Consider the following 72,089-nt stretch of genomic DNA (forward strand, 5'->3'; position numbering starts at 1 on the left):
CCCTCCAAGTACGAGGAAGCTGAGTAAAAGGAAGTAAAAGAATCAGCTGTTGATCTATATGCAAAGGAAGCAGAGCGCAGTAGGTTTTGTTTTGTTTTGAACAAACAGTAAAACCTCACTGTTCATGGGAGAAACAGTCGCAAGGCACCTCGACTTCGGTTGTGGTCCCATGTCCCCCAGACGGACGGACGGACGGACGGGACAAGCACAGTTCATTGATAGCTAGGTGGGGCATTCACAGTTACTTTGGTCTTGACATTTGTCGTGTACATATACATTTATCCACATTATTAATAAGTTGTAGAATAAGTGCAGGGCAATTTATACCAAAAAAAAAAAAGTCTTAAACATTCAAGTCGCGATACCCTGAAAAAATACGTGTTAGACCGATGTCGTAAACGTTGTGCAGTAAGCCCCCCCCCCACTTCAGGAACAAAATAAATAATACTGTAGGATTTGTAACTGAAGGTGGCTTCCTTCCTGGAGCCCCAGGAAGCAGTAGTGTCTTTAGGCTGCAGAGAAAGTTCTCACCACAGACTCACTCAGGGCATGCACGTCACCACCGCTTGCCCTGGTTAAGTGCTAGACAGCCCCCACCCCCTACTTCAGAAGAACCACAAGGCTCCAGCAGCCTGTTGGGACTGACTTCCAGGACTCAGACGATTCTCGAACCAGACCACACCAGTCAGTCAGGACTGCCGCTGGGACACGCAGGACCCCCCGACTCTAGCTGGTATTACATGCATAATTAGCAATAATTACTTTCAGGAAAATAGGGTGACTCATGATATTGGGAAGTTAGCGGAACCAGTGGATGCCAGAGAGCAAAGACACAAGCTAAGGACGGGGATGGCCTGTGTTCCCCTCGGGACATTGTCTGGGACACAGGGAACTTTGGGTGCGGGCGGCTACCCCACCCACCGAGGGAGCATCAAGTTAGTCAGGCCCACTGTTCGAGATTTCTAGCCGTCTCTGGGCTGAGCTAGTGTTTCGTGATTGGCTCCTCTCTCTTTTCTTAAAGACAGGGTCTCCAAGGCTGCCAGGGGTCTTGAAAAATGTCTCCCGGTGTCTCCGGTGGATGCTCTTGGGGGTCGCTGGTGCAGGTGACTGAAGAGAGACAGCAAAAGCAGAGATGAAATGATGCTTCACACTCCAAGATGGGAATCTCTTCCTGCTGGGGGTCACCAGGTTGCCTGTCCCCTTTTTTGCTCTGCTTTCCCATTCTATGCTTCCCACCCATCCAACCCGTGGCGCAATGCGTGAGTATCTCAGATACAGAGAAGCACAGTCTACCAAAAAATGTTTCGGACATGGCCAAGGACTAGAGCCAGGGCCAGGGCTCTGCTATCATTTAGCTGTGTGATACTGGACAAATGATTTCACCTCTGTGTCCCTCAGTTTCTGCATCCCCATCAGGGATGAATGTCAACTTCACAGGACTAGAAGAATTAAGTGAGAAAAATCTTGGTTGAGTACTTTAGAAGATGCAAAGCAAACACACTGTGTGTCTGTGGTCCCTTCTGCTAACAGTCATCATCTCTATGTGCCCTAAAAGGGAAGGGGGAGTACAAGTCCGCTAATTCTCTATCTACACTGCCCAGATCAGTGCCTGGTTCATAACCAGTGATCAAAAAGCATTATGCTGACAGGGCAGATGTACATACCATGACAGCATGCATGAGACATGTGCAAACTCAAGCCGGACTAGGTTTGGCCACACAGAATAACATGTCTTGAGGGTAATTAGTGGCTCTGAACACTGTCCTCTAAGAATGGAACAGGTTTCTACTGACTCACCACAAAAGGAATCTGAGAGATGAACACTGTGCTGACTATCGGGCACCGATTGTACGTGTGTGTTTTTATGAGTGTGTGGGTGACCTAGGCGCCCAGGCGGCATGTTTTAAGAAATGATTGGCACTGAGAAGTATCCGAGTGAGAACTGAGCTGTCTTACAGCTGGATGTTTAACTTTAGGACGTTCTCCTCAAACAGCCTGAAGAGACGAATGCCAGATCAGGGGAAGAGTCCAAGTGTGGAGATCTCCTATAACTACGCCTAAGAAGGTCCCGTCTACCCTTGGGAAGTCGGGTGACGATTGAAAAGATTTGTCTTAAAGCATGAATGTCCCTTGCCCTGGAGCCCAGTGCTTTGTGGGATAAGCAGATGAGACACGGTTCACACCGAAAACCAGGTAGGCCCTTAGATAACACCTCTGTATCAGTCAAGTGACGGAGAAGAAAGCTAAGTGTATGCAAGCACACCCCACCATGGAGTGACCGAGCCTCGGGTCTCACCTGTTCTACATTTACCATCGATACTGGCTGTCTCATGTAACCGGGGGACTCGGGGTGGATGACACCGTGGGAGCCTGGCATCCCTGGACTCAGGTTTAGGGAGGGCGGGCACTGGAGCTGAGGGTCGGAGGAAGGGATGCTGCTAGACGACTTCGGGTTGACCACGGCCGCAGGGCTGAGGAGAAGGTGAGCGGTCGATCCCAGGGTGGACAAGCCAAAATTCATGGGTCCGGGGTTGGGGAGAGTGCCAGGAGCCGAAGACAGGGGCCCGGGTATGGCGGGAGAGTAGAGAACCGGAAAGGGGGCCAAGCTTGGAGATGGCAGGAACATGCAGGGCACGCCGAAGGATGGCAGCGGACCCGAGGACGGCCCCACAGCGTGGGGGGTTTGACTGCCTGACAGGAGCATGTTGAAACCATTTAACCCTGAAACGGCAGGAGGAGAGCAAAGTGGAAATCACAACACAAGATCCCCTTCGTGTTCACGGCCCTCGTGGCTCCTCCAGGAGTCCATAACACATCCACGAATGACGGAACCGTCTCTCTGGCCAGGGGGAACATCCTTGCTGTGCTCATCCGGCTGACATGGCTACCTCACAGAGGCCGCAAAACCACACGTCAGCCTTTATCTACAGGGTCTTGTGGTCAATGCCTACGGAGAATTCTTTTTATTTCTTTCTCCGTGGATGCATGGATTCGCGTGTGGATGTAGGCAGGCGTGGTCACAAGAGGAAAACTTTGGGTGTTGGGTCCTCACCTTCTACTCTGAAGCAGGGTCTCTTGTTTACTATCACGCAGACCAGGCTAGCTGTCCTGAGGGCTTCTGGGGATTCTCCTGCCTCAGTTTCCCATTTCTCCACAGGAGTGCAGGGAACATGGAGATACGCACCACCGTGCCTAGCTTTCTGTGGTTCTGGGGATTTGAACTCAGTCTTCATGCTGGCTCAGCAAGTGCTTTATTCACTGAACCATCTCCTCATCCTCCCATTGAGGGGTCTGTGTAGGAACTGCACCCAATCCAAAATGAAGGGGAAAATGGAATCTTGGTGGGAAAAACCCTATTTTTATTGTTATGAACTCCTAGCCAAAAATTTACATTTTCCTCAGTGATCGCAAGCAACAAATCCTAAGTGTATGAATAATACTTCGGCAATACTGAAAAGTACAGATATGGGGCCCGGAGAGATGGTTCACTTGAGAAAGTGCTGTGCAATCAAGCAAGAAGTCCTGAATCTGAACTCTGTAAACAAATAAACAAGACCCCTCTTCCCAAGCCAGGCATGACTACCTGCAATCTCAGAGCCAGGGAGGTGGTAGTGGTGGGGGGTCGGACGGGGACCATTTAACCCGCCATCTTGCATTTCTTTGGCCATGCCTTCCCAAACCAGAAGCCAAAATAAACTCCCCTTCTTAAACTTGTTCTCAAGTGTTGCCTTCTAACACAGAGAAGTAACTGATACAATATCTTTGTATCAAGAACAATTCTATGTACATAGGACACACCTTAGTAGCTTTTCACTCTAATTCAGTTTATTCAAAAGAGCAACAGGATCTACTGCGTCTTAGTAAGTGCTGGCACTCATTCTAGGTACCTTAGACTTCTTAAATCCAGTTCAGATTTCTCAGCACTCCAGAGTAGGTGCTCTTACTAGTCTTCTACTAATAAGAATATCTGAGTACTTGTTTAAAGTTGACACAGGTAATAACTGCTGTTAGATGTCAAGTCCTCGCACTGGCGATCACGATGATGTACTCGGTACTTCTCGGCACTGGAAATCAGAACACTAGCTGTGCACAATCACCGACACACTCATACTATGATTCTGAACCAGCACCAGATTTGCTTGAATCAAAAAATAAACTTGGGCGCTGGAGAGATGATGGCTCAGTGGTTAAGAGCACTTGACTGCTCTTCCAGAGGTCCTGAGTTCAATTCCCAGCAACCACATGGTGGCTCACAACCATGTAATGGAGTCAGATTCCTTCTTCTTGTAGTATAACCACAAATACATCTTAAAAACAAACTTGTCTTTTAAATGGGCGTTTCTTCATCAAATAAGGTGCGACACACTTCAAATGTATCTGATTACCCCTATAGTTGTTGAACAGAGGACAGGAGTCTCCCCTTTATCTATGGAGGCTGGGAGCGAGACAGGTGGAGCACCACGTCAATTTACTGCTCCCTCTGGCCAAGTGTCAGAGGCAAAGATGTCCGTGCCTGGTGGGAACGCCACGAGGAAGCCCTTACCTGCTGGAGACTGCACATACAGATACTGCGGCAGCGAGGAGTCTTTGGTGATCCCCTTTTCGTTTGAAGACTTTTCAGCGTCTGGATTTCTCAGCGGGTTTCCACATTCAGAAGCCAGGAAGCAGCCGTTGGCCACAGCCCTGCCTGAAACGTCTTCCGCAGCAGCCGCAGGGAGCTGACCTTTTACACAGGCGTCTTCCAGGGGGCTGGCTCGCCCATCGCCCGTAGTCACAGGAGAGGCGAGGGCTGTGGAAGTTGAGGGTCTCTAAGCACAACCAAACCAGAAAGCCAAGAGGAGCCAAGTCAGAATTCCAGTAGTCAGTTTTGGAAGAGCTCTCCTAAAATATCTAGCACACAGATGAGCGAAGAGCCGGGTATCACTTGGGTTAATGGTTCAGTTGTTTTTATTCTATTTAGAGGTAGAGTATAGAAATGGACGCATATGTGTAGGGTTATGACTCCTGTGTACACATAAGGTAGAGACTACAGTAATGCCATGGCATTCAGCCTATGAAGGAAATGCTTCTGTGCTGGTAACCTATAAAGAGTGTTAGTGTGGCACGTGCAGGCCAGTGGTTCTCAACCTGTGGGTCACGACCCCCCACAGGTCAATCTGTAACAGTGACAATGCAACCTGCACATCCGATATTTACAACCTGTAACCGTAGCAAAATTACAGCTATGAAGTAGCAGTGAAAATAATTTTATGGTTGGGTTATTATAGAGTCACGGCATCAGGAAGATCGAGAACCACTGTTTGAGGGGCTAAGACACGGGGGGCTGCTCTGGATACGGAAGACGCTTGTTTGGCTCGAACTGTTCGGGGGGCACCCAGGCAGGGGGATCAGGATCTGTCCCTGGTGCATGGGCAGGCTTCTGGGAATCCGGTGCCTGTGGTGTGACACCTTGCACAGCCTTGGTGCAGTGGGAAGGGGCTTGGACCTGCCTAAGCTCAGTGTGCTGGGCTCTGCTGACACCTCATGGGAGACCTCGATTTGGGGGATGTGGGGATGCGGGGTGGCTTGGGAAAGAGGGCTGGGGGGTGGGAGGAAGGAGGAAGGAGGATCTGTGGATAGTATGTGGAGTGAGTAGAAAATTTCTTAATAAAGAAAAATAGGAAAAAAAAAAAAAAGACATGTGGGCTGGCCCAGAGCTGCCTTGGTTGTCCAAGACATGTCAGTCTTACACGGTTTTGTTTTTGTTTTTTTTTTCTCCTTTAGTTTTTAAATAAAAATTTGATTTACTTTTTACTAAGTTAGTTCTTGGACAATTTCACACAGTTACCCTCTCCTCTACCTGTTAATATCTCCCTTCCACCTTTATCAACTCCACCCCCTCCTCACACTTCTAATCTGCAGTGCTGGGCTATACATAAAACTAGAAGAGCCCGTTTTGGCAAGAGAAGGGGAGAAGGGAAAGGCTCTTCTTAACGGAGGAATTTCCATGCAGCGTGCCCAGCCGACCCACCGCAAACGCGCTCTGGTCCTCTCTGTCTTACTGGTTATACCTCGTTAACTTTGCCTTGGCTATTACGTGGGGGAATGCAGACAGCTCATCTCTGTCTTTTTCATTCCATAGCTAAGGGACCAGGATCACTGGGCAGTGCACAGCGCTGACCCAGCCCAGTCCCGGCCTTCCAGAGGCATTCACATCCCTGACTCGGGTACTCCACTGTTTCCAGAGCCCAAATGAAGACTGTCCTGATCCCAAACTTGTTTTTTTTTTTTTTTTTTTTTTTTTAAGTTCATTAAAAAAAAAAAACCAAACCACTGGGAAGAAATACACAAACATGTTAACAATGATTATGATTATTGCTCTCTACTAACGGGCAAGCTTTTTTTCCTTCTGTATACTTTTTTTTTTTGGCATTTTATAAGAAGTGTGACTTTTTTATTTTGTTAAAATAAAAGTCACCCTTCTTAAAGTATTATTTTATGCTGAGGCTTTCTGGCAAAGCCAGTCTAGCGCTTCGTTAAATATGAGGACCGCATGACATATACTTCTAGTCCAGAGTCTACTGCCTGAGAGCATCTGTCTTCATTAAGCTCGGAGCCCATGAGATGGCACCGGACACATTTACCCACACTTCCCTTCCTTACCTTGGGCATGACTAAGGATAAGGGGCCGTCTTCAAATTCCTGACTCTGTCTTTTCATGGCGGGCTCATCCTCTTCTCGGGGGCTCCTCTCCTCACACAGGCGCTTCTGAGCCGAGGGAGCCAGCGACAGGTCAGCTGGGACTTCTGCGCCACCATCCTCCTTGGATCTTGACCCTGGGGACAGTCCCTCCTGCAGGCTCCCACACAGCATGAACAGGGAGGAGGGCAGATACACCAGGGGCTGGCCGGCCAGCAGAGCAGGCTTCAGGCTCTCCGCATCAGAGGCTGCGGAAGGAAGGGGGCCGCCCACTTGTCCGTGTAGACCGCTCTGCGTGGAGAAAGCCTGCAGATCTGTCTGAGCAACGGAAAAGACCGGGTGGGCTAACGGCTTGACGCGGTATTCTGCGTCGGCGGGGCGGGCAGGGTCCGAGGTGCTCGCTGGAGGCACCACTCTCTTACTGGCCAAGGCTTCCCCCCTGAAACAAAAAGAAACGATGAGTACCATCAAGTCACCGAGCTCTACCACAGCCCCGATCCTCTGCTTTTCAAGTCAGAAGCGAGGCAAGACGGCTCAGATGACATTCAAATGTCCTCCCTGATCACACACAGACAGACCAAGAAACTCTTGCTGGGTGGCTGGGGATGACATGAAGTGCCAGTGTGGGAAGAGCTGTTGGGGGTCTTTGGTGACCGCTGGCTGACACTAGTTCTCCCACAGCTAATGGTTACTGAGTATCGAGCACGTGGCCCTTGACAGACACTTTGGTAAAATATTATAGTCATAGCCATTTTTATTCCCATTTACTGATGAGGAGAACCCAAGCCAAGCTCAGACTTAATCCACCCGCTAGAGTTCTAAAGATGTGAAGCTGGGCCTCATCACAGGTCCGTTCGCTGACAAAGGCCAGGCTCCAGGTTACTGGGAGAGAGTATGGCTAGAAGGGAGTCTGAGCCAGGCTAATGTAAAGAAAAGCTTTAGTCCAGTTTACCTAGAATTCAATGTGGTGAGGAGGTACCCTTACCTACTGGGTTGGTACTTTGTTAATTCTCCTCTCAATTTGCTCAGTACTAATATAATAAAGAATGCTTAGGCAGTCTCCATGTAAAATTAAGCCCCATGATGAGATTTTAAGTTTGGGCCATCTATATATATAAAAAAAAAAATCCAAATATTCAATAGTGAATGTGTTCAGTTTATGTTTGGGACTAGGTTAACCTCTGGGAAGCAGAGGGTGTGGATTTCTGCTGCCAGCAGATGAGTACTTCTTCCCAACCACGGCCTCCCTAAGCAAGAAACTGGGCTCTCAGAGTCAACAGGCCACAGTGAATCTATCAACCATTAATACATCCGCTAGCCATTGCCGTCAACCTCTCCATCTCCGCCAGGAACAGCATCACGACCTGACCCTGGGTTCTTAAAGACCACTTACTGTGAATTATCTTCCACTTTCTGTCTGTAGATGGCTGCCAGGCTTCCAATTTCTAGGGAATAGGCTGATCCTAAAAGGGAACGTGAAGGTTAACAAATGCAGTCGGGGCCTTCCATGTACAGACACACACACACACACACACACACACACACACACACGAGAGAGAGAGACTGCTCCTCAAGGCTTAGGGGCTGTGAAGACTACACTTCAAATCTGTTCTGGTTTTTGTTTCAGAAAGAGCCATTTCCAGAAGCTGGCTACTAATGATGATTTCAGGTCTCATTAAGAATAAGCGAGAGAGCGAAACAAGTGTTGTTTCCCAAGTCATAAATTTCTGCGATATATCAACGCGGCCAAGCGTAGCAAGCCAAATTGATCAGGGCCGACTGGATCAGTTTCAGGCGTGGGGCTATGCTCACAACTCTGTGAAGTCAGCATCTCTCTTGCAGCCAATAATTGCTTGACTTCAGGCAAGTGAAAAGTTGTCTGTTAAAAAAAAAAAAATGGCCCGGTCTAGAGAGATCATTTGAAAAGGCCTGCCTATCACCAAGGCTACGACTAATGCCACGGCAACTGACGGACTCGGAAGGCTGAGCACGGGCGGGTACCTTGTTTTCCTCCCCGTGGGCTGCTGGGTTCTGAGCTCGTTTTCCTCTCGATCTTCTCGGATGTCTGAACCGCGTTGAAGGAACCGTGCCGGGCCAGCCGCGGCTTGGCGCATACTCGGATCTGGCCGTATGTTTCTTTCTTCCATTCCGGTAAGACAGATGCCGAGACATCCAACAGTTCTTCGTCTAGAGAGGACAGGACGGCAAGTGCTGTGACCCAGCCACAGTCTGGGGTGATTTTCATCATTTTAAGAGCTGGTTTTGAGGGGCTGGAGAGGTGGCTCAGTGGTTAAGAGCACTGGCTGCTCTTCCGGAGAACTCAGGTTCAATTCCCCCCGCCCCCGCTCGCCCCCCCATGGCAGCTCACAACTGTCTGTAACTCCAGTTCCAGGGGAATCCGACACCCCCACACAGACATACATGCAGGCAAAACACCAATGCACATGAAATAAAAATAAATAATAAATAAAACAGACGGCTTTGAGCTTATAATTGAAATGGAGTTATCCTATTACTATATATAAAAAAAACCTAACACAATCAAAAGAATTTTATGAGCTATCTCAAACCCCAATTTCTTTCCACGTCCTGGAAAAAGAAAAATGGCTAACTATAAAGTGAGAATGAACCCATATGTAGCCTAAAATTATCCCAACTGCAACCAAAGTGGAGCAAGATGTTCTTCAACCCAAATTAGAACAGGCCCGACAGCAAAGGAAACCTGCCCAAGTTCAGCTCCGCATGCGTATTTTGAGGTTCACTTTCAAGATGAATCGAGATGAGCCTCTCACTCCAAAGCTCCAGGGCAATGCAGAGGAGAATCTCAATTTCCTACTCTGCTCTATTATTTCTTTCTTGCACAGGCAGAGGCATGGTTACCACGTGACCAAAGGAACAAGGACAGCATTCGTCAGGGCTGACGTGCTGATGAACGGTGAGAATTAGGAATGGAAAGGTGGGCCCTGAAGACCATTTATGCTCCCAGGTGTCAGTATAAAGTCAAGATGGAAATCTCTGTAGCTCAGGCAGCCATCCCCAGGGTCTAGACCATTGTTCCTGCCTTGTTTATTTGTGCTTATGTCTTAAAAGCTCAAAGCATACAGATTTTAATTATAAATCTGGTTTGACATGCTGAAAAGCCCACCTAGACTTTTAGAAAATGCACTCTGACCTAAAGGCAACTTTGAAACTGAACGAAAAATAATGGCTTTCACTTTCCTGTAACAAAAGCCCAATATATGGTCCTTTAAAAAATAAAATCAGAAGTATAAAACAAAAAGAAGGAAAAATAGGTCAAGCCAGTCCCAGGGACCATATTTGCCCGCTCTCCTGAATCAAATAAAACGCTGAGCAGAAAGGTATACACTTGTGGCTCTTAGGATGCCAGGCATCAGATCTGGGAAGACAGTAACCCCACCCCTTAGAGTAGAAATGAACTTAAGCAAGCTTCGGCCATCCTAAATCACTGCCAGGAGATGTTTCTAGGAACCAGATAGTCTCCCCAAGCTGAGGGTACAGCTGGGAGAACTCACAGTGGCAGCTAGAGTGCCCAAGGCAGAATACTGGAGGGGACAACTGACAGACAGAAAGCTGGGGGCCTGCAAAGGGCTCCCCAGAGCACGCTGCAGTATGAGGAGTCGGAACGCTATTGGAGGTCAGGGAAAGCACTGCGGGGTGGGGGTGGGGGGTGTGAGGGGGTGGGGCTTCTGCAGCTCACACAAGCCAGCACAAGAGGAGGTAAACATCACTGCAGGGGCATCGTAGAGAGCACTAAAAAACGATGCTATCTCGGCCTCGGCAGTGGGAAAATGGTCTAGCCTTCTGTTCACAGAGGCTACATTTTCTCTATTCATCTGCTCATGGATAGATACTTAGGTTGATCCCACATCTTGGTATTGTGAGTGGTGCTGCAAAAAACATTGAGAGTGCAGACACCCCCTCAACACACACCGACCCCAGCTCCCTTGGCTACCAGTGTGATGGCCAGATCAGGCCAGATCAGACCGTAGTTTCAGCTCTCATTTCTGAGGAACCTCCACACTGTTCGCCACTGTTGATAACACTACGGAGTCGCTCTACTGCTTTGCAATCCCAGCAACGATATGGCTTCCCCTTCCTCCGTATCCAAAGTGTGCGTGTTTGGTCTGTTTGATAAACAGTCATTTAGCTGGAGTGAGACATTTCCCCGTAGATTCGTTTTGATTTCCATTTCCCTTGTGACCAGGGACATGGAGCATTTTCTCCTGCTTGGTGGGCATTTGGAGTTTATTCACTTGAGAAATGGCCATTCAGTTTGTGTAACCATTTTTACCTGCCCTCACCTTCCTGTGGAGTTGAATTTGTTTTCTACTTTGGAAATCACTTCCTTGTCAGATAGTTTATAACCATCTCCTCCCATTCTGTGGAGTGGTTTCTTCACGGTTGCTTCCTTTAGAGGCTTTTTAGTTTGATAGAATCTTATTTTCCAATGGGATCTGTCGACTATGCTTTTGAGATTGGATAAGAAAAAAAAACTTGTCCAGATTCATGTCCTCCAGTGACCGTATACTTGTTTTTTATTTTATCTTTTTAGTAAGATGGGGCTCCAGTTTCTTATGAAAATGTTATTTTCTTAGTATCATTTATGGAAGAGACTTTCTTCAATGGATGCTCTTGTCACTTTTGTCAAAAATCAGTTGGCTGTAAAGAGGACTTATTTCTTGGTTTGAATCTTTGCCACTATCATTTTGTTTGGATGCTCTACTCTGTAGAATGTTCTGGAATCAAGTATTGTAATGCTTCTGGTTTACTGTTTCTGGCTCAGAATTGTTCTAGCTCTTTGCAGGTTGTTTGTTTGTTTGTTTGTTTTCCCCATTTTGTTTTTGGTCTCTATGTAGTCCTGACTGCTGTCCTGGATCTTACTCTGTAGACCAGGCTGGCCTCGAACTCACAGAGATCCACCTGGCTCTGCCTACCAAGTGCTGGGATTAAAGGCACACCCAGTTCCACAAAAGTCTGAGATGTATTCGTCGCCTCTCACCAGGTTTGCAGTTTCTGTTGTGGATACTTTCACCCTTTTGTTAAATTTGCTTGTAGGCATTTTATTTTGTTGCAAAGAAAACTAATTTCTTGATTTCTTTCTTGTTATTGTAAGCAAACATAACTAATTTTTGTATGTTGGCCTGTATCCTGCAATCTCTCTGAACCCACTTGTTGCTTCTATCAGGTTTTGCATGGTGTCTGCGTTTTTCACTACATAAAGTCATGCTGTTTGGAAACTGATAATTTGACTATTCATTCCTTTCCTACTTATGTCTTTGTCCTGATGGTCTTAAGACTTCCAACACTGTGCCAAGCAAGAATGGTGAAAGATTTAAGACGGTAGTTAAAATTTCTACTACTGTTCAGCTCTTTTCTAGAGTTCACTTGAATCATTAAGTTCTTTGTTTGAAACCTGTTTTTGTTAAATGCTTTCTAGGTGCTTAATTGCTACAAACTTCCTTAGTACTCCCGCTCTATCCCACAGGTTTCCACGTTGTATTTAATTTCTGTTTATTTGTTTATTTTTATTTTAAATGTCCCCTTTGACCTTTTCATTGACTCAATGGTTGCTCAAGAGAGTAGTGTTTAAGTTTCCATCTGCATGGTATATTTTTGCTATTCCTTTGTTACGCAGACAGGTTACCACTGTGTCCGAGTATCCATTCAGCAGGCTTTATCTTTTAACTGAGGCGGGGGAGGGAAGGGATGGGGATGATGGGGATGATCTGTGTTCATTCCCTATCATCATAAATAATTCATACTAATCATTTTGGTCATTGTTTTCTGAGCATCTTCCTCTCTTTGAGGTTTGGTTTTCTACATCAATAAAGTTGGATTCTTTCTCTTTTGTAAAACTGCTCTGCTGGAATGTTTTATAGTCACATGATACTTATCCTTCTGCTTCTAGTGTTAAGACTACTTTAGGCATTTAAAAGTTACTGCATTTATGTTACAGTTTTGTGTGTGTGTGTGTGTGTGTGTGCGCGCGCGTGCGCGCGCGCGTGCGTGCGTGTGTGCACGCTCATGCACAGAATGCGTGTGGAGGTCAGAGAACAGCTTGGGGATGTTGGTTACTCTTTCTGCTTTGGGTTCTCTGGGTTCTGGGGCTCGGACACAAATCGTCAGGCTTGGCAGCAAATGCCTTTACCTGCTGAGCCTTCTCACTCATCTGAGGAATTTCTTACGAGTCTATAAAGTTGGTCTTGTGGGGACGAATTGAATCAGTTTTTGCTTGTCTTAGAAAACATTTCTGACTTATTTCTCAAGGATTACTTTCCTGGAAATAGACTTCTCATTTTTTTTTTTTTAAATGTAGAATTAACATTTTTTTTTCCTTTTAGAATTAACAAATTATATATGTGGTTAGTCGTCCACATTTGTGTAGGCGAGTGCACCTGTGAGCAGATGCCAGAAGCATCCGAATCCCTTGGAGCTGGAGTTAAAGGCATTTGAGGGGCTAGTTATGGAGGTGTTGGTACCCTAAATGGTTCTCACAGTGGTGCAGCCAGTACTCTTCCCCACTCACTGTGCCATCCGTCCACTTTCTCTTTTGGTATTCTGAATATCCCATCTCATCCTCTCCTGGTGTTAGGCTCTGGTTGAGAGGTCTGCTGGAGGAATGGGAACGCCACTGGCCATTTGGGTCTTGTGCTTTTGAGTTTGATAAGGACACATCTCAGCGAGGTGTTCTTGTTGTCTGGTCTCTTAGACTGTGTGTGTTCGCCCGAGTACTTCTTGAGACTAGATTTCTGTATGGTTCCCAAGACTTGTGGACCAATGTTTGTTTCTCGGGCTGTTTCTTGTCCCTCCCTTTCCAGAATACCATCATAACAACGCTTGCTTACTTATGGCTGAGTAAGTCTCAAAGGCGTTAAGTTTTTCTTCTTCTTCTTCTTCTTCTTCTTCTTCTTCTTCTTCTTCTTCTTCTTCTTCTTCTTCTTCTTCTTCCTTTGTTTTTAACCTGTTCTGTTCAAAGAGTGTCAACTTCAGAATTCTTTCTGTGTAATCTATTCTGCTGCTGAGCCTCTTGTTTTTTAATAATAATAGTTTTTTTTTTTTTAAAATAGTTACTCGGTTGGTTTTCACTTGATCTCCAAAGTCTTGCTAAGTTTCTTATTCACACATCATCTAGCTTCCTAATTCTACTGAATTATCTATACACTTTCATAGATCATTAAATTTCTTGGAGTCATACTTTGGAGTCCATTGTTGGAATTAGCATTTTTGGTTCCATTACATTTTTTTTTTTTTTTTTTGAGACAGGGTTTCTCTGTGTAGCTTTGCGCCTTTCCTGGAACTCACTTGGTAGTCCAGGCTGGCCTCGAACTCACAGAGATCCGCCTGGCTCTGGCTCTTGAGTGCTGGGATTAAAGGCATGCGCCACCACCGGCTCCATTACATTTTTAAACATGCTTCTTGTGTGTTGACTTGGATGTCCTGGCAATATGTCCAATGGCGGTGTATGGACAGGCTACTCAGCTTAGGTTCAACATCCATGTTTTAGGGTGGTGGTCATGGAACTTCTTCAGTTGTAATCAACATCTGCGACATAGGTGGGTGTCTCAGAGGCTCATGACGCAGAGCACGTGAGAACACACTGCCAGCTGGGAAGCTTGTGTGTTGGCCGCTCTGCAGTGTATGTCTGGATGTAGGGTGCTCGTCTGTTCCGTGGTAACGCTGTCCCCACGAGTCCCGATGGGTGTAGGAGAGCGTCATGCTCAGGGAAAACATTCCTGCTGGTATCTGAGCACGGCACACCGGTGGAGTGCACACAGTGCTCGTGTGAAAGTCTGAGGGCTGTATGGGTGAATTCACGGGCCTTCTGGAAACCAATCCGCTCAGGGCCAGCTTTCTCGTTGTTTCCTGGCCTGAACATGAGTAGGCGGGGGCCTGTCTGCTTCTTAGAGCTTCTTTGGGGGGAAATTTAGAACAGTTTGTTCAGTTGCTAGTTGGGGCCAGAGGAGGGCCACAGAACTGTTTTTCCGGAAGTCTCAATGGATTGGGCCAACTTAGGGAAGGTTGGGTGGCTGCTTTTAAAAGTCATGAAGGAATGGGCTACTCTTTCCGGGGTTTGGGGGCTCTGTAGGGAGGTCAAGCTTCCCAGAGGCTTAATGGGTCTGTGACACTGAGGGCCACTAGCTGGTTCCTGGGTTGCTTCCTGTAGCTAGCGGTGGGCTGACCCAGCTGTGCGGTGATTCTGGATTCCACAAGAAGGTAGAAAGAGACACCTGTTTCGCAGAGCCCTCTAAACTGAGCTACTCAGGGTGGGTTGCCCAAGAACTTCCTGTGATGAAGGCTACCAGGCTGGTTCACAAGGCTAAGCTGCCTGAACCACCTGGGAAGTTTCCTGGCTGGGTGAACCGAATTCCAAGATGGACGGGCTCTTTCCGAGGATCTGTGAGGGCTGCTGCCTTTTCTACCAACACGTTTCAGGAGCCTGTGGCATGAGTGGGGACGGCTGGGTCCTCCTGGTCATGCTCCCTTGATTTAGGGTTGATTTGGAGACTGGCCGCACATGCTGTGCATTTCAACCTGCACCGTCATAAGTCTACTGTGATCTCCATCTGTGCCCCACTACACGGCTGACCCCACCGCACTCCAGGGAGGTGGCTGTCTCCGCTATTCCTCCTTTTGATTCTTTAAGTAGAGACGTGTAAACACACGACACCCCGGACGGTGGAACTGAGACCAGAAGCCATATTCAGGAACGCGTCCGCCGGGGAGACTCAGTTTTTCTCCTTTCTGATGTTGCTGTTTTGCATGTATGCAAATGACTAAAAATGCGGCAGGTACTCATTTTAGAGTTATAAATAAATAATTTCTAGTGGGCACTCGGATTCACAAATATAGGATCCGTGAATAATGAAGGTCAATCTCACATAATTCACTTCTAGTTCTGGAATTACGCACACAGATCTAGGCTGGCAGACGCTGAGTGACAGTCACCTAGGGACGGATGAGCCAGCAGGGAGGAAATGAAGGACGGGACACTTAGGAAGAAGCTTTCCTCACTACAGGGATTATTCAACCCAGGTTACATATACGAAACTCATCAAGTTGCAACTGCGCTATTTATTGCATCCCAGTGATAGGCCAATAAAATTAAAAAGAAAACGCCCGCACATAATCAACCGCTGTGCCGGTGAGAAAGGAGAGGGAGACAGTTAAGAAGCTGAAATTCGAGACCCTTAAAGAGCCAAGAGCAAATCAAAGATGTTCTAAACACGGCCCCAGGATTGGTGACAATATCAGTAACGGACCTGGAGAATACTGAAGAAATAATATAGGCTGCTGACAGGTAGAGAACGTTGAATTTGCAATTCCTGACCTGACTCCAAGTCATCCTTCCTGCACCGGAACAGAGTTCTAGCAGCTGTGCACGAAGCTGAACTCCGTGGCTTCTCCACAGAAGCCCGTGTCTCTGCTGATGGATGTGTTCAATGGCCTCGCCACCCCTGTAACCTTTATGTTTAGAGGCTTCTAGTTACCTGTTACAGCCAGTCTGAATTTCTTGGCTCAACTTTAGAGGCCGTCCAAAAGTGTGTTCCCAGCTTGTTATTTTTTTAACCTCATTTTCTACCCTACGCTCTCCACTTCAACCAGGATGCCTAATCTCCCAGACATGGACTAGATTTATTCCTAAATGCGCTATTCTTCAAATATTCTGACACTGAATCCACCAGGCCTTAACTTGTATCATCTGAATTCCTACAGAGCCAGTACTACCCTGTCTAGAACTTGATTACTTTCTAACTTCCAAACCAGTGCTAATTTTATACCACTGACAGGTCATTAGCCAATGACAGGGAGTGACACAAAAGATGGATCTGCCCTTGGATGTGTAGGGCAAGGGTTATCATCCCATGATACCATTTTCCAAATTGCAGCTGCCCAGCGGAGACACCCCTTGGATGTGTAGGGCAAGGGTTATCATCCCATGAGTTTTACAAATTGCAGCTGCCCAGTGGAGACACTCTTTAAGTGACCAGGGAAAACATCATGGGGTTGGTACTTGAACCAGATATCGAAGCCCGAGACAACATATTCATATGTCACAGAAGGATGCCTGGGTCAGGTATATCGATTATGTAACACTGCTGCCATGCAATTCTATTATCAAGCGACCTTCTGGTTATCTTTGTGTAGGAAGACTCTGTCACAGTCATATAACAATGAACTAAATCTTAATGGTCTATATCTCAGAATGCATGCCTATCACTAAGCAAGGTATGACTGACTATTTTTAACGCTGACAAGGAGAAGCCTTCACAGGTGAAGAGAAGCCAAAGGTATAGAAGCAAAAAAAAAAAAAAAACCCAAAAACCTATGAAGTTTTTTATTTCATGAAGGCAGGGACTGCCCCCCATAGCTTAAATCTCTCCTGCCATAAAGTATAGTAAATGGCCTGCAGTCTACACTCAATAAACACTTGCTGGGTTGAAGTAGTTACATTTGATTTTAAGGGGTTTTTTATCTAGATCTTAGTATGTTACCAGGGAGGCAGAGAGTGGTATCTTTCATAATTTGTGCCACTATACCAACACCGAAAGGTAATTTAAAAATTATTTTAATGGCTGGTGCTCAGGCAGCTTGGCTGCATGTCCAGTCCCTTGCACAGAAGACTCAGTCTCTGACTGCATGTGTGTTAACCGTGAAATAAGCGCAAGGTGATACCTTCGATTATGGTTTAGCAAAATCACGGTATGTTTAACCTTTCATCTAAATGACATACAAGGGATTCGATATGTCCCCACGAGATTTAGAAGCCACCTCAAGTCACGCCAGCTTTGTGAGTACCTGATTGTAGTTTTTAAATGTTATGTGGGATTTCCCTGAAAAACAATGGTTTATTTTGCTGATGTGGAAACAACGCAAGTTCAGAAGCGCCACTTTAAATTTTTATGTCCTAAACTTTTCAGAAAAGAGTTCCAGAATAAAATACAAATTCACAAATAAGTCTACTCCCACAGTTATGTAAACCTACGGTCTTCTAGAATTTTCCTTCCTGATGTGCATGAGGCGACCAGCACCTCCGTTTTCTGGCTAGTGATCATTGTTCCAAGAGAAGGGGAAAGGGTCAATTTTGCTGGCTGGATGCATAATTAGAGCATTCTACAGCAGGGCCCCCGGCAAAACCGTCTCTCCTTACCGATGGCGCTGAAGTCCACGGGCCCGATCCACTTGAAGGCTGGTTTCCGGCCTCGCTCTTCCGTGACGTGGACTTTCTTTATCAGAGCCAAGCTGGTCAGCACATTGGCTATGTCGTAGAGTCGCCGTACCTTTGCTGAGGATATAAAACACAGCCGTGGTCATGCTGCGTGTCATGCCATTGCATTTTTAGTTTATAGGACAGGGTACATTCCTTGGCTACCACAGAAACCTCCAGAGGACAGGTGGTGTGAGGCTGATGGCCCTGTCTCGGTATCGCCGGAGATCTGCGTACCCGAAGCATCTGCAGACGCACAAGTATTAGGGGAAGGCAATGTGTCCTTCCCCTCCCACAACTTAGTCCTCTGCTGATGGGCAGCGAGCTCCACGATGGCAAAAATACCGGGGGAGACAGGCTGTGACTAAAGGCTTAGTGAATATAACCCTGGTATGTGGTATGTGGTATGACAGCTGGCCCTGCGAGTCTCGCAGCAAGGGGTGGTGGCACCTGCCTCACAGGCAGCTGGCCTGTGAAAATGACAGGGATCCCCTAGGGTGCCTGTGATGCCACACTCCTGAATCCATAGGACGCTGAAGATTCAAGGTCATGAGGTACAGTTTTGAAAAAGAGCAGCCGCTCACCGGGAACCCTGGACAAGGCAGAGAAGCCTTGTGACGGGTGTGGCGTGCATCGGAATGCACTTTGGACAAACTTTGGAAAAATGCATGTATGAAAGGGAGGGGAACTCAGATGGTGTGTTAAAAAACAGGACAAGATGGCCTGCCTGCTTTTTTATTCAAGGACTGAAGAAAGGGGTCAGATGTCCACTTGATGTCAGGGCCACTGCCGGGGATGGGACTTATCTTAACCATTTCACCCAGAGTGCGGCTATTACTCCAACAAAAAAAAAACAAAATGCAACTCGAGAATGATGAGCTCGTGGCTCCTTACAAGGGCACAGACCCTGCAGCTAAGCTCAGAGGAATAGGCAGGTCCAAGGGTGTGGCACCCAGAGACTCTCTCCCTTCCGAGCAGCCCTGCCCCTCCACCCCAGCCCCCAACCCTGGCCATTCCTCAGGTTCTTACCTGTAGAAAACTTCCATCTCCACCCTTCAGGGAAGTAGGCAGGGGCGGGGGGGATGGGGAGAGAAGGGGAGAGAAGACTCAGGCATTCTGTCTCAGATGGAGCGTCACCAAAGAGAAATGCAAACCGATCGCACCCTCCCGGGCCTGGGCTCTCAGGAAGCATTCTGCCGCCTCGCCCTGTCCACTGTGACAGGGGAAGAAAAGGCTTCTGACGTGGATTTGGTGGGGGTTCTATTAGCTGACTGACCGCTTATAGCAAGAAGGGCTTTTATGAGCACAAGGAATACATTTCTCCAAAACTACCACCATCAGTAAAAACCCTCTCTGGATGTATTTATTTCCGAGGCAGGAAGCGGCGTCAGCGAGCTTCCCCTTCTGTGCTGACGCATGGGTTTAGGTGAAAACTCTTACTTTTGAATTTACTGTGGTCTGGGGTGTCTTGGCTTTCTTCTATGAGGATTTTGGCAGCCACGTCCAGGGTAACAATCTTGGTTTTGGAGACGAGGAAGAGCATGACAAACTTCTGGCTCATAATTCTTAGAGATTTATCTTTCCGACTGTTGGCAGATGCTAAAAAGGGAAAGAAAATAAAAGTCATCAAAATGCGGATTTACCGCAAGAAAGACTTTGCTACCCATTTTCCAGAGGTACCTCACGCCACCAGCGTATGGGAGGATCATCCGGTCACAGGCAGAAGCCTATACAAAAGCAAGCCCGTAAAGAAATCGGAAGGATTTTCCTGCGTCTCATAAACGACTGTGATTTTTCAACTGCTCTTAACACTCCATACTTATATCACATAATAGAAGCCATATGGCAGTTTTCCTTAAGCGACTCTTTGAAAAGATTAATGCGGACAGATAAAAGGAGAGGGGTAGGGATCAGGAGTTGTTTTTGGTTCTCTTAAAAGCAAGAACTCCATTTAGGCGTTGTCCATGTGTATGGGTGTACATGCTCTTGTGGGGCGGGTATCTGCGCAGGCACGTGGAGCCCAGAGGTGGGCATGTCATGCTTCTTCAACTGCTTTTCCGTATCATTTGTTGAGACAGGGTCTCCCACAGAACGTGGAACTCAGCGATTCAGCTAGACTGACTAGCCAGTGAGCCCCGGGGATCCTGTTACCTCCGTCCCCCCAGTGCTGAAGTCATAGGCACACACCACCGTCCGTGCCTGACTTGACTTGGGTACTGGGTATCTGAACTCAGGTCCTCAGCTATCTATCTTCCCAGCCCAAGAAGCCTGTTTTTCTCTGTTATCACAATGTCTAGAGGGTACCCTAACAGAGCTGGTGCCTGCCTTTACACAAACAGGACACTGATTATCCCTGGGGTCCTGTGGATGGCAGGTAGAGAATCCTGATTGATGATCGTCTCCTCTGGTTCTACAAGTACTTCCTCAGGGGGCGGAGCTAAAAGGCTTGAAGCTGTGGATCTAGGGGACACCATCTACCCTTCCTTCAGCGTCCAATAGTGCAAGGCAGCACGTCAGTGATGCCTGTGTGTGACATCCTCACACGGCGGGGGGGGGTGGGGGGGGGACACACACGACGGACACGTGGGACTGATGGGTATCGATGTTTACAACAAGGAAGACATAAAATTAAAAATAAACAAACTTAAACGGCACCAAGGGGAAGCCAGGGTTGTTTATCTTTCTTAACAGACTCAGCTACTGGGGCCTGTTTTCACTCTAAGAAGAAATTGAATAAAACGCCTTGAGAAGATAAAGTGAAGTCTCAAAGGCAAACGGGACGTGTCCGTCAGTCTCTAGGGCTCACACGTTCTGACTGGAAGGACTACTGCCACAAGTAAGGAGAAGTGGGCAGCTGAGCTGGGAGCCCTCCCGCCCTCTGCCTCCCTTCCGTAGACAGAGTGAGAGTGCATCTCCCCCCAGGGCTCTCAAACTGGCACTTCCCACCTTAGTGATCAGTTTTTTAAGAGACCATCACTCCCTCCGTCACTCTTCGCAAGTTTATAACGGACTCACAGGAAGGGTAGTCGGGTTCGGAAAAATCGAGCAGGTGTTGATCTTGGGGATCCGGGGAGCCCTCTTTCCTGCGTTCTCCAAAGCGGTAATCCACCAGGTCCAGCTCCTTCTGCTGGAGGCAGGCCATCTGCTCTTCGTACTTCTGCTCCTCTCCCAGTCTCTGCAGTGTCCTCAGGGTTTTAGGCAGGCTGTGCCGACCATGCCAACCGTACTGATTCTTAGCCACCCGGCTGACCAGATGCAGCGACTCCAGCACGTTCACGATGTCGTAGATGCGTCTCCTTTCCACACCTGTGTGCCAAGGAGAAGGCAAAAGACGTCACGCGAACGAACACTTCTGATTTATCCACGCCTGACAGGCCCGGGCTGTTTCTGTGAATTATTTGAGGTCCAAGCTAATGCCCAGCAACTGTGGATAATCTCTAAGGCCATCCGAGGAAGACACGAACAGACCCCCTGATTTCTTCCTGGGATCCACCTTCAGACACATCTAGGGTAACGTCCCCTTGAGATGGCCAGACCTATGTGGCAAGAACAACACTCACGTTTTTCAGACCGTTAAGCAAACCACACGTGCATTATGGTGGTTTGCCGGTATGCCAACAGCATGCCCTATCAGACACAGTGGCTGGTGCTAGTGACCTGTTCCTAATTGGTGACCCTGCATTAGTTCTTTGTCTCATGGCTGTGACAAATATTTGACAAGGGCTACGTAAGGAATGGGGACAGTCCATCATGGTGAAGAAGTCACAGCGGCGGACAGTAGGCAGTGACCACACCTACGGTCAGGAAGTGGAAAGAGACGGAGCTGGCGTTGGGCCTGTCCTTCTCATTTTAGTCAGCTGGGGACCGTCGCCACATGAGACTGTGCCGCCACAATCTGGGTGGGTCTTCCCTGCTCAGTCAGATCTTTCTGGAGAGACACACCCTGGTAGGCTCACCCAGAGGTGTGTCCCTGTGAAGAGCCTAAATCCTGTCACCACATTTGACAGCCAAGATTAGCCATCACAGGACTATAGAACAGACTGTCACCTCATCACTGGACAGTACTGTCCTTTGGCGGGAGTTTGAATGACGTAACAGGTAGTTAATATAGACTAACTCTGAACAGTATGGTAAGGAAAACGGATGGTGGATCTTGTGTAGTGGGTAGCCATTCCAGCTTTGATCTGGAAGTTCCAACCCCCATTGAGGCTTCGGTAACTGTCATGCCTACAAGGCGGGGCAAAGAGAGGACCCTGAAGACCCTGAAGATCCAGATTCCCCGCACTCTCATTTCCCGGACCCTGGACGCTAGAAGTAGACCGAGGAGAGTTCTCCAGAGAACACCGCCGGACTGCGCTGTCTTTCCCAGACCCTGCGACCTACCTATCCCTTCATTTGTAAGTTACGCCAATAAATAAATCTCCCTTTTAACCATGTGGAGTGGCCTTAATAATTTCACCAATAATCTTGTCTCCCATTTTGAACTGGTAACTGCAGATTCAAGGGCTTGGGCTCCCTTCTTGTGTCCGCTGTTGGAACACAAGGCCTCTCTTTGCCATGGCTTGTAGGAATTCTCCTTGGAACAGGCTGGCCAACAGCAAGCACAGAGCGCAGAGGCCCACCATGGAATTCACACCCTTCGCTGCACTCCCCCAAGCAGGCTTTTTCTTCTAATTACTGAACATCCGTGTGCTGGTTGAGCGTGGAAGGCTCTAGAATCAGACTGCCTGGACACGAATCCTCACTCTCTCCCTTACAAGTGGTTCACGCTAGGAAGTTACTTAACCTCTTCATGGTACAGTACTTACCTTATAAAATAATTAAGTTTGAGCATAAAAGGGTCCTCAACAGCTGTTCATTTTGTCTAAATATGTGCATGATTTGGAGCTACCTAAAACCCCCACTAACAGTCACAGTAGAGGCAGATTTCCAACATCTCCGGCCCCTGACTCACTCCGTTGTGTAACAGGCCCTAGGCCTGCTGTTCCCTCTGCACTCATTTATGTATCCATACTAAAGCCTCCAGGCACTTTGCAGAAAACCCCAACCGGCTAAAGACGCTCCATTTGTCTCATTTTTCCAGAAACAGACACAGCGAAGAAGGTAGCATTGGGCTCTTCAGGCAATATTTCACGGTCCATCAGAACGTTTCCACTCACGACCCTGCCTGGCTTGTCCCCTACCCCAGGCTTGGCGCCAGCTGCTTGCTAGAAGGCCCTGGCAGAGGAGCCTCTGGTCTCGAGTCGTCTGGTTCTTTACTCCAGCCCGTTTCCACATATTAACACGCCCTGCACCATCTCATAAACCTTCCCATTAGAAATGCCATGTGAACGCAACTGAGACACCCCGGGGGCCGGCCATATGCCTGCCTGTTGTGTTATTTTAAGCTGTCGAGTCTCCACCTAGTGGCCAAGCGTCGCAAGGGAAAAGGATCGAAGATCCGGACTGCTCTGAAGGGAAGACAGAATGTGCAAATGAGCACTTGATAGGTTGTTCTGGTAAACACCAAATGTGGCAGCCCCTGGCTGGCTTAACCACTCATCATTTCAATCATGCCCAAGTTTCGCTGTTTAGGGGGCTGGGCTCCTAAAGTCCCATTCACAGGTCTCAACACCTATAGGCTCCTCTGGGACTTGCTGAGAGGGAAGGTTTTTCAGGGCATCCTGCCTTCTTTTGGTTTTGTATGGAAGTGGTGGTCTTATTAATTCTCCTCATGGTCCTAGTTGTCCATACAAGGACTTAATGATTACTATTTTTTTCTTAAGTCTCCTTCCCTAGGAACTGAGTGAGAACCAAACACAGCTCAGAATATAAGAATCAAATGCTGTGCCGGGCGGCGGTGGCGCACGCCTTTAATCCCAGCACTCAGGAGGTAGAGGCAGGCGGATCTCTGTGAGTTCGAGGCCAGCCTGGTCTACAGAGCGAGATCCAGAAAAGGCACCAATGCTACACAGAGATACCCTGTCTCAAAAAAAAAAAAAAAACCAAAGAGGGGGAAAAAAGAATCAAAGGCTGTTCTGTTTTCTATTTACGGAAGTTATTCCCAAGTCTTTAAATGCTTACTCATTAACACCAGAGTCAAATCTGCATCGCACAGACTCTTTGAAACAACATTTTGAAACTCTGCACGTCTTTGCGTAAATGGCGGTCTTTTAATTAGGGAGCAAGGGGTTCGGATTCAAGGCCAGGAGATGACCACCAAGAAAAACAACTTATAGAGAGAGACACTAACTTTCAACCTCACATGAGAAGAGACGGTAACACATTTCACTTAGCAGGTCTTTGTCGTCATGGGGCATTGGGAGGCTGCTGTGGGTGAAAATCTCTGGAGTTCGGCTCCAGGAAGCTATAACGTGGCGTGATTTGTGGGTCATCCCTTCCTTCATCCTCCCGGGGACTGTAAGTTCCCCCCAAACATCTCATCCTTGTATCCCGCTCTAACACCAGTGTGGAACCTCCACATGGAAGCTGAATACATGGCAGGGACGTGGGGGGCGGGGGGAAGACTTCATGGACCCCAATGAGGACACCGGGTGATCTGGAAGTTGACCCTCATTTTCTGCAGAACTGTTTTCCATGACCCCTGCCAGGACCGAGTTAAGCACATTAGTGGCATTAGCTCAACTCTGTGTTGTCTCTGCCGTTTATGTTACAGACAAGAAAGGTTAATAACTTCTCAAAGTTCTCACAAGCTGGGGAAGTTCAGAGCCGGGCCTGTATGACCCAAAGCCTAGCCCACTGCCTCAGTTTCCAACAGCCAGAATGTTTTCAACTATCAGTTCAAGTAACTCAGACTGACGGCCCACTATTCTGGCATGTTTCTCTGGGCTATGGAAGACAGACAGCTATGAAACACAAACTATTAACATTCATTTAGCTTATCCCTTCAAATACTCCCCCACATGGAACGTGTCCCTTTAAATAAGTGGATACATACCCCTTTATACCCCCAGATTAGTGTGATTTCTATTTAAAAGGACTGTCAACAACTGAATTATCCTGAAATACAGCCCCTGACCACTAGGGGTCTCTCATCCAAAGCAACTGTACGCGTATTTGCAGCTGTGCGGGTATCATACATTATACACGCTCCTGCCACGTGAACATATGCATTCTTCTTTGTTAGGAAGCTTAGCTGTGTGAGTTCTGTCCAGATGTGCATTTTCTGTTCTGACAGGGCTTGCTGCGAAGACGGCACTGGGCTTCAGGCATCATGTTCTTGCTCTCCATTTTTTTTTTTTTTTTTTTTTTTTGCTTTATACAGGAAAGAATACTAGTTCTAAACTCTTTGAAGCATTATTAAAAATAAGGAGCAAGATAGCTGCAATTTTCTTAATGAGACAGGGTCTCATTGTGTACCCTAGGCTGGCCCCAAATTTACAGTCCTCCTACTCACATGTCACAAGTAATGGGATTATAGGTATGTGCCACCAGACCCAGCTTAGATTTTTAGATTCCAAATCCTTTTGCAATTAAACACATTTTCTTTCGGTGTGGTATTATGTATGGTATTCATAGTTAAACCCATTTTACTTTGTACATGAACAACAAATTCTCTACCCTGAGCTATAGCCCCACCCAACAATTTTAAGATTGAAACCCCCGGAGTTCCCGTTTGGCTCTGTGGGTCTAGGCTTCCTTGAACTCTGTGCACAAGGAAGGGAGATTGGGTGGTGATGGAGGCCGCTCTGCCCGCTCCCCTGCCCTCGCCCTCTGTTAATAAAGGAGGTTTACCTGATGCCTCTGGCCCACCCAAGGTAACCCGCTTCCCACCGTCACAGACGACAGGTCTCCGGTTAATCGGACGGCACATACCGAGGCTGACGGCGACTTCATCCAGGGAGATGGTGGTTTTCTCAGTCGACAGGGGGTAACTTGGATAGCGAGCCAGAAACTTCTGGCACAGCAGTCCTAAGCTCTTCTGTTTTCTGCTTGGCCTTTGCTTTTCATAGTCGTCCACAGAACCATCACCAACGACATCGAGCTATAGAGGGCGGACAGAGGGAGCAGGGAGATGCCATGGTTACCACCTTAATTTTGGGTGTTATTAAGCTCTTGGCAAAGTGGTTCCAATCCACACCATTCAAGATGCCAGAGAAAACAACTTCTAGTCTGATTTTCTTAACGCTTTCCCTATTATCTTCTCCGGACTAAGCTGTTTTTTGCTCACAACACGAGGCTCATGGTTACAATTCATGGTTACAGTTGTAAAACAGGAACGTCTGTCCTGGGCAGGTCGCTCTACCCTTGCCTCTCATAGGTGGGTGGACCTGGCGGTAGCGGCAGGCACTTGCTGGAGATGTAGTAGCATCTCAGGCCTCATCCTGGACCCGCTGCATCAAAATCTGCTTTTCGAGATTCTAGGTGACTGTTACTGACGGAACATGAGCTACAGTGACCTGTGAAATTGTCACATATTTAAGATGGACCAAATCTTGGTGAAACTCCACAAGGGCCAATGAGTCAAATTCTTTTTTGTTCTGAGTATACTCAAGTAACGTTCTTGTCTCTACCCACATTTAAACAGTTCTCCACAGGAAAGCAAAGGCTTTTCAATAGACAGACCCAAAGGAGAAGGGTGGTAAGATTATCTCAATAGATCCAGAAAAAACTGTTGGTAAATTGCATATTGCACATTCATGAAAATATAAAAGCTAATGTCTGGCTAGCTGAGAAACCTTGGAAGTATTCCCTTAAGACCAGGAAAAAAAGAAGGATGCCCTTGTCATTGGCTCTCTTCTGTGTTATACAGGAAATCCCAGTCGTATGTTGGGACAAGAAAGAAGACATGGAAGCAAGGACTGAAAAGCACAAACAAAACCTTTTCGTTCTGAAAAGGATAGGATGGTTCACTCAAAAAAATCTACAAAAATAAGAGGAATTAGCAAGACAGCTGAATACAAGAAGTGATGTTTTAAACCCAAGCTGTATGCCTATACAGCAAGAGAAATAAGTGGAAAAGACAATATTTATAGTAGCAATGAGAATGATAAGGTTTTTAGGAGTGTGGGAGCCAGTTTTCAGTTTCCTCGTGGCTTTACCCAGCAGGTCCCCATAGAGGATGATTAGGACCACGGGCCTGAGTGCAGGTGTCTGAGATGGTCTGCACTTGGCTGTGTTGAGGGGGGAGGTCTTTTGCTCCACCCCTTGGCGTCTCTATAAATACCCTTGGGGCAGAGACAGTCAGGGCCTGTTGGAATAGGTTCCAGGCTCTTTTGAGGCTATCCTGTATTTTCTATCTGTTATCTCCACAATCTAAATCCTTCTATCTAATATTTCCTGCTGCTCACACTCAAGAAAACTCTGGGGAGCTGTGGGGTTGGTGGGTAAACCTACATAGGAGTAAATCTAGCGAATACTCAAGATCTTAGAGCAGAGGTTCTCAACCTGTGAGTTACAACCCTTTTGCGGGTTCAATATCAGATATCCCACATATTAGATATTATATTATGATTCGTAATAGTAGTAAAATGACAGTTATGAAATAACAAAATCATTTTACGGTTGGGGGTCACCACAACATGAGGCACTGTATTAAAGGGTCGCAGCATTAGGAAAGTTGAGAATGACTGTCTTAGAGAGCACTTACAATTGGTGACATGTGCCATTTTCATGGATAGGAGGCTCGGCACCATAGAGAGGTTAATACTTTTCCAATCAATACAGTCAAATGATTCCTATTGAAACCCAAATCTAGAGCCAGGCGGTGGTGGCGCACACCTTTAACCCTAGCACTCAGGAGGCAGCAGGCAGATCGCCTTGAGTTTGAGGCCAGCCTGGTCTACAGAGAGGCCCAGGCCAGCCGGGTCTACCTAGTGACACTTTGTCTGAAAAGCCAAAGCAAACAGCCTATCGGAAGCATCCACAGAAGGAAAAGTCAGGAACAGTTTACACAGCTTAAGAATCCAGTGAAGTTGGGCTTTGCCTGCTGGCAAAGCTTACTACAAGATGATGCTGGCCTCAAGCAGGCAAATGGGCAAAGGCTCTTCAAACAGAAGCACACATACACGGAACTTGGACATGACAGATACCACATTGCCAACTGGAGGAGAGAGAGCTCCTGAAAAATGTACAGACAACAAAACAGACAGACACCAACAGCTGTGTTCTTAACTCACATTACATTTGAAAAACAATCCCAAAAGGACTGAAGACTTTTTTTTTTTTTTTTTTTTGGTTTTTCGAGACAGGGTTTCTCTGTGTAGCTTTGTGCCTTTCCTGGAACTCGCTTTTGTATGTAGACCAGGCTGGCCTCGAACTCACAGAGATCCGCCTGCCTCTGCCTCCCGAGTGCTGGGATTAAAGGCGTGTGCCACCACCGCCCGGCTGGACTCAAGACTTATAGAAAGCAAATTATAATAAAGAAAGTGTAGGAGAATAAGATCCTAACCTTACACTAGAGAAAGATTGAAGAGATACAAAAAGATCATCCATACTTATTTACTTATTTTTTTATGTGTACATGTGCACTGACCACAGAGGCCAGGAAAGTGCACTGGAACCTTCTGGAACTAGAGTTCCAGAGGGTTGTGAGCCACCATGTGGATGCTGGGAACTCAACTCATATCATCGGCAAGAGCAAGTGTCCTTAAGCACTGAACCATCTCTCCAGTCCCCAAAAGATTGCCCTTAAAGGAGAGATTTTAGGGATCAGAGAGATGGGTTCAGTGGTTAAGAGCACTGGCTAATTTTGCAGAGGACCCAGATTTGGTTCCCAGCATCCATGGGGCAGCTCAGAACCATTTTAACTTCACTTCCAGGGGATGCGCGGCCCCCTTCTGGTCTCCATGGGCATCTGCACGCACGTGGTGCATGAACAGAGAAGCAGGCACACACATAAGTGAATTAAAAAAAATAAAAATTAGAATGAAAAAAATCTTAAAAAAAGAAGAAAGGATTTATTTATCCACAGAACCGTCTTAAGCTTAAGAGCTTTGTGAGCTGAGAACCAACAGAAAGGGAAAAAACAAATACCAACTGAACTAAGATATATGTAATATAAGTAGCACAAGTACTTGATGACAGTTTAGTGTCAGGAATATACAACCATCTCCTAGAAATCACTATGAGAGAGAAAGACAACCCACCACAAACCGACACACACAAACAGGCATCGAAGAGAAGAGGAAAACCCGTGGCCGTCTTACTCTTAGGAGCCACAGGAAGACACAAACCACCCAGTAACTTGACAGAGGGACAAGTGACAGTTTCAGACACATGGGTCATCAGGGTTTCACATGCCTAGTGGAGACAGGCAGATGCTTGGGAAGCAAGGTGGCACCGACCAACCTGTGACTGTGTGCACAGCCAAGGACAGCAGCTCCGCTAACGGTGAATACAGTCATTCTCAAACTTTGCACCCACAAGATCACTTTATGTTCCTAAAATTACGGAGGACCCCAGAGAGCTTTCTGAGTTTTTTTTTTTGGTTTTCTGTTTGAGACAGATTTTTTTTTTTTTTCTCTGTAACCCTGGCTTTCCTGGAACTTGCTCTGTAGACCAGGCCGGCCTTGAACTCACAGAGATTTGCCTGCCTCTGCCTCCCAAGTGCTGGGATTCAAGGCTGTGGCTGGTGTGAGTTTTTATCTAGTTGTCTATTGTCTATATTTAATACAGTAGAAAATAAACTGAGACAGCTACACTGTTGAGAGGTCAGGGCTTACAGATTGTTTTAAATCTCTTTAGCGTCGGAGTCACAGAAAACTGGATTCTATGCTCATTTTTGTATTAATGTGTTACAATGTCCACATCTTTTAATCATTCAAGTTTCAGTGTAGAAGAGAATGGGAGTTTAACAGGCAGACATCTTAGTATTATCCAGGGGATCTGATGCCTCTTCTGGCCCCTGTGGGTACTGCATGAATGTGATACACATACAGACAAGCAGATACACATTTAAAAAAAAAACCCTCTGAAAAGATCCGTTAGGAACAAAGAGGTTGCCAGACAGTATTTTGAGAACCCTGGCTGTAGGAAATGCTAGTTATGCATACTAGGAGATATGAACAAGCTGTATATTTGTATTGGGCCCAAACTGCAAACCTCCTCAGTGGCCACAGCCAGGAGAGATGAGTTAGTCACGGTATTCACTGCATTTGTAACGAAAGCAAAGCTTTAACTGTGAAAAAACATGACTGATTCTTGAGAATGTGCTGGTTGAGACAGCAAACCCAGCCGGGCGTAGTAACACACAACTTTAATCCCAGCACTTGGGAGGCAGAGGCAGGCAGATCTCTGTGAGTTGGAAGCTAGCCTGGTCTACAGAGTGAGCTCCAGGACAACCAGAGCTACATAGAGAGACCCCCCGTCTTTAAAAACAACAAACAAACAAAAAACAAAGAAGAGAAAACAAACCCAAGATGAGCAAATACTATAATAGCTTCAACTTTACAAAGCTTGAAACCCCAACAGAACAGCCCAAGCAACAATCTATAAGAGCACATACATAATCATATATAATAGAGTGACTTAAAGACAGCAAGAGGATGGTAAATTCAGCATCATTATTGGACATAAATTAATACTTCTCTGTGCTTGGAGAAGGGAGGAAGCCTCCTGGGTCTTAAAGGTATCATATACTAAAGGTATGTTATGTGATAAGACAGTCTATCAATGATACTAAAAAGCCTGCATTTATGGCCATTCAAATTTTAGGCACTTAAGGTCATGACCTTTATAGTAAAGGACCAGTTAAAATCTTATGAAGTCTAGTTAGGAAACCAGAAATGGAACTGTTTTAGGGATATCTAAAATAAGTAGTCCTACCAGAGGAAGGTATCAATACTTTGTTACAGATTATTAACTGTAACAAATGAGTGACTTTCACTTTCTGTATTTTAATCAATAGGAAAACAAGGAACAACAAATATTTGGGTATGCCTGAAACAGACCAAGAGCAGATCCCAGGGAAACCAGATCAGGGAGCACCCTGACTCTCACTTTCTGGACCCGGAAGCTAATGCACTTAGCCACACTCACTTGTGATCTGAGTTCATGGTCGCTGAAGCCGGGCCTCCTGTGGTTTCCAAACCAAATAAAATATGGAAAGGAGGCCAAGGAAAAGACCAGACATATAAGAGGGGTGATAAAGACTTTCTGGCATTAAGCGCAAAGGAATTGCTCTCTAAACTGCAGGATTTGCATTTAGCTACACAGAAGGATCTCTACCACGATAGTGTCATGTGTGGTGGGTGGTGTCATGTGTCATGTGTGGTGGGTGGTGTCATGTGTGGTGGGTGGTGGCATGTGTGGTAGACAGTGGCATGTGTGGTGGGTGGTGGCATGTGTGGTAGACAGTGGCATGTGTGGTGGGTGGTGGCACGTGTTGTAGGTAATATATCGTGTGATATATTAAACTCATTTTGCTCTGTTAGCTTCAAGTTGTAAGTTGTGACATCTTCTCTCTCTTTTTTTTCCCCCCAATTTCTATATTTTGGCAAATTTTACAGCTTAAAAAAAATACTCCAAAAAGGGGAAAAAAATAGTTAAGAAGACTCTAATCTGGAAGTCATTTTTCTTGGGAGGTCTCAGAAAAAGGTTGGTGGGAGGGAAAACGACTGACTGTTAAGTCTTTTAAAAACAGTATGAATGTGCTGTTTATTGAGCAGCTCCACATCTTCGTGCGGCATGCAATTTAAAGACGGCCTAAGAGCCTTCCACGTTGATTGAGAACTAGGCATGTGGCTTGGTGGCAGAGGGCTTGCCTACTGTGTATAAAGCCCTGGGTTGAATCACTAGCAGCTGCAGTGGTTTGAATTAAGAACGGCCCCACAGCCTCATATACTTGAATGCTTAGTCATCAGGGAGTGGCACTGTTGGAAAAGGATTGGGAGGTGTGGCCTTGTTGGAGGACGTGTGTCTCTGCGGGTAGGTTCTGAGGCTTCAGAAGCCCACGCCAGGTTCAGTGTCTCCCTTTTGGCCAGCAAATCAGCAGGCCAGTAGCTCTCAGTTACTCCTTCAGAGTCAGAGTACACTGCCCTGTTCTCCACCATGATGATAATGGACTGAATCTCTGAAACTGTGAGCGAGCCCCCAGTTACATACTTTCTTCTTTAAGAGTCGCCTTGGTCATGATATCTCTTCACAGCAACAGAACAGTGGCTACAACAGCAGAAATACATATGCACACGCACACATACACCCGTGTACACACACACACACACACACACACACACACACACACACACACACACCTCCCCCAACAAAATAAAAAAGAATTCTCCCAACAAAAAAACCCAAGCAGATAAAATTAAAGAAATACATTAAATTGGCCTAACTTGAATAAAGTCACAAACTATCAAACAGAATAATAAAACTTTCCCAGTCAAAATTATTGAAATTAAAAATCCACAGCGGTGCTTAAAAAAAAAAAAACCAATCCAAGTTTCTTTATTGAATCAAATTACTAAAACATTATTTTTAAAATGAGGTCTGGTTAAGGGAGGAAAGAAATTAATTATGAAAAATAAGAATCTGAGTGAAAATTCAGTTGTTAACAAAATGATGCCATGTTTAATTAGCACTGGGTTTGACTGGACAGGCATCCTATTTCTTTTTAATAATCTTGGACATCTTTGAAGTCTCACGAAGTCCTACGAGCATGGCTAGTTACCTGCAGGGAGTTCACAAACGCATCCTCTTTATTCTCAATGGGTCTGAATAGCCCCTTTTTCTTCTCCCGGTCTCTAATGTCTGGGCTGGCAGCGCTGATGAGCATCTTGAGGTTGGCCGTGGGCGTCCATGGTTCCACCTGCTGTTGCCTGTCGACCGGCTTTACTGGAGTAATGGGACTTCTTTCTGGGGTAAAGATTCTCTGCTTGGACAGATCAATCGGTTCGTTTTTCATCGGAGTCTTTGGGGTCATCCTTGATCGATCAACAAATATATTTTCCTATTTAAAGAAAAGAGAACGGTGAGCGAGGTTAGGAAAGGGCAGGCGTCAGCTACGAGTAGAGTTCGTTCCACCCGGACTTAGAAATCCAAACATTCGTTCAAGGTCGGAAAGAATCCGGACTGGATAAACGAAAACTAGAGAGCTCCATGAGCCCTGAACAGCGCCTCCAAGGAGACACTCCATTATATCTGCTGCTCCTTTTACACAAATTTTTCATGAAGTGTCGGTATGAGACGTCACACATGTATCTGTCACCAACAGACGCTCATAATAGTTGGAAACGAAGAAGGCCAGTTGAGACTTTTTTGCTCCTTGGGGCCATGTTTTTCAAAGCCCTACTTACAAGTTCGCATTTGCCAGTCAAGAACACCTACCCCTTTGTAGTTCAGTGTTCAGAAGCCACCAGTAACAGGACAAGTTAAAGGGACAGAAGCCAGCAAAATACCAGCTAACCTGAGACCAGTCTGATGTTCTCCAACCATTCATAGCGAAGGACTAGCTTTTTGCTTGTTTTGTATTTCCTGAGTCCTGCACATTGCTAAGCCACCTTTACCTCATAGGACTAGTATCGAATTTCCACCACACATGACTTTTTTTTTTTAATGGTTTTTTGAGACAGGTTTCCCTGTGTAGCTTTGGGGCCTGTCCTGGAACTCACTCTGTAGACCAGGCTGGCTTCGAACTCACAGAGATCCGCATGGCTCTGCCTCCCGAGTGCTGGGATTAAAGGTGTGGGCCGCTGCCGCCTGGCATTCCACCACACATGATTTACCATTTGAGTTCGTTACTTAAATCAGCCTACCACCTCTGCCACAAGTGAGACCTCCAGCAGGTCAGCAGCTTAGACGCCCCAAAGGAGGGATCAAATTGCTGGAAAGGTTTTTAAGGGTCAAGGTTTTGCTTTTCAACTTTGGCAGTCTTGAAATAGTTTGTGAAGCGGCACCAGCTCCCACATCATATACTTCATGTATCCTGCCTTAGACAATTATTAGAAAGAGTTCAAGTTTTCTACCATTGAAAACCAGAAAGATCTCTCTCTTCCTCTGGTGGAATTCTCTTCCTGTCAACAAAGACTCACAGGATGACAAAGGAGGAAGGTTCGACACCTCACACTTTTCCTGCACATGTATTTATCCCCCTACAGCTACTGTAAGCTCCAGTCCTGGCTGATCAGTGGTTAAAACAGTCCTGTTCTGTAAGGAGGTAGATGGCCGGGAGAAACAACCAATGCTTGTCCACTGGGTCAGCAGACGCCGCCAGCTAGCTACGGTGACACTCCGTTGTTCTGTAACGTGAAGGGAAGGAGTGGTGGAGGTGATGAGGTCTCATACCTCAGCGGCAGGAGGAAACGATCCTGGGAGAGAGTTGCTCAGGTCTGGTAACAAGCCCCTGCTGGGGAGCCATTCCTATGCTGTCTACAGGTGAAGCCTCCAGGGAAAGGATTGCTTAACACACGTCACACCCTGTTTCCTGGACTCGTGTCAATCCCTAAGCTAATTCTTGGGCAGTACTAACGTTGTCTGTTCCGGTTTATATAACCTCAGGTATAGAGGTGAAGTCAGTGGCCTGATGTCACACACAGCGGCCCCTGTGGAAACCAGAGCACGTCAAAGGCAGCAGCTGACAGCATCGTTCTGGGCGCAAAGTCGAAGGAAACTACCTTTTCCTAAGTTCCGGAAAAGGGACCCAGTAGAACCTGGAGAGGCAGCAGGAGGGAGTGGTTGGTTGCACATGCAGGATCTCAGGCCAGTGGGCAAGTTCCTCCTTCTCCCCTTACTGTATTCCCGTTTACTCAACTGAAAAAACGAAGCTCATGAAAATCCCAACCTCAAGGGTTCAGACTAGTTCACGAGAGCATGGTGAACACCCAATATAACTTAGCTTTACCTTTTCCCCTTTCCCATTCTCTCCCATTTGCCCTGGCTCTTAGCGCTAATGTAGCTCTTACGCTGCACTGTATTAGATTACAGTGTCTTCAGCTTCCTGGATGGATGGATGTCTTGTCTCTACAATGAGCCTGCACTTGTGGAGGCGAGTTCCACGTGTCATAGTCACTTAATGCCTTGCCCAGGTGTAGACTGAACACAATGTCTTGCCAAAAGGTACCCTCAAGGCACAAGGTGTGTCCCAGTCTTATGAGTAGACAGATTGACTCTCTCCCCCTTCTGTTTCCAAGGTACATGTCCACACAGGAACGAGTCCCTTAAGTTTCTCTGTAGTGAGGGAGCAATTCAGAATGAATCATGAAAAATGTACGGTTTATTTGAGAGAGTGAGGGTGAAGTTAGGTAATGTGGTTGGGTTAGGACTATAGTCCACCAGTGCTGGATAGTTTCATGTCAACTTGACACACAAACTAGTCATCTGAAAGGAGAGAACCTCAACTGAGAAAATGCCCACACAAGATCTAGCTGTAAGACCTTTTCTTAATGATTGACATGAGAGGGCCCAGCCTATTGTGGGTTGTTTCATCCCTGGGCTGATGGTCCTGGGTTCTATAACAAGGCAGGCTGAACAAGCCACGAGGAAATAAGCCAGTAAGCAGCACCCTTCCATGGCCTCTGCATCAGCTTCTGCCTCCAGGATCCTGCTCTGTTTGAGTTCCTGTCCTGACTTCCTTCAATAATTATCAGCGGTGGTAAAGTGTAAACCAAATAGACCCTTTCCTCCCTGACTTGCTTCTTGGTTATGGTTTTGTCGCAGCAATAGAAACCCTAACTAAGACAACACCTCTACGTCAAAATTTAAAAATGGCGCACAAATTGTGCTGTGAGGTCCCAGGTAGGCAAGAAAATCAGCTATGATCTATTTACACACGGTGCCACCTGTCTGTACTGCCTTCCAGAGACTGTGTGAGGCAGAGCAAAAGGGATTGGAATAGGTACAGACCCGGTTATTCATTCTGCTTGGTTCCATGTTTCCATACATATACAAAACACAGGGTTCAGACTAATCGCTGAGACTTTCTAGCAATGTGCCTGTTTGTATGGCAGACACTCGATGCACCCAGGTCTCTTCAGGAATGAATGAATGAGTCATTCTCCCAGCTGTTGGAAGCCATGCCAACAGTACACGCCCTTGGCTGGATTGCTTTGGCTCAAGAGGGACCATGAACCCTGAAACCACACCCCTTCCTGGAAGGCCAACATTGAACTCAGTGACTGGTGAAAGTCCTACCAGCATGCAAAGATCTGGTCTCTTCACCGCTCAGGACTGCTCAACGGGGTCACCTTGAATTCCTTCCTGTGTAATCTCAGAATTCCATCGAGACTCAACGGCAGCTCAGTTTCTTCCTCTGTCCAGTTCGGCTCCTTTCCACTCTCATCCTTCCTCTGCTACAATCCTAGGCACCCACAAGTCTCCTGCACACCACACTCACGTGAGATCCGCTTGCAAGGAAATCGGACCCACAACATCTCGGACGCCACTTCGGTCAGAGAATCCAGAGAAACGCCACGTCATAAAATGGTCTCACAGCCCTCAGATATAAAGGAGGGAACGAACCTGGGTTTATCTGCCACTGCGCCGCTCTGAGTATCAGCTCAGACAATAAAGCAAAACCCTGCCATCTGGGAAATGTTTTGCAAATGTTCACCATTATAATTAATAAGGACCAGTACTATGGCCATGGGGGCAGCATGTTATATATTGCCATAGAAAAGGCTTGGAAGCTAAAAGACCTTGGTTCTCAACTTGCTTATGTCTCTATATAGCTTTGATTATGCAATCTTAAGTCACATATATGACCACCAGCTTTGTAAGACCCTTATGGTGTCTGACTTATGTCTTCTCCACCCCCCTCTTCATACACAGCTCACACATTGTCCCATTGGCTTTCTTCAAACCTGCCCTCCATTACACCCAAGGCCTTCCTCTGAACATCGTCTTCTCTCTATCACCATATACAGAGCTCCGTCTGTTAAAACCCATCTGTTGTTAAAGGCTCACTGCAAAGACTCCATGTTAGGAAGTGTCCCCTGGCTCCTGGCCGTTAACTCTCCTTTCTGCCAGAACACACTTTCTAGAAAGAGCAAGCCACATTGAGACCTTCCTCTGGTCACCTTCCAGGAGGTTCCCCAACCATTAGTCTGTCCCAATCCATGATGTTCCCTCAGGTCACCTCTTGGCTGCCCATCTTGCTTCCCCCACCAAGGCGGTAAGGTTGGCAGTGATTCTTGGCGCTATAAAATCTGGACATGAGCTTCTGAGACACTATTATGTCTTAGTTGTCTTTACTTCTGACTGCACCTTCTCAGTCTCCTTCATTGGGTTCCCATTTCTACTCTTACAAACCACGAGAGTCCATATCCAGACCTCTAGCTCTTTTCACTCTCTGGACTGATTCACCCAATCTCATATTCACGGCTTCAAAGTCAAACTATATGCTCACGATTCCAAGCTTGGTTCCAAGGCCATCCATCACCTTCCAAGAATTCTAAAACCAGCCAATCAGCTGCCTCCTACTAACTGTTTGCATATCACAAGGGCACAAGCATATGCCAAGCTGAACCCACTGGCTTCCTGAGCGACCTCCCGAAGAACACACGTGGAAACTCACTCAGGGTGGTATGAGCCTGTTATTCTAGCCTCACAATTCTCCTGCCTCAGCCTCTAGAGTGCTGAATTACAGGCATGCACCGTCAGGTCCAGCATACTTCCCTACTGGCTTCCCCTCCTCTCACATTCCAGGGCATTAGCGTGCATTCCCTCCAAGCCCAATTTCATCAAGTGTTCTTACACAGCTCCATCCGAAGCCCTCATCTCTCTGCCCCAAACTGTCCATTTCCTACTTTTGACATCAATCAGGATCGGTCAGTCTGTTTATTACACCATAACCAAGAACAGTAAGGTTGGGTGGTAATGTTAAAACGTTCTTTCTTTTTTTTTTCAAAACAAGTTTCTCTGCGGGTGCTCAGGAGATGCGTGCATCATACAGTACATGTAGCTCCGGACCAATGTGCATCAAGAAAGACGTCCTCTAAAGGACGGGATCCAGTGATTCCCCTCCAGAGGCATAAATCTTGTTGCTTTTGTCTGAAATGTTCCTTTCACTGACTCTTTTTGTGGAGGTTGACTTTCCTTACCCAGTAAGGCTTAACCCAAATCCTACCTCCCCCTGAAGCTTTCCAATGTCTATCATGTATTTTTTCTTCCTCTTTTCTGAGAGTATAATATAGTTGGCTACTTTTCCATCTGGGTCTCTGAAAGCCTCTCAGGTAACCAAAGGGCAAGTTATGATTGGACTGTCATTTTGATTCAGTACAACATGAAGAATGTATACAGCAAGGCACTTTACAAAAACCCAATGGGTGAGGTGTTATGCACAGGCTCCACTTTACAGAGGTAACCAATGGACTAAGAAAGGTTAGGTGATATTAACCTCCCCATCTCTAGCCTTTGGAACACAAATAGTTGCTGAAAAACCTTAAAAATATGTTTATTTGGGGTCATGTAGCTAGTTAATGTCAGAGCAGGAAATCGAACTTGGGTCTCTGTGATTATAAACCCCATGTTCCCACCATCCTTAGGAAACCTCTTTACCCTGGGTTTACCATGGGGAGAGGACAAAGGGCTGGCCCCCCAATGTCCCCACAAAACTACTCTGTTCTCATCTCTTGCCTCCTCTCTGAGCCAAAGCCCTGCTTATTCATTCTAGCTCACATATTTTAACTTTAACCACTGTCCCAATCTATTGAGTCATTTGGGTTTCTCTGCACCCCCCTGAGAAACCTCATCAACACTGACTAAGGTAAACTAAGGGAGGGAGGGAGAGAATGATCAACCCTTGGGGGAAGATAACTGGTAAATCATTGACCAGAAAGAGAAATGGAGTACTGACTTGGCAGACTTTATACATTACACACACACACACACACACACACACACACACACACACACACACACTTTCTAGGCAGAACCATCCAAATTTCAAAGGAAAACAGAAAACTCCCCAAACCAAAATTTTAAATATATTCATAAGGTCATATTCTTAGGCAATTTTAAAACAATGTTTTGGTATGGATTTCCCCCTCTAACAAAAAAATATTATATAAAGGCATGTTCTTTGCCACCAATCAGGTTCACTGTTGACACTAACCGGAAGCTAACACCTGGAATCCAGAGAGGTTCAATGCCCAAGGAAGTTGCTACTATAGATTTATATTTGAGGTTTCTAAAACTGGCTTGTTGGGGCTATTTGCTTTTGCTTACACAGCGCTCAGATTGCACGGCTGTATCTTTTCAACAGGACATCCACTGATTTGCAAACCTGTGCTGATGCAGGCCAAGGTGACGGTGTAGACATTGTTACGGCCAGTTTAGTTGGGAATGTGTTGAAAACACACAGAAGAACATAAAGGAAGAGTGGGGCTCAGCATACAAGAAGCAGAAGGGCTGTAAACTATTCAGAGTAGCCGGTGAGGGTCAGTCACATTGGCCTTGTATGTTAGGCAGAGGCTGTACTCTTGGGAGAACCTCTGTATTGGATTCAACAGGACGAAGTCGGCATTTCTCAGCGTTTTAACATTAAATCTGGTATTTGTAACTACAAAAGTCTTTTCCAGGGAACTAATATTTCTAATTTCTGCGAAGCATTAGCTAAACTACCTTTGACAACAGTAAGCATTACAAACGAATGGCTTCATCTGGTGTGTCTTTGACTTTGGGAGCTGGTTCGAACGCTAATGCTAGGAGTAGAACTGAGACAATGGTTCTTTGAAACCTCCTTCTATAATGGTTGCCAAAACTTTGCTGTATATAACATGAAAGCTAAGCATCACCATCTAAAATACGTTAGGGATTTAGGTATGCATATGTGCTTACCTTTTGTGCATTTTCTGCATCTTCAACGGCAAAATCTAGTCTGGCCTGTCTGGGGCTGATCAAGTCTTTTAGTGTTAAACAATTCACCTCCATCTGGAACACACAATTACATCAGAAAACGATTTTACATTGATTCCCCCCTCCAACAACAAAAATGCCATTTGCGAACATCAACTTCCCCTTCCCTAGAGCATTCCTGGGAACTTCCAGGAACGCAGACATCCTCCGATCCTCATTAAAACTCACATGAACAAACACTTAAAATACACTTAGGAATCACTGAAAATCTGGGAAGAAGAAAAACTGATCAAACCACTAACTCCTTACAAAAACCAACAGGCAAGGATTGTTACCGAGCAAGGAGGGTGTTAGGCAAATGTCAGAAAGTTACAGGGTCTCCCAGGTCAGTTAATTTTGGCGCAAAGTGGGAGGAATTCAGCTTTGAGTGGGTTTGAACTAGGGGGTAGACTGAAACCCGATCTCCAAGACCAACCCGTCTGGGATGCACACTCAGCCTCTCCCCCAGACATCTAAAGCACACCCCCGGAGTTGAAATCTTCCCATGGAACCCCTCCCCGGCTCCAATCTTGGGGAGGGACCGGTCTCTTTCCCCCAGGGCTGTAGCCAGCATAACCGCCAGGGCACTCGGACCCGGGGACGGTGGGATGGTAGCCGTGGCGGGTAACCCTTCTCCCCATTCCCGCCTCCCTCATCCGCGGGGCGCTGCACGCTTCCTTACCGCCGCCGTGCGCTGGAGGCTCTCCGTCTCCGGGGACACCCGCAGCCGCACAGACGCGCGGGCAGGGCGTGTAGATCTCAGCGGCGGGCTGGCGACATGGGGCAGGCTCGCAGATCCCCGGGGCTCCAGCCAGCGGCGTCCGTCCGTCCGTCCGTCCGTCCGCAGAGCGACAAGCGTCTCCTCCCCGCCTTAGCGAAGCTCTCTAGCCGGGGGATCGCGGTCTCCCCGCTAAAACACCTCCTCTGGCGCCTTGAGACTGAATTTGAGCACTGACCAATGAGCGGCGCCCGGAGGGGCGGCGCCGACCAATGGCGCGGAGGCACCGGCCCGGAGCCCCGCCCCTCGCTGTCTTGGCGCTCGGCGCCGCGCCTTTCCACCCTCCCCCGCCGCCCGCTTCGGGCCCGCCCGCCCGCCGCCGCCGGATTGTTGTCGCCTCGGCCCCCTCCCCCTTCCGGGTACCTGGAGGCGGTGACGCGGGAGCGATTCCCGCGGGGACGCGGGCGCGGACGCGGGAATCCGGGGCGGGGCGGGGCGGGGCGGGCCGGCGCGGGCCAGGCGCGCTCTCCGCGGGGCGTCCTTTTGTTGTGGGACCCCGACCCGATCGATGGATGCCCGGTCGGTCCCCGCGTTAGCAGATGGAGCCGGGGGGTGGGGTGGGGGGTGTGGGCATGTGGGATGTGGCGGGGGTGTATGGTGGGGGAAACGATCCGCACCCGCTTGGCTGCTGGGGCCGCCGCCCTGCCCCCGGCAACCTGCGGCAGAGGAGTTGCCCGGACCTGCCAGGGCGGCTCCCCCACCTAGCACCCCGGGGGCCCGGTGGGTGACACGTGAACCCTGGTTAACCACCTGGGCTGAGAGCAGATGGTACGCCCGTTAGCCCTGGGAACAACCCTGGAAGCCAACCAACCCCCCCCCCCCCCCAAAAGGCGTTTGGAAAAGATTTCGTGGTGTTTCTTTCTCAGAGCATTTAACATACACACCGTCGAGGAAGTGTTATTAGTTTCTTGTATTTGGGGAGGGGAAAAACAGTCAAGGATAGCTTTGGAAGACTGCTGATCTGTATGAGATGTTTCACTTCTCTGGTTTCTTATTTAAAATACGAACGTAAGGAAAGATGGCTGTTTCAGGACCCCCCTTGAGAAACTCCTCTTTAGAACTGTTTTGGGTTTGCAGAGAAATGGATAAGATACTTTAAAGAGTTCACACATCTAGTATCCAGTTTCGACCACTTACGTAAATACAGGGCGTTTCTTAAAGTCACCATTTCTTCAGGTTTTCATTTTACCTAATGCTTGTTTTCCTGTTCGAGGACATCGTTTTTTGCTCCTGTCTCCTAAGCTCTTGGTTGACAGTTTCTTATTATGATCCCGGTGCTTTCTACCAGTCCTGGTATTTCGTAGGGCACCCTCAACCGAGATTTAGAATGGCCCTCTTTAACACAAGCCTACCAGCTTCTCCCCTGCCTCGTAACTTTACTGCAAAACTATCAATTCTCATTGTCCCTCCTTAGCCTTTGTTCTCAGGTATGTACAGTGAGCCATCAGCAGAGTTCAAAATGTTCGGTCAAGTCCTTCACTTTTTGCTCCAGGCTGCTGGGGAAACACAGCCTAAAAATGGCCACCAGGCCGTGCCTTCGAAAAGACCAGAAAGCTTGTAAAACAATCAGCACAAACAAATAAACAACAGCAGCAAAAGTATTTCTACGGCAAATAACAATTTGAGGACTCGAGGGATGGCTCAGCCAGTAAAGTGCTTGTCATGCAAAAAAGCGGTCTGAGTTTGCTCTCAGTGGGCATATCACAAAGCCTGTTTGCAATCCCAGCATCAGGCAGACAGGGACTGATCCCCGGGGCTTGCGGGCTGGCCTGTCTAGTCTCCTCAGTGAGCTTCAGATAAAGGAAAGACCCTGTGTCCAAAACAAGGTGGGGGGTTGGGGAAAGGGCTTAATCCGTAAAGTGCTGCCTCAGCAAGCCCGAGGACCCCAGTCCGGATTCCCATCACCTATTTAAAAAGCTGGGGGTGGGGAGTTCTGTAACCTAGGCTGCGGAGACCAGCTGATTCCAAGACGCTCATTGGCCAGTCAAGCTCTCCTAGTTGATGAGTGACAGTCCCTGTCTGAAAGGAATGAGTTCATGGAAAAGTACATAAAATGAGGAGAGCTATTGAAAAGAGACATCCAATGTCTACCTCAGGTCTTCACACTGGCATTTACATGTACATCTCCCAATCTCTCTCTCTCTTTCTCTCTCTCTCTCTCTCTCTCTCTCTCTCTCTCTCTCTCTCTCTCTCTCACACACACACACACACACACACACACACACACACACACACACACACACACACACACACACACAAATCGTGGCTGGAGAGATGATTCAGGAGTTAAGAGCATTTGCTGCTCTTGCAGAAGAGAAGAGTTCGGTTCCCAGCATCCAAGCTAGGTAGCTTACTCTGTTACTCTATTACTCCAGTTCTAGGGGACTGGCTGTTCTTTTCAAGATTCCTTGGGCACGCGCACATAACACCCGTCTCCACATATGCATTAAAAATAAATCTTAAAAAAAAAGATGAATGACTTCTAAGGAAGGGCACTTAGGTTGTCCTCTGACCCCCCACACAAGTGCCTAACTGTGCATACGTGTGCTTCAGGACACACACGCGCACACACACACACACACAAGAAATAAAAATATGAAGTGAAATCTATCTTGTAGACCAATAGAGAAGCATAGGGAAATGTAAGGAGTCAAACTGGAATTTACTACGTCTTTTTTCCTCATGCAGATGCAGAGAATTTAGATGAGGAAATACATTATTTATGACTGTAGTAGTTTTTTGTGGCTGCTACAATAAATTAACCTCAAAATGACTGACTTAAAAGAACAGAAGTTCACATATATATAAAAAACATAAATATTATAAAAAACATTTTTATTTATTATATAAATAAAAAAGTTATCTAAATAAGGTAATGCCCACGACTTTATGATATGAATATACATTTTGAGGGGGCGTTGTTCAAAACCCATACACCCAAAACCCGTACAAAATTAAAACAAAGTCCATTCATTTCTCTGATGTTTCAAAACATATGTGCTTGTTTTATTGATATGACACAGTTTTGTGTCATAGACCTTTAAAAAAAGTCCTCTATCAGTTCCAATTCAAGAGTGGCCTCTACTGAGTTAAGAAAAACTCGATGTGTAGTTTTTACTTTTAAGTAAAAAGAATCTTAGATTTGGAGAAAAAATTGGAAAAATCATAACTTGATAGCCATGTTCAAAGATACTGAACACTTATTAAAATGGATGCTTTTTTAAGTTCTAGAATTCTCACTCTCCCAGTGTCTCAGATGTTCAGACGGGAAATAGGCTGTGACAGCCCCTACATCTGGCTTCTGCATGTGTGCTGGACATCTTTACAGCCTGGGAGCTCCAGGAAGTTGGACTTCTGTGGTAGCCTCAGGGATCCAAAATGAGCCTCAGCTAGCAAGGTAGTGGATAGCTACACACAAGAAGGAAGAGAACACGGATGCTGTAATACTTTTTTAGATGCAGTAGGCCAAAGTTCATCCATATTCCAGGAGAGAGGACACACACTCTTCCTCACAACGGAAGAAGTTTTGAGGAACCTGGGACCATTTGAAAAACTGCTACATCAGATTTGAAAAGTCACTGGCTAGAATGGCCTAGGATCACGTCACGTGTCTGGCATCAGTCCCCAGATATCCATGACGTGCTATGCTGAGCTTCAGGAGATGCCTAATCATTTCAGCACTTGAATCTCACGCCCAAATATCCTCCATTCAGTTGACTCTGTTTTGGACTTGAGTATGGAGTATTTTAAAATGCCCCGTGCTTGGGTCCACATCACACCAGCTGGATGCTTCTTCTTCAGTTCCTGTGGGTTCTTTGGACTCTGCCATTCAGAAACTGACCCACAGAGCCCACCAGTGGCAGCGAGAGATAGGTCGATGTGCTACTCTCTGAAGCAGATGCAGAAGTGTTGAGGACTGGGTCTTTCTCTTTCATGGCTGAAAGAGCCTGGTTGTGGAGGAAAAACTTGGATGAGTGAGAAGAACAAAGAGAGAGGAGGAGAGGGCTTGAAGAGCTGTGCATAGCAGAGTTCCTGTAGATGATGCCTGACATTCCCCTGTCACACAACATACTCTATTTCAGTGGTTCCCACCCTTCCTAACGCTGTGACTCTTTAACACTGTCCCCCTTGATGTGGTGACCCCCAACCATAAAATTATTTTTGTTGCTACTTCATAACTCTAATTTTGCTACTACTATGAATCATAATGTAAATATCTGTATTTTCCGATGGTCTTAGGCAACCCCTGTGAAAGGGTTGTTCAATCTCCCCACCCCAAAGGGGTCTCGACCCCACTGGTTGAGAACCATTTCATTCTTTTCCAAACTTGCAAATCATCTTTTACCGTTTTTGGATTCTGAACATCAAGCTTTTCAGAGACACGGTATTAATCACAATTCATGGAAAGAATAATTGTAGTGAAATGGAATTCACGAGGGTCAGCTCTACAGGTTGTCCGGTCAATGCATGAGCTTCCTCCGATAATGCTCCTCTTCTCTCCCTGCCATGAGCAATGGAAAGGAACAGCTCTTAATGCATCTGTGCTCCAAAGAACAGTTTCAGGTTTCAAGTAACAGAGGGATGTTGGCTTTGCATCTTGGCAATTCTCCAGCCTCATTTAATGGAGCTGTAGAACAGCTCTCCACTTTCCCACACTGCCCTAGTAGGAGAGACTAAACCCAGGGCCTCATGCCTGCTGGACAAATCCTCCACCACTGAGCTACACCACCAGCCCTTCACTTTTGACATTTAATATTCATTTTTTAAAATTTTATGTGTATGGGTGTAGCTAGAGTTTTCCTGCCTGACCCACAGTCAGGACAAATCTTTGTCACCCGCCAGTCCCACAGCCGCTCAGACCCAACCAAATAAACACAGAGACTTACATTGCTTACAAATTGTATGGCTGTGGCAGGCTTCTTGCTAACTGTTCTTATAGCTTAAATTAATCCATTTCCATAAATCTATACCTTGCCACGTGGCTCGTGGCTTACTGGCATCTTCACATGCTGCTTGTCCTGGTGGCGGCTGGCAGTGACTCCTGCCTTCCTGTTCTTTCTTTTCTCCTCTCTGTTAGTCCCGCCTATACTTCCTGCCTGGCCACTGGCCAATCAGTGTTTTATTTATTGACCAATCAGAGCAACACATTTGCCATACAGAACATCCCACAGCATATGGGTGTTTTGCTTGCATGTATGCACCACTTGTGTGCCTGGTGCCTTGCAAAGTCCAGAAGAGGCCTTGGACTTGTTGGAACTAGAGTTACAGACAGTTATGGGCCACCATATGGGTGCTGGGAATTGAACCTAGGTCTTCTGGACAAGTAGCTAGTATCACTGAATGAGCTCTCCAGGCCCAACGTTTTAATTTCAAGACAGGGTCTTGCTAACTTGCCCAAGTTGGACATGAACTCATTCTATAGCCTTGGCACCCTTGAAATTGTGGCCTTCTTGTTTTACCCTCTCAGGTAGCCGAGTTATAGACCTTCATCACCAGACCTGGTTAATTGCTCTTTTTAAATTGAAGATTGCTGTTTAAAATAACTTTGAGCTGGGCATGGTGGCTCATGTCTTTAATCCCAGCACTTGGGAGGCAGACACAAGCCTGATCTACATATCAAGTTCCAGGTCAGCTGGAGCTATGCAGTGAGAACCTGTTTTTTTTTTTGTTTTTTTTTTTTTTTTTTTTTTTTAAATAAAGGCCTTTGTCACCAGCCATTCATGGATCTGAGAACCTGATGCATTAGCTTCTATAACTAGAAGCAGGTCAGAGAAGGTAAACATTTGTTTCTGACTGATTGTGAGCAATGTAAGGGGCATGAGTCCCTTACTGGCTCACGGCAATACAAAGAAAATAATAGCAAAGGGCATTTATGGCTCCACTCCTAATGATTTCTAGACATGCAGCTATTCCAAGGGAGGAGTTCCAACTGTGAGTGCAACTCCTGTAGGGAGTAGAGGAATTCATTCCTGGTCACCCACACACTCCTGGGATCATTAGCACAATGGAGCAAGGCCAGTTTTCTTAGTAATATAGTTTGCACTTTCACTATGTGAAAAGATATTTGGGGTGTATATGGGTGTATTGATGTGTGCTACTGTGTACTCACTGAAGGAAAGGTGGGAAGACATTGTACTGAAATTAGATCTAGATTGGATGACTGGAGGCAGACTTTTCTGTCCCCCCAGGCAGTTCCCAAGTAACCACACAGAGACTTAATATTAATTATAAATGCTCAGTTGATAGCTTAGGCTTGTGTTTAGCTAGCTCTTATAACATAAATTATCCCATTTCTGTTCATCTATGTGCTGCCCTGAGACTTGTTTACCTCATACATGCTTCCCATCCTGCTTGCTCTGTGTCTCATGGCATCTCCCCTGACTCCCGAGACTCAGCTCCTCTTCTCCCCAGTTTTCTCTTAGTTTGGCTCTGCCACCTAATCTTATCCTGCCTAGCTATAGGCCAGTCAGCTTCTTTATTAAACCAGTCACAGTGACACATATTCATACAGTGTAAAGGAATAGTCCACAGATGATTTTGGAGTTGAGTGGTTATGGAACTAGTGTAGGAATGAATGGCTATCATTAATGCTGCAAGCTTGAGCCCTATGTTTGGAGGCACCACACTGGGTACTAACAGTGGACTGACTGCTGCCCTGGAACTGAGATTCTGGAGAAAATGATCAATACACACCCTATGAATCTCCAGTCTTATCAAGAAAGTAAAGAGTTTATTTGGAGAAGTAGAGGTGTGTGGATTTGAGATCAAGGTCGGCCATGAGCTATCTCATGGAACAGTTGGTATTGCCTACCTCAGCCCTGGTTTCTCCCACAAGTGGCAGGCTGATTTGGAAGACCCTTGAAAAGCCTGCAAATTTTTTTATTCTAAATATTTCTTGGATACTTGGTTTAGCCTCTGAAACTGCTTGCTACCTCTTAAAATTATTTTTTACTAACTCCTAGCTACTTGATGTGGGAAATGTGAGAATATTACAGCAATCACATTTTTTAGTTCTATATTTGATTAAATGGAATACATCTCTACTCATTAACTCACTTTATGTATATCCATGTACACACATCTATATTTTAATAGTATAACTGTTAAAAAATCAGACCAAATACTAACTATGTGACTATCTTGTTTCTCAGTTTAAAATTAAATGTCTGGGTGTAATTTTTTTAATACCCCTGAATTGGTATTATTTAGGAGCATTTAATTATTCAAATACTTTGTAGGACCAAGTAAAAATATTTTTACTGTGTGAGAGAAAGATGAGTTTGTAGTGAGGGATAGGGGAGAAAAGAGTTGGGATTAAACTTCATTTTAAATATGAGAGATATTATCTTTTTAAAAGTATGTACATAACTTCTTTATATGACACTGTATAGAGAGCACTTGCATATATTACATATTATATAATAAGACTATAAAGTAAATTACAGAAATTAAAATTCATGCACAGCCTATAGCAACATTATAGCTTTCTCTTTTTTCCTCTCTTTTTTATTTTCATTATTATGTATTTATTTTACATCCTGATCAGTTTTCTCTCCCTCCTCTCCTCCAATTCTCTCCCCTACCTCCCCCTCCTCAATCCACTGCTTCTGTTTCTGTTCAGAAAGGGGCAGGCCTCCCATGGGTATCAATAAAGCATGGCATATCAAGTTGCAGTGAGACTAAGCACCTCCCCTTGTATTTAGGCTGAACAAAGCAATCCATTATGAGGAATAGCATCCTAAGAGCCAGCCAAAGCATTAGGGATAGCCCCTGCTCCCATTGCTAGGAGTCCAACAAATAGACCAATCTACGCAACTGTCACATATCTGTAGAGGGCTTAGGGCAGTTCCATAAAGGCCCCCTGGCTGTTGGTTCAGATTCGGTGAGTTCCTATGAGTCAGGTTAGTTGTTTCTGTGGGTTTCCTTGTGATGTCCTTGACCCCTCTGGCTCCTATAATCCTTCTTTCCTTTCTTCAGCAGGATTCCCTGAACATGGCCTAATGTTTGGCAGTCGTTCTCTGTATCTGTTTCCGTCAGTTACAGATGTAGGTTCTCTAATGACAATTGGGATGGTCACCAATCTGATCACAGGAGATGGCCCGTTCAGGCTACATACCCACTATTGGAATCTTAGCTGGGTCTTCCTTGTAGAATCGTGGGATTTTCCCCATGCATCCGGCTTCTACATACATTAAAGCTTCCTTAGATATGTTTTTGATTCACCCTTCGCTTCCCTCTCCAAGTCTACCACCCTCCCTACATGTCGCCATCTCACATGTTCCTCTCACATCTTTCTTTCTTTCTTTCTTTCTTTCTTTCTTTCTTTCTTTCTTTCTTTCTCTCTCTCTCTCTCTCTCTCTCTCTCTCTCTCTCTCTCTCTCTTTCTTTCTTTCTTTCTTCCCTTTCTTTCTACTTCCCATCAAGTTCATTTAGTGCTGCCCATACATGCATGGATATGCGGTCATCTACTGAAGCATGGGAAACCCACCAGAGACCACACCCCCAAAGCAGAATAGTTCCCTTCCCCCTGCCACTATCAGCTGCCAATCACTCCTCAATTAGGGGTGAGGCTTGTGAGTTCTTCCTCCATCTCCGTGGGAAATCTGACTGGCTTGATCTTGTTCTGGTCTTGAGCAGGTAATGGAAGCTGCTGTAAATTTATGAGTGCAATAGCCATGTTACAACCAGAAGTCAGTGTTTACAGGACTCCTCCCCCATCCTCCCATCCTCCCCCATGCTCCCATTCTCACATTCTCTCTGCCTCCTCTGCTAAAATGTTCCCTGGTCCTTGGCTGGGAGGAAGGGAGGGGGACTGACTGAGAGTCACTTAATCATTTATAAAGCTTTTCTACCTTAAAAAAAATCTACAGAGGTGGTGTATTGGGCCCAAATGGATATATCATAGTCCAGACTGTCATCACTGATTCTATCTTAGTTAGGGTTATTATTGCTGGCAATCTGGGCAAGAAAGGGTTTATTTCAGCTTATAGGTCCACATCACACTCTATCACTGAGATAAATTAGATCGCAAACTCAAACAGGGCAGAAACCTGGAGGCATAGACTGATGCAGAGGCCCTGGGGGAGTGCTGCTTACTGGCTTGTTCCTTGTAGCTTGCTCAGCCTGCACCTAAGACCCCCAGCCCAGATGTGGCATTGACTATAGTGAGCCGGGCCCTCCCACATCAATCACACACAAATCATCAATCAAGAAAAGATACCACAGGCTTGCCCACAGGCTAATCTGGTGGGGACATTTTCCAAAGTGTCTATAGCTTGTGTCAAGTTGAAATAAAATTAGTCAGCACACTGTCTGTACAAAGACTAGACGTTGTCTTCATGACACATCGCTGTCAAATGTGAACTTCCTGAAAAAACAGTAATCATTTGACCAACATCGCCCATGCAGCCTGTGAAGATGTCTTTCATCAGAACTTCTAGTGAAAAAATGGGTTAACCTTGAAATGAAGGCCACTATGTTTTCTAAATTTCCATGAACGAAATAGAGAAGATTCTTGATCCTTCTAGACTGGTATCTTAGTTGTGTCTCTTTTTTTTTTTTTTTTTTTTTTGTTTTGTTTTGTGTTCTTTTCGAGACAGGGTTTCTTTGTGTAGCTTTGTGCTTTTCCTGAAACTCACTTTGTAGACCAGTTAGTTGTGTTTCTATGACCATGACAAAACACCGTGACCAAGGAGACTCATAAAAGCATTTAATGTGGAGGCTCACAGTTCCAGAGAGTTAGAGTCCATGATTATCATAGAGGGGAGAATGGCAACAGGCAGGCAATGGTGGCACTGGAGCAGCAGCTAAGAGCTTACATGCTGAGGCAACAACCATCACACACACACACACACACACACACACACACACACACACACACACACGTACACGCGTGCGCACGAGAGAGAGAGACAGAGACAGAGACAGAGACAGAGACAGACAGACAGACAGACAGAGGGAGAACATGAGTACTAACTGGGATGGTGTGGGCTTTTGAACCCTCAAAACCCACTCCCCAGTGTCACACCTCCCCCAACAAGGCCACACCTACTTATCCTTCCCAAACAGTTGTACCAACTGTGGGCCAAGCATTCAAATGTGAGCCTATGGGTGCCGTTCTCATTCAAACCACCACAACTTGTGATGGGGCTACACAAGGAAGGTACCAGAAGTGAAGATACATTTATTGTACCTAGCTCACTCAAAACCTTAGCTTAGAATAACTTACCTTGAACATGCTCAGAACACTTACATTAGCTCATCGTTGGGCAAACTCATCTAATACAAACCCTATTTTACAGAAATAAAACCCCCTTAGCTGTCTGATATAATGTATTGAGTGTCTGAACTCAAAAACAACTGGCCATAGCGTACACTGTAGAGTATCATTCGTGTACTGGCTGGGAGCTGTGGTGCAGTGAGCCATGGGAAGATAGACTCAGGCTGCATAGCATCAGGCCAAGAAATAGAAAGATTCAAACTATCAATCCCATTGAATATGCATCACTTTTACACCACTGTAAAGTCTGAAAATGCAAGCCAAACCACCAAAAATAGAGAAGGACCTACAATGTAATTTCTAATCTTATTTAAAGACATCCTTTCTTCTGAAAGAAATCTTAAAATTTTTTATACTTATATTTAGTTATTGAGTGTGTGTATGCACGTGTGTACCATGGAGCACATGTAGAGATTAGAGACAATTTGCAAGTGTTGGACCTTGCCTTCCACAGTGTGAGTTCTAGGGACTGAACTCAGGTCATCAGGCTGGGTGGAAGCTGCCCACTGAGCCATTTTGCTGGCCCTCTCTGAGTGAATTTTGTTCATCTTCTGTTACACATATTCCTGAGGAGTCTTTTAACCTCCCAGAATACCTAAACCTTCCAGTGCCAAATGTTGGTTTCTTTCTGCCCTCGCTGGTGATGTGAGGTACCAGGAATCTCCATATAATACAGCTCTCTGTGGCCAACATCTTCAAAGAGAAGGTCAGAGATGCTCTTTGATGCCACCCTGCTCTTCATCAAGGGCACCAACCACTGCTATTACTATCAAGTGAAAACATTTGGATCTTGTCTGTTTTGAGGATGTACCTTGTTACTGGCTTTGCAAGGTGCCAATGTTCAGAGCTTGGGAGATGGTACTGGATCTTTTCCCCTCCCCATACATCCAGTAAAGGCGTATCAGGCCAATGCCTTGTATTAGTCAGAGTTCTTTAGGGTAGCAGAACTTGTAGAATACACACACACACACACATACACACACACACACACACACACACACACACACACACACATAAAATCACTTACAGACTATGGTCTAACTAATTCAGCAATGGTGGGCTAGGAACGGAAAGACCAAGAGTCCAGAAGTTGCTCAGTCCACAAGGCTGGATGTCTCATCTGGTCTTCAGTAGACACTGGAATTCCAAAGAAGTAGGCTCTGTGGACTTGTTAGCAAGGCAAGAGCAAGCAGGCAAAGAGCAAAAGCTTCATTCTTCCATGTCTTCCAGCAGAAGATGTGGCCCAGATTGAAGATGTGTGTTGTGTGATATTTTGATTGTGTTCTGACTAATAAAGCTTGCTTGGAGTCAGAGGGCAGAGTTAGCCACTAGCTGACTAAAATTAACCATAGAGGTTTTGGAGGACTGAGAACAGATAGGACAGGAAGTAGTAAGGTGAGGAGGCAAGGGATCTGACTCTCTGGAGGAAGGAACGGAGCAGGTAGGAAGGACTGGTGTCTTCTCTGCTTCTCTGATCTTTCAGGCTCCTACCTTGATACCTGACCCCTGAATTTTTATTGATACAGAATAATTAGAGTAACACTTCAGGTGTGTCTTCCTTCCTCAGATCCAGATCAAAGGCGTGTGTCTTCCTCCCTCAAAGGCCTGACTAGAAGTGGATCCACCTACTTCAAACCAAGCAAAAATAACCTCTCACAGGTGTGCCCTCCATTTCTGGGTTGTAGTTCATTCCAGATGTCGTCAAGGTGGCAGCCCTCACACACCTCTTAGTGTTGAATAGTTTTTGTCTTGATTTAGACCTAGGTCTTTATTCCACTTTTTCTTAGCGAATGCAGTTAAATTCTGTCTACTCTTTTGATCCAAGCAGGATTTTTTTCTGATTCTCGACATCAGGATTTCTTGCTGGATAGCGTTACCATGAGATCACTCTACTATTTTCATAAGCTTACTGACATTTATTCTAGGAGTTTGTTTTTCCAGTTTACTGGTTACTTTCCTTGTAGCTATTAAATATTTTATTGATATTTGCAATTACAATGACATAATATTAGAATATCCCTTAGGGTAAGCTGCTTTTGTTATTTTGTTTTTTCCTCAAACTTTCTGTAATTGTTTGATCTTTTTAAATAATTAAATATTTCAGGCATTAGACCATAGGCAGAGCCATTATAAATCAACCCAAATAGCTAGTTTAAGAACAACACAGTTATATGAACATCTTGTCATTTTTCTAGTGCTGCTTTGAAAGGAGTGAAGTGTTATAATGCACCAGATCCATAACTGAGAACAAAGAGAGATGGTGTGAGGTATCACATTAACTGTGGGACTAAACCTCATGAAACAAGAGCAAGAGACGAATTAAACATTTTGTAATAGTAAAATCATTGGGCTCTTATTGTCTAATGATTTTTAAAGTGTTATTGTGTATGTATGCTTGTATACACACATACACACACACACACACACACACACACACACACACACACACACACGCACGTACACACATGCACACACAGAGACCACAGAAGAGCAGATAACAACTGTGTGGAGTCAATTTGCTCCTTCCTCCTTTACACAAATTCTGGAATGAGACTCTTTTAGTCACCAGGCTTACATGGCAAGTACCTTGTGTGATGAGCCATCTGGCTGTCCCCAATGATTATGTTGTTGTTGATGATGATTCTTAATATTTAATTAGACTTTAAGAAAAGGAGAACTCCATGTGCTTGTTGAGTGGCAAAGTCCACTGAACGGCTGTAGAAAGGGCATTGTGAGGTTCTCCTTCAAAGTGGCAGTCTGGTAGCAAATTGTTTATCACCTTGACTGCACCTCAATGCCCAGAGAGTTAATTAAACTTGATTACAGATATTTAATTAAAGTTTATTATGGCAGTTTCTGCGAAAGTGCGTCATGGACATCTTTCTCATGGAAGCTGGTTAGCAAGTAAAGCAGAGTGATTTCCATAACGCCGATGGGCTTTATCCAAGGAGTCAAGGGCATAGACAGAACAAAAGGATAACGTCTTCCGACGAGGAAGGCGTTATTCTGCCCGCATACAGGCTTCAGACTTCATATGCCACATCTACTCTTCCTGGTTAAAGGTATACTGCCTTTGGACTCAAACTGCAACTGTTCCCAGTAGCTCCCACTCTGAATTATTGGCCAATTTCTTCAGACCAGTGTATTTCTATATACCCCATCTTTCTGTGTATGGGAGACCCCTAACTAATACAGGCAGGCCAATTCTTGTTTTTCCAGGAAGTGGGCAAGGGTAATCATAGGCAGCATTTTGACAGCCCCGCCCTCCAAAGTCCTGTCTTTCAAGCCACTGACAATCTTGCTATATATAAAAAGAACATTAAACCTCAATGAAAAATATCTGTGGGCTGGGCAATTCGGTGCACATTCATAAGAGCTTCCGTTGGTTTCATGTGCTCTTTACACATTAATTATTAACACTCATAATGAAATAATAATACTATCATGTATTTTCACCACAGAGGACAACCCTGCACTTTATGAGCTGCCGGCAGCCAATTTCTGCTTGTAATGCACACAGTCCTCTGATTTCAGCCAGCCAGCCATATAAAAACCAGTGCTGTTTGTCTTTGGATTTTAGACAAGAAGCCTTTGGCGCTACCACAGAGACATCCAGGGTCCAAACACAGTTTATGTCCTCCGCCATCCCCCCTGATTCCAAGCACCACTCTCCCTGGGTTGTTTTAACCGTCTCACAACAGACCTTCGTACTTGGAATCCCTCTGACTTGTTCCTGAAGGACAGGTGGAGTGAGCCAATTAAAATGTCACACCATGTCTCCCTTCTGCTCCAAACGTTCCCAGAAGTGTCTACCTCATGCAAGGTCAAGGAGAGTGTCCTTACGGTGGATTGTAAGTGCTGGTTTCTAGTCTACTGCTTTGATAATCCCCTCCAGTTTCTCTCCATGTTTATTACATTTCAGTCATGTTTGGATCCCTGCTCGTCCATGGCCACCCTTCTTATTCAGCCCATGGAACACATAACTGCTCCCTCTGATGGAATGCTTTTCGCTTGGAGATCTGTGTCGCTGTCTCCTCCACACCTTTCAGGAACACAGTAATTTCTTTTTTTCTCTTTCTTTCTTTCTTTCTTTCTTTCTTTCTTTCTTTCTTTCTTTCTTTCTTTCTTTCTTTTTGTTTTGTTTTTCGAGACAGGGTTTCTCAGGGTTTCTCTGTGTAGCTTTGCGCCTTTCCTGGGACTCACTTGGTAGCCCAGGCTGGCCTCGAACTCACAGAGATCCTCCTGGCTCTGCCTCCCGAGTGCTGGGATTAAAGGCGTGCGCCGCCGCCGCCGCCGCCGCCGCCGCCGCCGCCGCCGCCGCCGCCGCCGCCGCCGCCGCCGCCGCCACCACCACCACCACCACCACCCAGCTCACATTAATTTCTATACCAAACGAGCCTCTGAACTTCAGTGGCTTAGCAAGGGTCCTTAATTTCTCCCTCATGTCTGCTAACTGTTCCTGGATGGTGGATGCCATTCCTGTGTATCGTGACTCTCAGACCCAGCTCCTTAGGCGGAGTATCCTTAGGCAGTACCCTTAGGTAGAGCTTCAAGCCTCCGGTTTCAGCTTGTAGGACATGGACAAGACAGTAGGGGAACCATCTCTCACTCTTTTCCCACTCTGTTGAGAGAAAAAGCAGAACTTCATGTCACAATGGACTCAAGGTGAACAGTGATTGTTGCCACAGTATTACGGTAAAAATCAGGAACTCTTGGGGGCAGCTAGACATTTCTGTCACAGACTGCACTCTGGCCAACAGGCTTAGTGTTTAAAGAAGGCAACATGAAGATCTATCCAGGTACCTTATTCAGTCCTAAGTCCAGGACATGGTGGTTCTTTGGTTTTGGATTGTTCTTGATACCTCAAGGTGCATCTTTAGGTTATTTATTTGATTTTTTAAAATGTTAGCATAATATAAAAATTCCCCTTAAAACTGTATCTTGAAGGTTCTGGTAATTCATTCTTTCATTTTCATTTGATTCTAGGAAGATTTTAATTTCCTCTTTGATTTCTTCAGTGATCAACAGTCATTCAAGAACATATTGTTCACTCTCCATGTGTAGTTTCCTGTAGGTTGGTTGTTTTTTGTTTTCTCTATTGATTCTTGGTTTTATTGCATTATGATCTGATCTGATTGATATAAGAGGTAATTTAAGTTCATTTGGATTTGTTAAGACTTGCTCTAGAATGCGGTCTGTTTTAGAAAGAGATCCATGGGCTGCTAAGAGTGTGTGTTCTCTTTCTGCAAGGCGGACTGTTCTGCAGACACCTGTTTAGCCCATTTGATAAAGGTGTAGTTTAACTCTGAGCTTCCTCTGCTGGCTTTTAGAATCCATGGTCTATCTAGAGATGAGAATGAGATATTAAAATCATTCACTATCACTATATCAAGATCTATCGGACCTTTTACATCTGTCAGTGCTTGTTTTATAAGGAAGTCCAACATTCAACACATGTATTTACAATTGTTATACTTTCTTGATGAACTGTTTTCATTAACATAACCCTTATATGTCCTGTGATATCCTTGTTATCTTTTGACTGTTTTTGGTTTGACATCTACTTTATCAGACAGACATCGTAATAGTGTCCATCACTTTGTTTTCTTCCTTTCTTCTTCCTTCCTTCTTTCCTTTCTTTCTTTCTTTCTTTCTTTCTTTCTTTCTTTCTTTCTTTCTTTCTTTCTTTCTTTTTAATGCTTTCCATCTCTTGACTCAGGCTGTGGGAGTCTTTACCACTGAGGCATGGGTCTAGCAGACAACAGAAGGTTGGGTTTAGTTTTTTTTTTTTTAATCCAGTAAGACAGTTTATGTCTCTTTATTGGTGAGTTGAGGCTTTTTACATTTTAGTTCATTAAGAGGCATTTACTAATTCCTGTAATTTTGTTAACTTTCTGATTGGTTGAATTGTGTATTGTCTGCTTCCTTCCCTATTAGCATGAAGAATCTACTGTCGTACTATGCTGGACAAAACGGATTCCTTCCTACTTCCTCTTCGTCCAGTCATTCCTCTGGTGAAATGTAAACTTTCTTGTACTCTCATGTTCGAGGCTCTCTTTGTTCCTCTTCTGTGTATAATATTCCTTTAACCATCCTTTGCACTGCTGGGATGGTGGGGTGGGGCTCCTAAACTGCCTATGTTTGTCTTGAGATGTTCTAATTTCTCTGTCAGTTTTAAAAGATAGTTTTGCTGGGTATAGCACTCTTAGCTGGCATTTACTTATTTTCGAGGCTTCAATATATATCGTATTTTATGCTTCCTGGATTTGAGGGTGCCAATGAGAGATTTGATAGTATTCTGATGTTCCTCCCTTTGTAAGTAACTTAGGGTTTTTTTTCCCTTATAGTTTAAAAAACTTCTTTACTTTGTATCATTGACATCTTTATAGTAATGTGCCACCAACTGGTTCTTTGTTCATGTCAGTTTGGGGTTCTGAATGTCTCTCATGTTTGACTTTCTCTTTCTTTCTCTAGACTTTTTCTGCACCAATTTCACCCACTGTGTTATGCTTCTAGTATTTCTCTCAGCTGATTGGTCCTTTCTGCAGATTCTTAGGTTCACTCTCTTGATTGTATCACAGACTTCTTTGATACTTGATCGTTTTTATTTTTGTTTTTTTATTGATTCATTGATGCAACTTTCCCTCAGGCTTGTCCTGCATTTTGGATTGCCTTTCTTCTGGTTGATCAAATCTACTGATGGTGCTTCCCACTATACTTTTTATCTGAGTTTGGAAAATTTCATTTCCATCCCCCCATCTCCATTTCCTTGATGAATTTTTCTTTCATGTTTTTCTCTTTTTCATCTATATTGCTAATATTCTCATCTATTCTGCTGACCTTGACCTTTCTGTGTTGTCGACTTTTCTCTCCAGGCCCTGGCCTGAATTCACCAGATCATTTGTATTTTCTTTCAGATCACTGATCATTTTTTTTAACAGAAGACTTAGGGAATCTTCACCTGACATTCACTTCCTTCAGCAGGTTTGGATTCAGTAGTGGAGGAATTCCAATCTCATGAGAGTCCTGTTGTCTTACTTTCCCACTTTTGTGTGTGTGTGTGTGTGTGTGTGTGTGTGTGTGTGTGTGTGTGTGTGTGTTTCTGTGTTGTGCTTTGTGTACCTGTCAGTTTCAATAGCTCTTTTGGGTTTTTGGGAGGATCTTCTTTTGAACAGCCACCTGTGAAGGCAGAATCCTACATATTGTTCTACAATAGCAAAACACGTGCCAGAGCAGCGACAAGATTTAGCCCCAGGAGAGATAGAAATACCTTAGACGTAGTTACGACTCCCTAATGTATCACCAATGTCCTTAAAAGTGAAACTGACCAAGTCACTATGGAATGCATTTTGTTATTAACAATTGCTTCAGATAGGTGTGGAAATAGGAAATAAATGAGGCAAAGGAAGGCGATATAGAAAGAGGAGAAACAAAAGAAACTCTTAAAATAAAAGGATGAAGAGGAAGAGGAGCGGAGACTCTGGAGAGAAAGAAAAGATGGCAAGAGGTCAGAGAAAAATAAAAGAAAATATAAGATTTCCCAATAATGAAAAACTTCAAAACCAAAAATTAGATGGACATAAGAAGAGAATACAGATTAAAACACTCTTTAAAAAGCAAGGAAATGGCTGGGTAGTGTTGGCGCACGCCTTTAATCCCAGCGTTCGAGAGGCAGAGGCAGTTGGATCTCTGTGAGTTCGAGGCCAGCCTGGTCTACAGACCGAGATCCAGAACAGGCACCAAAACTACACAGAGAAACCCTGTCTTGAAAAAACAAACAAACAAACAAACAAAAAACCAGGAAAAAAAAGCAAGGAAGCATATGGAGATAGCTCAGCAGACACAGGGCTTGCGACCCAAGTATAAGGACTGGAGTTCGGATCCTCAGAACCTACCTAGGTGCCATGTGGGCTTGGCAGCCGGCTTTCAATCCCAGCACTGTGAGGCAGAAGCAGTGGATCTCAGAGCAAGCCCAGTGGCTAGAATATCTGAATCAGTGAACTGTGGCCCCAAGTGAGGGGACCTGCCTCCCTGTATAAGGTGGACAGTGATCAAAGGGGACACATGATATCATTCTCTGGATTTTTTACATGTATGCATAAATGTACCTACACGTGTGTGTGTGTGTGTGTGTGTGTGTGTGTGTGTGTGTGTCTACACACAGAGACACACACACACTCAGAAAATTCAAAATAATACCACATGTAGTGAGGGGAAGAAAGTACAGGGGGAAAAATAAGTAAGAAACCAAAGAAAAGAAAAATATTGCTTCATCATGGAAAATGCACAAAGGAAAATCAGATGGCCGTATGAAGAGGAATAACGAATAAAAACAAAACATTCTAAAAATGCAACAAAGTAAAAACCCTTCTAGGTGTGTAGTTAAAAAGCAATCACAACAGAAGGAGAGAAAAGATGACATGGTATAAATGGAGGAAAAAAGTAAAAAAAAAAAAGCAGACAGTGGAGCAGATTCTTTCTGGGACTCTGATAATTAGATCCTGAGGTCACTTGACCGCATGGACTCTGTTTCTTCCGGTAGTTTATGCTGCTCCCGACGGTATTCCTAAGTAGCCGATGTCCAGCAGAGTGGACGGACCTCTCAGTGGCAGTTTTCCTCATTTGCACACCAGTGGCCTCTGCTGGCCACATTCGGCTTTGCAGTCTTTGGACTGAGCCTTGAGTGACTAAAGTTTTAGCTGGTGGGAGGCAACTGTAGCATTGGGTTTGGTATGGAGGACCTGTCTTTGGACTTGCGAGATCACCTGGGGGCTGGAGAGATGGCTCAGCAGTTAAAAGCACTAGCTGCTCCTCAGAGGACCTGGATTTGATTCCCAGCCCTTAGACGGGAGCTCACAACCTGCTTTATGACTCTAGTCCCAAGGGATCTGACACTCTCTTATGGCATCCAAGCACCCTACATGCAAGTGGTGTCCAGACATACATGCAGGCAAAACACCTATACACACTTACTAGTACAATAATAACAATAAAAGAAAAACTTCTGAGTATTTTTCATCCTGCAGGAGGGATGCCACTGAGGGTATTTCGGTATTTCATATCCCCTGATCTTCATAATTCTTGTGTAGGTGGCTCTAGAATTTGATTTACATGCTGGCCTCCTGCTCAGAGAACTCAAACTCCAAGTTCATTATTAGGTGATGAGATCTGCCAGTTAGGGTCAGGCAGCCTCCACTCAGGTGCTCACAATCCTCATTTGTGGAGCACACTGATTCTCCTGCTATGTGCACTCTTTTGCTCTCCACAACCACCTCTTGGCTTTTCCCTCTCCCAGGGGCTGTGTCAGGGCAAACTGGGTCCCCTGGCTCTGTGAATTCCTGATCTCAGGCCCCCGAGGGTGACTCACATTTCAACACCCGATTGTTCCTGAAAAATGGCACCCGAGTGCTCTCTCCGAGTCATAAACGGTGATAAAAAAATGGAATTTCCACCACTTACCCCTCAGCCAGGTATCCCTGTCTCACTAGGGTACCTGAGACTGGGTTTGAGCTCGGGAGGGCTATGGGTTTGCATGGAGGTGAGAACTGCTGAGCGTTTTCACTCTCTTACCTTTTGTAAGTGGCTTCTGGCTCCCCTCCCCCAGCCAGGAGGCTGCTCCGCTGGACCGGGTTTGGCTTAGTGCCCTTCACAGTGTATAAAGAGTCTAAACACCTTTTCCTTTGAGGCTCCCTTCACTTTCTTAATGCACTTCAGAATACGCTTCCTCTATTTCTCTCTTGGGAGAAAGGTTATTTTTTCTGGTTCTGACCTCCTCCTTCATGGGCTCACCAAGAAGCATGCCTCCTCAAGTCCCCCGCCAGGTCACCTGGAAATCCTGAAAACTTCAAGTTCTCCGAATTGTTCTATGGATTCAAGGTAGCCTTAATCAGCGTTTCTGCGATCTTTCTTTTGTAGATGTTGGAACTGTATTGTGCAATGTATAGAAAAATGCACAGGACCGAGGATAACAAATATCGTTTTGAAACTGAATTAGACAACATGAACTATGTAATCTCAAGATGTCAGGGTGCTTCTGAAGTTAAGGGAATGAGTTCCTAAAAATGGATACACACACACACACACACACATACACACACACACACACACACTCACCTATTTGTACACACGTACGCATACAGTTACTTGAATTTTGGCCAACGCTCAAGGTAAATGGATTAATTACAGGACAACAGTCTCAGCAAATACTACTGGAATAGCTGGACACAGTGTATGGCACAATGTTAAGTACTGATCTTTCATTTTATTACTATATTATACCATACACAAAATAATATTTCAAATGCATCATAGATAAAGATATGAAAGCATAAAAATTCTGGAATGAAGTAGACCAGACCAAAAAAAAAAAAAAAACCATAATAGAGTAGACTATCAAAATTACAGCATTTGTTTGAAAGACATTTTCCAACACAGGGGAAGCTGTTCTCAACACACACATACAAAGAAAATGTGCTTTCCAGAGTCCATGACAAGCTCTTTCAATTCAGAAACAGAAGCCAAACAGATCAATAATAAATGAGCAAAAGACTCAAACAAAACCATTTCCCAAAAGATATCCAAATAGTCAATAAACACATAAAGAGGTACTCAATATCTTTTGTCATTAGTTATCATTAGCTCAAGATTATTAACTCTCAGGAAAATGTGAAGGGAAACTACAGTGTCAAGTCATTAACCAATCACCGGAACATCTTGAAAACATAATAATCAAACCTTGATAAAGATATGCAGATCTTACCTGCCTATGGCCATATATCTCACACCCAGCCAGAGGGAAAGTAAAACATCACATACACTTAAAAAACAAAACAAAAACCGCTATGCAGTTTCTTAAGTTAGGCAGGTAATTTTATTACCTAGGAATCCCACACATACTTGCCTGAGATAATGAAAATGCATGTCCATACAAAGTTACACAGTTCACAGCAACATTATTTATAGTCGTGCCAGGTTGGAAGCAACCCAGAGGAAGGGCACACAGCAAGGTGGCTAGAACGTCAAAAATACTCAGTGCTGCAAAGAAGCCCCACCCAAAAGGGTGTGTTCTGTGTAGAATTCCGTGGACTTGAATTCTGGAGAATGTAAGATGAACCAGTGGGAAGGAACAGACAGCAGATAGGTTCCAAGCTCTTCTCTCTTCCAGCTAGGACTCTTTTGTTGACATTTTCTGTTTCAGTGGATGTAGTAGGTTCTAAACTGTCAGGATGATTCTATGGGAATTTTTTAAAAAGTCGATTTTTCTCTATTTTTCCTGTGGCCACGTGGATAAGGGTAAAGCACTGAACATTCAGTTCTTGTTTATTTTATAGTTTTCCTTTTTAATGCCCTCCTTCAAGACCAATGATGAAGATGGACTCTCCATGTGGTTTTAGGTTATACACCAACAACTGTGTTTAGAGTCAACTTCTAAACCATAATTCAAGTTCTAGAAAGAGGAGGGAATGGTACCAAGTTAATAACAATTTTTTTTTTGAGACAGGGTTTCTCTGTGTAGCCCTGAACTTGTCCTGGAACTTGCTGTATAGACCAGGCTGACCTTGAACTTGGAGATCCTCTTGCCTCTGCCTCCCAGAGCACTGGCATTAGATGCATGCATGACCACACCTGGCCTTAAGCTAGTATCTATTTATGATTGTACTGCTAACTATTTTCTAGTTAGAGTTTTCATATATTCTTACTATTTTTGAGCTGTAATGCTTCTTATTTTATCTTTTGTTCCCTACCATTGCCTTTGTAATTAATTTATAATTAGTTATAATTTCCACTGATAGTTATTTCTCTCTTAAAGGGCCTCGCCAAACTTAATCATGAGATATTTTCTTCCATTTAACTTTGTTTACATTTTTGTCAAGTGGGGTAACATTTTTCGTTTTCAGACTTATTTTCAACTCTGCAGGAGCTTTTCAGAAATTGCTGTTTGCTGTGCACTGACATTGGGCTTCGAGTGAGTGAGGATGAAGAATGAAATATACGCCTTTATTTCAGCTCACGCTCCTCGCAGGGAGATAGACACGTGAATACTGTTCTGAAATGTTGTTCCCATCCTAGCTGTTCACGTAATAGGCTGTGAGAACCAACCGAAAGAACAATAAATCCTGTTTTTGGATGGAAAATTAGTGATTGTTAAAGCTCAAATGACTGAACTGTGAAAGAAAAGAACACTCATCCAGAAGGAAACAAAGCATTCTGAATATCTGTGTTCCTGCAGTCCACGAAAAGTAAATCAAGATCAAGCTGGTCCAACGAAACACCTATGATACATTTGAATTCCATTCTATATATTTGCAGATCTTTTGCAAAATCACCTTTCCAGCTGGGTATCCCTGGAAAACGGAAGCAGGAGGATTTTATGGTGAGTGTCCCGGGCTTTCGAATCCCTGATGAAGCCAGCCTGTCATTCAGGTAAATGTCCATCCTCATACGCATCCCAATAGGAAAAACGTAGCATTTTAGGCTTAGACTCTGTAGACAGAAAATCAAAGCATTGCAGAAGTCATAATATAAATGGAAATATTTTATAAAATGAAATAAAAAAGAAGTACACACGAGGGAAACACTACCTAGGCGTGATGTAAATTAACAGCACTGCTGTGGAATCACATCTTTCTTCAAGACTTACGTCCTTATGGACTTGCTTTCTGAAGAAGAGAAAGGTCTTGGTTCTTTTATAAGGGGTGGTCAGATTCAGAATACAGATTGCCACATTATTCATGCTGGATGAAGTGTAGAACAAGATCTGGCTAGCGGGTCCAGATTTGAGCCCACACCCAAGATGGCAAACCACGCCCACGCTTAGTAGCTTCGACTCTCAACTGACTATTTTTTTCTCCACGTTGGTTTGAATTCGAGCTGGGTGTAGCTACAGTCTTCCTCTACCTTACTTGGCTTTTTCCGGGGTCTTCGCAAGGATGAATTCATCTGGGATTCCAGCTGGAGCTGCACCATGTAGATCCCGTTGCCTCTCCGAACTATGCTCTGCGTCATTCTGTATTTAGTCCAAACTTCCTCATATCCGAGTGGCTGGGTCATCTTTCCACCCAAGCTCTCTGGTTTATCCCTTTACTCTAGTCCTTTATTTAAAACACACTCATGAAATTCTCTCCTGTCCCTGTTTATCAAAACCATTCCCATCTGGCAATATGTGTCGAAATGACCGTTTTTTTTTTCCCTCAATGAAACAGTATACTGGACTTCCTTTACATTCGCTGTATCCATAACCCTCTGCTGCCTATGCGTCAGCTCCTTCTGGACCCTCCTTCTGTCTCTTGTTGCTCACTGTTTGTTATGTTATTTAATGGTTCTGGAAAAGGCTGGCTCCTCCATGAGCAGTTATTTGAAGAAGTACTTTGGTGTGGTCCTGGGATGGTCTTCTCTTCAGAAACACATTCTTTTTAGATGTCTAACCTTGCATGAAAAATGTTAACTGCATGTAGACTAATTAAATATGACATCGAATGTAGCCAAGTAACTTCTATTCCAGCTTCTTCTCAGAATATAGAAGAGTAGGCTGTGGCCTAGAAATCCCTGCTTCCCAGAACCTATAGAAAGCACAGATATGAAAAGTAACATAGGTGAATTGTCTGCAGGGTGGTTAGCAGTCCATCCTTTTTCTGGACACACTGAGTTTTATCCTGGGCTAAGCTAAATTGAGAGTGAGCTGCAGGCCAAGATATTTTTGTGATAGTTTCTCGGGGAGTGGCCTTAATAGAATTCCCTTTGGTTTTATATTTTTTATTTTATTTATTATATTTTATATTCAGCTTTCATTTTGATGCATATTAAGAAGAAAAACTTATTCATTTTTTGCCAATAAATTTCAAAAGCTACATGAAATTGATAGTTGCTAAGACATGATAAATGATTTTAACTGACTCAAGTGGAATTATGGAAACCCCAATAGAGAGGGACTGTACAGGTTCCAAAGATTTATTCCCTTCTCAGTGATTGGATATTTTGTTTATGTGATTGTCTACTGCTTACTGATCCACAACTGTGTGTCTCTCCCCACTTCTGTCCCTGTCCCCCCTCTCTCTCTCCATTACCACTCCTAACCCCAATGATAGGATACTATGATAGCAAAACTCATGGTATACCAACTGCTGGCTTCATGAGGTAGGCCGCTGTTGATTGCATGTGCATATATATATCCCTGAACATGTCCACCTCACACACTGACTCGATCTGGGCCTGCAGGGTTCATGCAGAACTCACTCCTTTACTTGGTTGACACAGAATATCCAATGACATTACAACTTCAGAACAGACATGAGTCCATTGTGAAATTCTGCATTTTATTTAAACTAGTGAAAACATTTCTTGGATATACTGCTGAAAATCAGCTGGGAATTTCTTACACAAGATCTCAAAGTGCCCATCACAGTGATTGCTACAAGGATAAGGAAATGTGGGAGCTCGTATTCTGTCTCTTTTTTGTTTGTTTTGAGAGGGAGTCATCTACATAGTTCAAAGTTCACAGTCCTCCTACCTTCGCCTACAGAGGGCTGGGATTACAATTATATTCTACTACAACCTTCTCATATTCTGATTTGTAAAGCTGTGTTGCAGAGTTGATTCACCTAGTGTCTACTTATGAATCACCGGTAAAGGCAAGTCATGTGACTGCATTGTATTTTTGAAGGTTGGCTAAGAACAATTCTACTCCAGAAATAGAAAGACGTGGAGTATTTGCTAACAGTCCTAATGATTATCAGAAAAGTATTTTTGGTGACTAATTATTTTGTTCACTCTCAATTCTGCACTCAAAATACAGCTATCCTTCCCAACCTCAAGTACAGTAAGACAACGTATTCCTATCTTTATAATGCTCAGTTGATGGTATTCTGTTATAGCAAGAAAAAACATAATAAATTTTCTTTTTTCGCCATCCACCAATGTTCTTTCCACCATTCACTTCCACTTCTTAACCTAAAGCTAAATATTTAAGTTTTTAAAATACAACAGTGCTCCTTTATGAGCCATTAATTTTTATATCAGTTAGTGTAAACTGGTTATGTTGTGGTAACAAGTAATTTGCAATTTCTGATGCTTTACTATGATAAAGAACTATTTCCCACTTATAATAGGTGTATAAGTAGGTCAACACAGGCTCTTATCTATCCTGTCCTAACTCAAGTTCACTGATCATTGGAAACCCTATAATTTTGAATATGGTCAACAGCCGTGATGAGGGAAGAGGATTTAGACAAGCATGCCCTGTGCTTTGGGGCTCTCTCTAGAAATGGCGCACGTCACTGCTCTTCACTAGAAGACACAACTAACTTTAGGAAGTTGAGGAAATGAAATCACATATTTGGAAGGACAGGGAAGTAGAATATCTGTTAAGACAAACACCCACACAACGGAAACCAACGTTAATAATCTTGGCAGGTATTATTGAAAACATAGTGGGATCAAGAGAGGAACTGTATTAGAAGACGTGCAGAATTTTGTTAGAAAAAAGTCCTCCTCCAAAACCTCTCTTCCCATGTTTCTCTTCTTATTCTTCTCACAAACACCCATCTCCCACTGTTTACGTTTTCCTTCTCTGGGTTCCTCTGTGGTACTTAAAATTCAGAACTTCTGCATCATGGAGAACAAATTTCATCATGTTTATTATTTTCACATTCCCTCAAAGTCTTTTTCAACCGCCCTGAGATCTAAATGAACCCTACCTTCTGAATCATATAGTGATTTCTCTAATAAGAATTCTGGTGAATGCAAATTTCCCCATCTTATTACATTGATAATATATTAGCAAGTCAAATCTAGCCTTTCAAGTAGACTTTGTTCCAGGACTTGAAGACGTTTTTAGCATAATATGTTATAATACCATATATGAATAGATTAAAAAGGGATGAATCTTCTCTGTCTAACATAAAAGACACTAACCACATGTAGTTATTTTAATTGCAATTTGAATAGTTTAAATTAAGTTATTAAAACCTTGAGTTCTCTTCACTTATGGCCACATTTCAAGAGTTTAACAGCCACATACAGTGGATGACTAAGATGTTAATACAGATAATGAACGTTTCCGCCACCGAGGAATATTCTACCAGACAGATTTGAGATAGATAAATGCTGACAATCTTGATAAAAGTAATAGTTATTCTTGAGTAAAAATTTTTAGTCAATTAGAGTTAGTATACATCTTTCCTTAGTTGCATAAACATCATAAATGAGGAACAAATTAGAAATATAGTAAATAATGAAAACCAAGTGGTATTTTCACGAAAAATGAGTAGCCATCACTGTCATGATTTTTTTCCATTTAGATAGGTTTGGTATTAATTTTAAAAAGTTTCTCTCTCAAGCCAGGCGGTGGTGGTGCACGCCTTTAATCCCAGCACTCAGGAGGCAGAGGCAGGCAGATCTCTGTGAGTTCGAGGCCAGCCTGGGCTACAGAGTGAGTTCCAGGAAAGGCGCAAAGCTACACAGAGAAACCCTGTCTCGAAAAACCAAAAAAAAAAAAAAGTTTCTCTCTCTCTCTCTCTCTCTCTCTCTCTCTCTCTCTCTCTCTCTCTCTCTCTCAAACACACACACACACACACACACACACACACACACACACACACACACACATGCACACGCACACACACTTTTCATTTCAGGGTGGCAATGCAGGTCTAACCCAATGGCTTTAGAGACCTAGGATTTTTCTAGACCTAGGTCCAAAGGCATTCTCTTCATTACCAGATTTTAAGACGACACACAACTTCCAGCCATCATATCCGCATGGAAGACACACAGTAGAAGCTGAGGAAATACCTCTGTAGATGAAGTGCTTTCCTGGCATGCACAAAAGCCTAGGTTTCTCTTCAGAGCCACACAGTAAGATCAGATATGGGCAGCATACACCTGTAACCCAAGTACCCTGGAAATGGAGACGACAGGATCAGATGTTCAGGATCACCTTCAGTTACATACTGACTTTGAGACCTGCCTGGAATTCATGAGACCTTGTCTCAAAAACAAACAAAAGCCAGACACCACCACCCCCCCCACCTCTAGAAAGACCCAAGATATAGAAAAACACCATGGTCAAAGAAGAAGGGAAGATAATGTGTTGTCTGATGTTTTTGAAGATTTTCCTAAAAGCTGCCACATAATTCTTATACTTGATCACAACGTCACATTTAATTGCCAAGAGTGCTGGAATTTTATCTATTATTTTGAACCGTCATATGAAGATTTTCTATGAGGGAAGAAGAAGATAGATGGTAGAGGGCAATGAATATTTTCTGCCCTATCATTTATCATGTTAACTATTTAATACTGTTCAGGAAATTTTAAAGGTTCATTTTAGCTTATGAGTGTTTTGATTGCATATATGTGTGTGCACCGTGTGCATGACTGGTGTATTGGATCCCCTGGAACTGGAGTTACAGATGGTTGTGGGTTGCCCTATAGGTGTTGGGACCTGAACCTGGATCCTATGAAAAAGCAACCAGTGCTTGTAACTACTGATCAATCTCTCCAGCCCCTGTTCAGGAAGTTTTAATCAGAGCAGTAAAAAAAAAAAATAAGTACAACTATTGGACAGTAATTAATATATCATGTTTTTATTTTCAGAAGACGTGACTGAGTACCCCAAATAGAATTGAATTAATGGAAAACTTAGAAATAAATGAGATAATTAAATACACTGTGAAAAATGAGACACAAGAATCAAGAAATTTTCAATAAGTATTTTTAATCAAAGAGATGAGAAATATAATGAAAACACAGTAATAAAAATATAATGCCTGTGGATGAATGAAGGAGGGATGTGTATAATTTACATGATGGAAACCATAACATTTTACTGTAGGCACAAGAAAGAAGATATAGGTAAAAGTAGCCTGTTGGCATGACCAAAAGAGGGATGATTTGGTGTTAAAGAGCATCCTTTCCCCAACTACCATCCATTAGAGCTGATTTTTAACTCAATAAATGATGAGATTTATGCTAACGATTAGCTGATAGAAGAGCAAGAAAAGTGGAAAAGAATGAGGGGAAATTCCGTAGTAATGGTTAAACTATAGCGTAAATCTGTAGTAATTAGAAAGGCGACACCAGCTGAGCACCTGCTGGTGAGGTGGGGTGTACGCAGAACAAGGGCTGTGCAGCAGACGAGAGTCAAGTGGCATGTGGTGAAGGGCATAGATCCTGGAGCCACATCGCCAATGTACAAATTACAGCTTTGCCACTTAACAGCTGTGGCTCCGGGTAGACTATTCAGCCCTCCGAGTTTCAAATGTCTTATCTCTTAAATGGGGATAAAGTGGTCAATAGTGCATAGAATTGCTATAAAGGCAAAACATGTGCAGCATTTAGAACAATGTGTGTCCTTTTGTAAGCGCTGTGGAAGTGCTAGCTGTTATTAATGCCAGGAGTTAATGTGTGGTAAAGGTCCCCTTAAAGAAGGTGAGAAAAGGGGGAGCGATTTAATAACTCATAATGGAGCAACTGGCTGGCCATATGGAAAGAAAGAACAAAAAAGGGCAGAATAAAATAAATAAAGGAAGGAGGGAAGGAAGGAAAGGAAGAAGGAAGGAAGGAAGGGAGAGGAGAAGGAAAAGAAGGAACTACAACTTTTATCACCTCTATTACAAGTGATATAATATATTAAATATTTAACTATCAACTTCCCCATAAAGCACAAGGAAAATGAAGAATGTAAAAATGTTTTCTTGGTGTGTGGGAGAAATATATTCTTATTTTAGCACAATACCAATGCAAAGCAATAAAGAAAACACTGTCAAGTTTCACTCCCAATCAAAAAGGAGGCAGAGATAGGATGGTGGGCAGGGTGGAGGTGGCATAAGGCAGACTGGTAAATGTTTATATAAATATAAAAACATTTTATGTCTAGATTTTTTTCTTGCATAGTATACTACAATATGGTTTGAAGTGCTGTCCTTGAGTAGCAGAAAAATGTTAAATAAATGTTATAGTTTATAGTTGCACATTTTATTTTTCAGGAATATTTGTTTGAAGCAAGTCTGTTATACAAAGAATGCTTCCGTTTTGAACTTTGTGATGAACAGATGCTTACAGCTTTAAAAGTGAGATAACAATGGAGGTCAAAGGTGTAAACAGCCATGTCGCAGAAGTTTGATTCCCAGGTTCCAAATTTGAAGTAGGTTGTTTTAGTGAAAAGAAAAAAGCAATATTTTTTCCTGTCATAATTATTTTTATAATAAACATCTAATGTAATAGAAATGACCGTCCTAGTCTCCCCTTTTAGTTGTATGAAAAGTTAAATGCAAAGGAAATTACACAAATATAAAAAGTATAGCACAAAGGGCAGAGTTTGATATGGTATTGACTCTATCCTATTTATGATGAGAGATATAAAATATGAGAGAATATGGTTTCTATGAACTGCTTGATACAGGAGATTGGAAATTTATTTGGCAAATAGCTACTAACATTTTAAATTTAGAGACATTAGCATGTATGGCCAATCTGTCTGCTTCCCAGGTTGTGCAATATTCGAAGCTCAGAGTTAAAACCCTGTAAGATATGGGACAGATGACAGACAACACACAACGGTCTTCACAGAAAAATCAGATTACACGAATGTTCTTTTGTTTCCAAGCACCCTAGAATTTGCATCCTATGTGAAATATTAATGGGTTTCTATATGTTGCTTATCAATATCTGAAAATTATTAGAACATCAAAGTGATGTAGCTTCTGACAGGAATTTTCTTTAGCAGTATAACATAAAAAGTTCATTTAAAAAAAGTTTGACACTGGGAAATTTTGTGTATTTGATACCCTTTGATTTACGAAGGGGTAAAAACAAATTCATTGCTGCTGTCCATAGCCTCTGATGAGTTCTCACAGGATTTTTACTGGATTTGCTCCCTGTGGGAAGCATGGCCTCCCCCAACAAGACAAGTTACTCTGTCTTAGTCACTCTTCCACTGCTGTGATGAGACTCCATGACCAAGGCAACTTAGAGAAGAGAGTGTATTGGGGTTTATAGTCTCAGAGGGTGAGGCCATGACTGTTATGGTGTTGAGCATGACAACAGGCAAGCCCACAGGCAAGCAGGCACGGTGCTGTAGCAGCTGAAAGATTACATCTGATCTATAGCCATGAGGCACAGAGAGAGAGAGAGAGAGAGAGAGAGAGAGAGAGAGAGAGAGAGAGAGAGAGAGAGAGAGAGAGAGAGAGAGAGAGGAGAGAGAGTGCTGAGCTGACTGGAAATGGCATGGATTTTTGAGACCTCAAAGCCCCACCCACCCACCCACCCAGTGTCACACTTCCTCCAACAAGGCCATATCTCCTACTTTTTTCCTAAACAGTTCCATCAACTGGGGAACAAGTATTCAACTGTATGGCCCTATGGAGGCCATTCTCATCCCAACCACCACAGACTCATTGGTGATATGGCCATCTCCTCAACTCTCCATGTGCTTCTTTCTATCAATGAACGTCTCACAGCCTGAGTCACATCTATTTATTTGGAGACTGTACCCTGTGGTACCTCCACTTTTTCAAGAAGATGAGGATGGATGGCATGAACTCTTCTCCTATAGTCTAGATCCTCAGCCTTCTCCAAACAATAAACACTGGAGTGGGAATTACCCTCTCAGCTTCTTGACTGAACGGGTTTAGATTTCCTCAGAACCATCCCTAGGCTGTGATTCTTCTCTCCCATATGACCCCACAGGTTGAGGAACGCTGCTGTAGAAGATGCACTCGTGAGTCCCCAGGATCAGTATCCTACAAACATCTCGCATTTGTGTACTTGATGGGGATACAGTTTGCTTCAGTCAAATACTTTGTGGCAGATTGAAACAAAATGATGTATGTTTCTAGGGGAAAGTTCTGTAATACCCTGGAGTGAAGACAGCTTGACTTGAATGCAACTGTACATGAATATTGTCTTAAAACATCTTTTGATACCAGCTGGTGACAGTGAACATAAAATCTGAAACTCCAGTCTAGATATCAACCCCTTCTGGTGAACAGCTTTGAAACCAGAGCTGTAGATTTTCATGATAAAAGTGTGATCTACGTATTCCATCAAATTCAGCCCCTGTCCTGAATTATTTTAAGGTTATCTCTTCAGAGGGGGGAAGTGTTACAGTGAAGAAGGTAGAATCTACCTCTGGATGGAGACATGCCCTTGGCTCCTCCTTTAAGAGTGAATCCAGTTGGATTGGTCAGTCACCTGGCCAACAGGCTGCACCCACCCCAGAGAGGTGGATTTGTGTTAAGCCTTGCTGAAGAGATGGGAGGGACAATGAGATCACGTACCTCCTGTTTCTTCACCTTCAATGAATGTAGTTGCTGCAGAACTGCCATGCGGTTCTGTTAGGTCTGCCATAAAAAGGCATC

General features: G+C 44.6%; 1 protein-coding gene across 1 annotated transcript; it reads right to left on the bottom strand.

Moving 5' to 3' along the window:
• Nucleotides 1-773: 773 nt before the first annotated feature.
• On the bottom strand, nucleotides 774-39,712 carry E2f7 (E2F transcription factor 7). Its single transcript, XM_059245180.1, has 12 exons — nucleotides 39,620-39,712; nucleotides 32,517-32,795; nucleotides 25,721-25,889; nucleotides 20,921-21,211; nucleotides 19,346-19,504; nucleotides 17,849-17,983; nucleotides 8,680-8,865; nucleotides 8,072-8,141; nucleotides 6,643-7,117; nucleotides 4,544-4,808; nucleotides 2,297-2,721; nucleotides 774-1,107 (listed from the first exon to the last, which is right to left on the bottom strand). The coding sequence occupies exons 1-12, from the start codon at nucleotides 39,710-39,712 to the stop codon at nucleotides 937-939; spliced, it is 2,718 nt and encodes a 905-aa protein (XP_059101163.1). The 3' UTR covers nucleotides 774-936.
• Nucleotides 39,713-72,089: the final 32,377 nt, after the last annotated feature.

The sequence above is a fragment of the Peromyscus eremicus genome, chromosome 18, assembly GCF_949786415.1.
Source record: "Peromyscus eremicus chromosome 18, PerEre_H2_v1, whole genome shotgun sequence".
Classification (NCBI taxonomy): Eukaryota; Metazoa; Chordata; class Mammalia; order Rodentia; family Cricetidae; genus Peromyscus; species Peromyscus eremicus.

Coding starts and splice junctions, on each gene's coding strand:
- E2f7 (XM_059245180.1), bottom strand. CDS start 39,712: ATGGAGGTGAATTGTTTAACACTAAAAGACTTGATCAGCCCCAGACAG. Junction 32,796..39,619: donor ATGCAGAAAATGCACAAAAG/GTAAGCACATAT, acceptor TTCTTTAAATAG/GAAAATATATTTGTTGATCG. Junction 21,212..25,720: donor TGAAGTCGCCGTCAGCCTCG/GTATGTGCCGTC, acceptor CTTGGCACACAG/GTGTGGAAAGGAGACGCATC.